Consider the following 72,089-nt stretch of genomic DNA (forward strand, 5'->3'; position numbering starts at 1 on the left):
ACATTGTTTTTTGCAGTCATGTAATGATGTGTTACTATATTTAAATCAGTAATTACATTACCATTACGTTAAAATTATGTAATTACTTGTGTTGCAATAGTTTTTTCAGTTATCTGCGTACCGGGTGGGTACCAAAAAACCCCGCCCATCAAATAAACATGCGTTTTTCTTCCTGTGTACTTGTGCTACAATTAGCTGATTTCATTTCGTGTAGGGGAAAAGGAAAATGGTGGCGCGGTACAAAGATACAGCTTTTCAGGAGGGGAGATGTAAACATGACTTTTATTTTTATTGCACAAAAGGATAAGAAATGGTAGAGTGGAAACTGTACCCAAGACAGAAACAACCACATTATACTTCTAACAGAACAGCATGTTAACGCAAAGCTAGCCAAGAAGCCTGAGTGATTTTAAAGCTGAATGAATGCTGACTGCAGCCCAGCAGCCAGACCCGAAACTTCAACAGGTAACAAAAGCAATGATGAGCAGTCAGGCTTGACGCCTCCGTTTCTACCGGTCTACAGTAGAGTAAGTGTGGCGATCCCGTTTAAGTGTGTGAATGTGTGTGTGAATGTGTGTGTGAATGGGTGGATGACTGGTTGTGTAAAGCGCTTTGGGGTCCTTAGGGACTAGAAAAAGCGCTATACAAATACAGGCCATTTACAGGCCATTTTAAGTGTCTTTGGCCTGATTTTCATCTTTGCTTTGTGTTTAAAAACGAAAAGAACAGGATAGGATTGTGTTAAGAGTGTGGGAGCTGTAGCCTATAATTTTATATTGTTAACTGGCAATTATGTGACATTATGTTTCAGTTTATTTTATTGTAAAATGAGAATGTAATCAAGAATGTTTAAATACTAGTGTAACGAATTACTTTCTATGGCGAGTATTTAAGTAAAGTGTTTCCAGAAAAGTAATGGGAAATGTATAATACATTACTTTTCTTGAGTAACGACCCCAACACTATTAACCATATATACACACCTGTAGATATTTGGTGCCATGCTGTAATCAACCTCTGGTTTCCAGATCAAGGTAAGTGTTTCACCAAAGATTGGCACTGTACAGTGCCTGGACTGAACCCCTCTCTCAGGTTTACTTTGATTTATTTTTCCAGATTTATTGAAAAGGTCATATTTCAGCCAAACAGCTCCATCAGGTTCATTCAGTCAACAGTCTCTTTGACGTTTGCTGGACTGCAACACTTGGCCATCAACATGAAATAGGCCTTTCCACTCTCCACATTCCACAAGAAACAGAGGCTTAAGAAAGAAGGGGGAGGCTAACTCATTTATAAACACTGGGCATCACAGGAATAGATGGACACTTGCTTCTCTGAGTAGTATAACAAGTAAACAAAATGAAATACTTAATTTTTTATTAAATGTCTTGTTTGCTAATGAGAGCATGTTAGATACGGATGCGGTCAATTGTCCAACTTTCGGGGTGAGAGTTGTTTCGATTTTTACTCAGCACATGCTCATTAAGGATGTTGATCAGTGTGTTGTTTATATTGCTGCTTAATAACGTCCACAGGCTGCTGCTTGAACATCTACCTCAGTAATTATTCTGGTTCGATTGTCTCCACTCCTGAAAATATGGGGATGCAAACCCTTGACGCCAGATGTTGAGGGGAAAAAAAGCAGTTTAATTGAGGGCTCACTTCAATACAAGTGTAGCAGCATCCAGATCCATTCAGCATTTTAAAACCATCTCACCAAAACATCACAATAACTCACTCAGCACATTTATCCTAATGGCAGGTGTTAGATATGATATTGATTGTTTCACATTCTTCTTTGCTGCTATTTAACTGAAATGGAGATAGCGGTAAATTTAAATAACTATTAGGATAAAAACCAAAGTGTACTAAACATATCAAATGTTTGTTCGCTCAGACCATGTATTCAAGCTCTACTACAAACCTGAATAAGCTGATCTCATCGTTTCTCACCTAAGCTGATTGGTCAGCTGATACCTCAGGTGTTAAGCAACATTTCTTAAGGCTCCGGTTTTTCTTTTAACTCTGGCTGTTTTTGCACAGATTTCCAATCCAGTCTTTGTACCTGATCAATTTCAGAGAAATGTTTTTCTTCATTTGTTATGCCAGTTAACACTTTACCTTTGAATCATTCAAGCATAAAAAGCTCCACCTAACTCAAGGGATGAACCAGTGTTATGTCTACACATAACATCTTAACCAATTTTAAATTCTTTAGGCACCTTCTTATTAGCAGTCTGTGACAATAGCAGATAATTTATTCCCATTACTTTAGCTGAGTCTATGGAAAAAGACAACACAGTTTGACAGACATAAAATACTATTTTTTGCATGGTGTGTTAGTGTCCTTTAAAAAATTCATGAAACTGGGCAACTAGAGGCCTAAAACTATCAACAGCAGATGAGCACTGTCTGAAAGTCATGCCTTTAAGAAATGCAAAGCAAAAACAGCAACAGACCTGACACAAAATGGCAAGAACATTCTGGAACTGCTGGGATTTATTATATAACTTGTATATATATGTTGTTGTATAGCCAATATAACAAGGTACTCACTGCTCTATCATTAAAAAAATCCTCATAACGATCTATAATTAACACTTAATACAAAAAGCATATAAAATGGTTACTGCCAACTTTTTTGTACATTTGAAACAGTTGTGTTTGCATTGACTTACATGTGTTTTCCACACTTTCAGTTGGCAGTTCATGTGTTAGTCTTTTATAATCAGTCTCTGTAGGAATCTGGGTAAATGTAGTGGGAACACAAATAGTTCTTGTGACGCTGGTAAGACACATAAAATTTCAAGATTTCTTTTCATCCTGGATCCAAAATCCATAGGAATACATATGAGTCACATTTGCCCCAGAACAGTATGTAACTGTTACCCATAGCTGTTTGGATCTTATCACTACTGTTAAGAGTAGCTCATTAGGAAATATCAGCCATTCTTTACCTGTGATATACACTAAAGTAGTATCATTCAGGACCGGCAGGTAATATATGATTTTTTTGACCGAAATTTAATATTATAACTTTAGCAGAATAAGTGGATGTATATTTTTTTAATGAAAAAACATTTAGCCAATTTTGTGGCAAAAATGCAATAACTAAAAGAAAAGATTCTAGCAATGCTTTTCAATGTATTTCAGCAGTTAAGTGAATTATTTAAAACTGTCACATCATATCCAAAAGAAAAAGAAAAACAGATGCAGAAAATTTCAAGCCTCATTCCTTACATGCCAGCAAGGAAAACCCATATGGTCGCGAACAGCTTGTGCCTATATTCACTGTAAACACTTCATAATCCAAGCAACTAACACAAATGACTTGTATATGGATATATAGGATTTTGCATATTCTGTACAGAGAACGAGAGACAAGCGCGAGGGACATAGCCATGTATAGAATAATGAGGTAGTTTTCTTCATCAAACTTTTTTAAATCTATCTGTTCAACTGCTGTTCTTGCCAATTTACCTCGCAGTGCATTTCACCAGTCTGTCTCACCCTCTCCTCCCGCTTATTAACTGCTTTGATTGTTCTATCTTGTTTCATTTTTATTACTATTCAAAGTATAAAGTCTTTTCAAATTACATTTCTGTTTGAATGCAATACAAAGAATGAATGGATACAGAATTGATGTTGAATGCTTATGAGATAAATTATGGCGAAGTCGAAAGGAAATTGAGAGAGCATGACAGAGAAAATATCAAAAGTGCGCGTGTTTTCCATTTTAAACTATCAGCTCCACATTTTCATGAGGTCGGTACAACATTTGACTTTGATAGCTGAACTGCTTTTGAAAGACTTCGAAATGTTATTCACTCTTACGTAATGCCGGTTCACACAGCTCAAAGCTTACCTCTAAGAGAACAAATTAATTTGGTTTGGTTTGTTTATCCGTGTAGCTAAGTCAGCAGCAAAGCAAAGCAAAGCCAGCAAAACACAATACATGTCATTTAATTAACCTCACAAACCTCAGAGTGCGGTCTTTTTCAGGTAGTCTCCAGCATCTGCTTTTTTTTTTCCTTTTTAGTAACGCTGTTACTACCAAACTACACTGAAGAGTGACAGTAACAGAATGACAACGAGCAAAGAAATCAGCAAAGAAAATGAAGCTTAAAATTTGCAGAAAGTGTGAAAATAAATTAACAGCAGAGAGCACCACAGAAAATGTGTGAACTTGCTCCTCTAACAATCATTTCAGTTATTCTCTGAAATTAATATGTGTATAAAAAGTATGATCACTTTATTGCTAACTTTCAAACTCTCAGTGAGACTGTAGGAGATGGAGTGAGAGCGAAGAAAAGAAATAGTAAACCATTAGACTTGGGCTATCCATGAACAGTAACGTTTCATATCTCCAGAATAAAACCACTTTGTCTCCTATAGTCATGAAATACTAATGACTCTTTGAATAATTGATAACAGTGAAAATTCATTTCTTTTGATCAATTGAGGACAATCACATTTCTAGTTGTACTTTTTTTACCCTCTTCATTCTTTTTTGATTTTCTGTCCTTCTCTCTTTTCTGCTCTGTTTCCCTCATTCTTTCACCGCTTTCTCTGCTTAATCTTTCAGCCCATTTCACTGTTGTTACACTCAGTTATATTCAACTGCTTTCAAAGTGCTTTCTGAGTCCAAAAAATACCGAATTGGGCTCTAATAATCAAAAAGGCATGTCATACCGACTAAAGGCACAAAAAAGGCCTCCCCATCTCCTTCAAATAACTCCCTATCTCCTTCCATCCTCAACATGCATTTTTCTGTCATACTAAATTTTCATATACCAACAATATCACCTGGAGTTACTTTGTTATTCATGATTCAGCCTAATGTCATTACAGAGCCAACAGGTGTGAGGCAGAAATTATGCCCGTGTCCCTGGAAAATCACAGCGAGTGCTGCCACTGTGACCACAGATTCAACCTCCTTTTCATCACCACTGAAGCAGCTTAAGGATTTTCCTCGCAGATTGGGGATTTACGTCCTGATGGCATAATAAAATGAAGATAGCCTTCAGGAGAGACTGGCTTATGTTCACAACTCCTGAATGCACCAAGCTCATTAGATAGTGGCTAGTGTAATGCAATGCTGCAGTTATCCTTTCAGTATAATTCACAGTTTCTGTCCTTCACTCTGTGAAACGATGTCAAAAGGTCAGGGTAGCTCACCTGCAGCTGGGAGGCAAACTGCCCGTGCTGACAGGAGTTGACATGCCAACGAGTTGGGTCACTTCAGAGTTCTTCTCTTGGTTTATCTGCTACATATTGCAAAACACCTGGGGTCATTAAGTCCTTCCTTACCTCTGGCTCTGACTGATTCAGTGCCTCTTGGATTCTTCTTGACTCTTTCTCAATAAACACCTTTGAGGCACAAGCCCCAAAGGCATTTCTTTAGAATGAAAAAATTCACCATCTTCTTTTTTTCCCAGATAAAGTACATCAAACATTAGAGGATGTTAACTATTTATGACAGTTTATTTTAAATACTTACAATGCTAAATTTTAAATCTTGAGATTTGTGATATGATGTAAAAAAAAAATAAAAAAGATAATTGAGTTTCCAAAGAGCAGTTTATTTAAATGTAGAGTGTTTCAAAATTCACTTAAAACAGAGACACTCACCTACCTGAATATTTTCACTTATTCTGATTAGCCTCAGGGTAAGGCTGATAAAGTTGTAAAGTGAAGGTCACAGCACACAGTGTGGAAGACGCAGCCGCTTTGTAAAACGAAGTATTTACAGTACTTGCAGCTGCAGCTGCACTAAGCTTCAGGATGTTAGTCAGCCTGGCAGGGTAAGTGCTGGTCAGTGCCAAAATTTTATAGAGCATCTCTCTATTGTCTTTCTACCACTGTGTTTTATTTGATTGTGGAATTGACAATTATGTACCCCTTTGATGAGAAAAAAACAAGACTCTCTCAGTCTTAATTCTCAGACACAATTTTACTCTTGTCTGGTAATGGCCTTTAAACCACTGCTCCTTGGTTGGCGGATTTTACTCCAGTACGGTAGATTAAGTTAAATTCAGTCTTTGATGTGCTGATGATTGCAGCAATGGGATTGGCAATAAATGATTTCTTCATTAAGGAATGAGTGAGTTGTATTTGCTTCTGCAAACACTAATGTGTATTCTACGATACTCAAAGAATGCAGAAATGCAACAATTTTGTCAGCTTTTGATAAGTTGGGTAATTTCGAGTCAACATCTTGAACTGTTTGTCATGTTCCTCAAATAGTTCCTTAACAAGCTTTGGAGCATGGCAGAGGGCATTACCCTGAGAGCACTGCAATAGGGGAATACTGTTGCCATGAAGGAGTGTATATGCAGCAATATTTAGGTAGGTGATGCACATCAAAGTAACATCGCCCTGAATGCCAGGAGCCAATATTTCCCAGCAGACCATCCCACTTCGTGGTGAGTGGCTATGCAGCAAACTGCAATCTACTATGTGCTCTGATTTTATTTCCATCGATGTCAGTAGAGCTTCTGCCAGATGTATTCATTTATGCATCTGTGATACTTGAACATCTACGATCCAGTCTCAGGATGACTTGTCCTTTTTGGGTCACTTTTGGTACAGGTCAAAATAAAGTACAATGCTATGGTTTTATATATCATAGCATAATTAAAGCATCTTTAGCAAGTCTTAAAATGAGGTTAATTGGCAGTTCGCTTGAGTGCAGCATTCAAATGTGTATTAACAAAATGCTAAGCAGCTAAGACATTTGTAATGATCTTAGAGAAGGAACTGTTGCTGCCTGTCAGTCTGGGAAGGGTTATAAGGTCACTTCAAAACAATTTGAAGTCCATTATTCTACAGAGAGAAAGACTGTTCACAGGTGGAAATATCTTAGAAAGTTATCAGTCTTCCTAGGAGTGGACATCCCAGCAAATTCACCCCAAGGTCAGGCTGTGTAATGCTCGGAGAAACTGAAAAAAACAAAACAAAAAGAACCAAGGGCTACGTCTCAGACTCAGTTAGCATGTTAAATGTAAGGTTCATGACACTACAATTAGAAAAAAGACCGGACAAATATGGCTGAGTGTAGCTCTTTGGCCATATAATGTTGAGCATGTTTGAAGAAAACCAGACACACCATATTAGCACAATTACCTTATACCAACCATTAAGCGTGGTGATGCTGAATTTATGCTAGGTTTGCAGCCACAGGAGATGTAGTCAACCATAAAGCATCTAACAAACAGCTAAAGGTGGCTGAAAGTGAGTCTTGCAACACAACAATGATCCCAAGTACAACAGCAAATCTACAACAGAATGACTGAATAAGAAAAGAATAAGGTGTTGCAGTAGCAAAGCCCAAACCTCAACCTGACTGAAATGCTTTGGCGGCACCTCACAAGCTTTGTATAAACAAAGGCATAACGAACCTCAATAAACTGAAGCTACGCACACACGAATGCATGAGTGTGCACTGGCAAGGACAATGAGAAATTAATGTTCGAATATGTGGTTACATTCCACCTGTCAGCATTTGAATGTTGATTGGGGAACGTGTCTATATTTGTTCCCTACATACAGTGGCTGGATTGTTTTGTCTCTATTGGCCACTATAACTGACAAAAGTGATGAACACAGATGAGAGTAATTGATGACAAAAGCTTCCCCGTGAGGAGCGAAATGATTTATAGCTTTCTTCACTTGCTAGTTGTACCTTGTAATTATCTGTTGATGTGTATCAAGAGCATGAGCAATATGCTTTTATTCTCTGCGAATTTTATAATGGGGGGGGGGGGGACTTCTGTCTGTTGTCTGTCTGTGTTGTAAATGTCTGTGGGAGTTTTAACTGTCATCTTATCCCATCTTATCCTCTATGCAAGCTTTCAGACTCCCTTCTGACAAAAACTCCAGCACCAAACCTTTGACGAGCAACAACCTGCTTTATGCAACAGGGTAACAATCACAGACACATGAAGACGCGCAAACACGCAATTATTTTCTACATTACAGCTGACAGGATGCGTGAAAGAGAGAAAGAGGGGGGGACAGAGAGAAGAAGAGACAGAGGGCTCTGTAGGAGCAGTTAATTTAGCATGTGCAGAGAGTGTGTGTATAAATATCCTGGTACCTTGGACAGGGTGATGCAGTTAGACACAAATTATAGTTATGGCTGTTTGTGTGCTTGTGTGTCTATGTGTGTTTGCTGGACAGTATGAGTCAGTTACAGACAGTATTTATAGTTATAGGAAGAGGTGAACAGAGGACACAAAACGCACACACAAAACCACACACAACACAGCTATACATCACATTAAACTCCTCACTCACCGAACACGTTCTTGTGTGTGTGCACACAAACGTAGCTGCACAGAATTGTCAACACAAACACAAAAACACAGGGCAGAATATTATCGAATTGACAGTAAGCTATCCATTGTTGCCACGCAGTGCTAATCAATACGGCCTCTATTGGACACATACATCATCGGCAATGAGCTGTGCTGTCTGTGTGTTTGTCTGTGTGAGTGTGTGTACGATTTTCTGCATGTCTTTCTGCGATGGGGGAGTAGATCAAAGACACGCAGCTGGGCGTGTAACACGCTATTTGAGCGATTCATGCTTTACTTCCTTAGCTCATATTTCATTTAAGTAGAACTGAACTAATTGCTGGTTAAGCTATAAAATATTTATTTTATAAAATGTCAGAACTGTAAAAATGGGGCGGGGGGGATCACATGTTCCAAGGGCACAAGTTTCTGTCTTCAAAACCCTGAAATTTAATTTCATGCAACAGTTTACTTAGAGAATAGAAAACTAGAAAATATTAGTCTATGAGAAGCGCCAACAAGGGATTTTCTCCTGAAAATAAAGCGTTTCCTGATTGATGGAATAGTTGCTGATTATTTTCTGCAAAGCAATTTATACATTGCACTGCCCTATGGCAGACTTCTGCAATGTATAAATTGCAAGTCTTGCCCTATGACAGCTGGGAAAGGTGTCAGAGGGCAAGATGAGGGATAATCACTGGATGGGTTGCCAGTCCATTGCATGGCTGACACAGAGAGACAGAAAACACATATATTCATATGTACATTCAGTTTTGAATGTATGTGCAGGCTGTGGCCCAAAGCTTGCATAATAGTTTTAATGGAAAAGGCCAACTTGTCTGCAAACACTTGCCAGCTAACCACCGAGCAGCAGCGTTGGGTGTAACGTGTTACCAAAGTAAGGGTTATTGTACTAAATTTAGTAATTACAATAAAGTTAAAACTGTGCTACAGTCACCTGCTTTCAGTTTGTGTGCCGGGAGGAAGAAAATGATGGAGCCGTACTGTGATACAGCATCTGAGGAGTGGAGATATGGACATTACTTTTAATTTTATTGCACAAAAGGACAATGGTAAACAGGAAACTGCAACCAAGACAGAAACAACTGCTAACAGAACGTCAGCTCTTTGCAAGCGTCTGCAGAGATAGCATGCTAATGAAAAGCTAGCCAAGAATGTAGTTTTGTGTTGTCGGCTTTATGAAAATTAACTACAAGAAAGATTTTATGAGTGTCCTAATTGGATTGGGATTTCTGTTGGAGTACTGTAGCCTACTGTCCGGTGAATATTTAAGTAACATACTGCATTACTTTTAAGAAAAGTAACGAACAATGTGTAATATATTATTATTTTCTTGAGTAATGACCCCCCCACACTGTATTTTTCAACAGGTAAAACTTTTAGTTTTAAGTTTCCAGTTTCCTTTACTCTTTTCAACACAGCTCGTAGTTTGGGAGTGCTTGCAGACAAGTAGGCATCTTCCATACAAACTATGGGTGACTTTAGCAATCTGCTAATGACCAAACTAACTGCAAAGAGGTTGTCAGAGGTTGCAGCACCATATTACTCTGTGACCAATTTCACCTAGTAATGGTTTTCATTTTAGTTTTGTGTTGTCTGCTTTGTATTCATATCTAAAAACTACAAGAAAACTCCTGCAGCCACTAACCAACCAGGTTTCCCCTATGACTGGTGGTTACTAGTGGGTCAGCGATCAGTCTTTTGCCATAACTGGGGTTTTAGCAATTGATTCCCCAGTGACTCCCAGTAACCTGCAGCAGACACTTACATCCGACAGGTGGTCGCCAACTGGCATGTTAGGGGCTTAACCTCGTATGTAAGGCTGTGGACTGTGAAACACAACCAGAGTACCCAGAGGGAAGCCATGCAGGAACAGGGAGAGGATGAAAATTCCACAGAAAGGCCCCAGCTGGCTGGCTGATTCAAACCCAGGACAGTCTTGCTGTGAGGCGACGGTGCTAACCACAGCATCACTGTGCCACCCAGATTCAAACCTGCCAGAAAAATAAATAAAAACCTAAATCATCAGTAACAGCAACCAACAGTCCATGGCTCAGTGCTTTCAAAATCCTCTTCTGACCCTAAAATGGTCCTAAGAGAGTTGAGGTAGAAATAAAAAAACAGAAAAAGCAGAGAGATGGAGGGTGCTTTCACCCCAGAGAGAGCTATTTGTCTCAGAATCAGCAGGCCTGTTCGTTCTTTATACTATTTGCTAAGCCATTTTTGCCAAGCAAGACGAACAACAACAATGAATAGCACCATTCTTCACAGATGCAAAAGCAGATAAATAAAATATACGGCAATGCAATACCTTACAAGACGCTCCAACTCGGAAAGTGGGCTGGCAGCCAGACAGTTGCCGCTCCAAGATTGGTGAAGGGGAGGGAATGAAAAATACTTCAGAATCCCTCAATGGTTATAGTCAAAGGTTCCCATCAGTACGGTGTTGCAGTGAAGCAGTATTTACTTTTTTCTTTGGGATCAAACAGCACCATTTTAAAGATAAATTTTAGAAGGGGAAAATCCCTGGTGTCTCATCGTGTGCTGCTGGTGACTATAAAAAACCTTCCTCACTGCTCTTTATGGCTGCTTTGCTGAGCAACTCACCTTAAAGAACAAAGCAACAAAGTGCTTCTAAAAGTAAACACAACAGCATAATATCTGCATATTTACTCACCTACCATTTTTGAAGAGTTTAAATCAATTTGCATGCATATGCAGACAAAAAAGCCTTCTAAAGGAAAGTTTTATACTTAGATCACACAAAATATATTTGTGTACAAATAAGTAAAGTAGAGGCACTCGATCTCAAGAAAAAGTTCCTGTACTTTTACATGGGGGTGGTAACATGTTGATTTGACCCTGTTTTGCAGTGGCCGACTACCCTTAGCATTCTTCAGCAGATGGGTGTTTAATGCTGGCTGTGGAGTGCATAAAACAGGTGAACACTAAGCTTCTGACCAAACAGGTAATTAGATAACGGGTGTAATTAAATTCTGCAAATTCTACCTAGAAATCAGAATTATGAGAGAAGGTTGCCGATGGCTACGAAACCGCCCAGAAAAACTGTTAAAAGGAATCATTGAAAGCCAAATATTGCCTTGAGGTTGATGTCCAAGATGAGTGTATGCAAATGTTTGATCTCCGCTGATTTTATATTAAATTTCTGCATGTTTCTTAGCAGATAACAAACAATGAATCTCAAACATGACTCTTACAGGCTGATCTGTAATTGGGGTTGATGAAGAGGGCATGACGGTCACATACAGATACAGACACTGTATGGTCCTGAGGGCTTTTGCTTAGTAAGCTTGTGCATTTTCAAGGAAAAAAGTAAATACCCTAGCTTGTCTTAAATCATGTGCACAGGACATGCCATACATCTGTTTATATGAGCTGTTCGTATATGATTCAGTTGACCCTGGCACGGAGCTATCCATCACACCGTGTTCCGTAATATTAAAACACATTTGTGTCAAAAGAAAATTGCCGTGTTTTACTGCAAATCTTTGTGGTAAACAGTGTCAAGCTGCAAAATGAAAAAAATGGCAGAGGTGGAGTTGTTTTTTTTTTACTGAAATGTGGATTACATGAGTAATATTTCCAAATCTATCTGTCTTGGCATTACAACCTTATATAAATCTGATCTGCTTGCCTCAATATTCCAGACAGCTGCACAAACCTGCTTTTATTCGCTATACCTGCGTTTGTGTGCGCTCGAGAGAGAAATGGAGAGGCGCTGTAAGAGGTGTGTGCGTATATATGTAATTTTGTGTGTATATGTCTGTGTGTGTGTGTGTCACTTACTGACTGCTGTTTCTGATTGTAATACACGAGGGCCCGTGCTGTATTTAAACCACATGTGTTACACGTCTGCTGCTCTAGTTTTACATTAATAAAATGCACAGTCCCCCTGCTATGGAGTGTTGTAGTAATAAAATCATCACACAACATTTCTGACATTTAACCAGAGATTCAGAAAAAAGAGAGGAGACGAGAGGAGAAAGGAGAAAAATTCCCCCGTGGTTCAGGCTTCAAGTCAGAGTGATTATTCTTGATATGATGGCAGGTTCATTTTCATACAAATTAAATCAAATAGCTAGAAGACACACAGGAAACTTCCCCCACAGCAGGCACGTGACTTGATATGTAGGAGCAGAGATATTAAAAAGCAGACACATGGCACTCAAAAAGTTGAGTAGAAGTCTTTGCAATCTGTTCTATAATGCCAGTCTCCTGCCTCCAGAGAGCCAAAAGTTGAACCAGGAGACATTGTTGCTATTTGTGTCGTGCACAATTCACCTTTGTGGTAGCAACCATATCTACTCCTTGTAGTATAGTAGATATATAATGTGGTCTATAACCTGAATTAGCATGAAATTTGCTCAAGATTTGTTTGTAATTTTGTTTTTCAAAAATCCTTGCATAGATAGCTGAAAAGGAAACCGTGGAGAAGTTATATGATTACACCTCTATCTAGAGTGGGACAACAGATAAAAGAGCTTCTGCTTCCTGGAGGTGGCTGTTGCTCAACGGATCATCTGCCTCCATCTCATCCTGTCCCTAGCATCCACTTCTGTCACACTAACCTGAGGAAGGACCTCTGTGTGTCCTCCTTGACTACATCCATGCATTTTTTTCTCTCTCACTGCCTCCAAACATGCCTTCCCCCTCTCCTCCTCTGTTGTCCTCCTTTGTCGGTAGCACAAATGAGGCTTTAGCAATCAACTTCCCAGTGACTGCCATCAACCCGCAAAAACCACTCGCAACTGGCTGGGGAATACTTATTTTTTTCCCTCATGACTGGTGGTTGCCAGATGGCCACCAGCCTCAGGGCCTGTGCGGCTTGGTCCTTATTCACTTGATCTTACATTATCACCATGGTCGTCACATGTCTAAACAACTTGCCGTCATGCGGTTAGTGTCTCTTAATAAAACACTAAGTGCATTTGTAATTTTTGTTCATTCTAAGTTTCAAAAAGGAGGATTATTTATTAGCTGCCAAGTTTTGACTGATGATTTGTTAACCAATCAGCATGCAGTTTCACAGTGAAATCCATCTCTCGCTCATCACATCCAGTTTGAAAACACCAAGATGGTGAAGGCACAAAAGCTCACCTCAAGGCTTCAAATCAGGACCCCACAAACCCCGGTGGGTGGCATCACAGTAGTTACATCCATCTTTTATATTGACTGTAGTATTTACAGAAATTCAAATGGCGTAAATTGCCCTAAATGAACGTCTAAATTACCGGCTCCACCTAAGTAAGAAAAAACAACAATCAAAATGCAAATATTTATCTAAGTTTTGCCATAAGAAATAAATTAAACCACAAACCAGCTCAGCAGTCTCTATCTTATGTGGGCGTTGAACACGATCTGAAGGAGTTTGCGTCTGATTAGCACACACATTGATTGCAATTAATGGGCTTCAGATTTCTCCACCAGATGTCACACTGTAGAAGTGTTTAGACCATACTGTAAGGTAATACCATGAGTCTTTTTCATTTTTTTCCTCCTTTTTATTGCTGTTTTTTTAAGGTGGGTGGGGTTAGACTCATGAGCAAAGTCCCACAGCTCTGTTTACAGCCCGTCTTCCAATGAGAAGTGATGAAGGTAAAGAATAAATACTTGCAACGAGTCAGTCTGTGAATTTGATAAAAATAGTGAGCAGAGATGTTACCAGTTCAGCTAAGTATATTGTAGCGGCACATTTTCAAGCTTTTGTGTCATTCTTCAGCCAGAACAGAGAAACCCTTTAAGACAGTTTTAACAATAAAGGGTGGAATCTATTAAAGAACAGAAACGGGGTATGAATTTCTCCACCCACGGTTGACAGTCCATAATGCATTGCAGCTTTGAGACACGTTGCATTTTGACTAAAGAGTGTGACTCACTTTTTCTTGATAGGAACAAATCTCGCTGTCTTGCTTTGACTCCTGCTCTCTCCACCTACACACAGCCAAGTGAAAGCAACAAGTTGATTTCTGATCAGAGGGAATTGCTTAAAGTCATACTGGGAAATACAGGGAAGCATTAACTGCAGCTGAGGACAGGTTGAGAGGGAATAAGTATGCCGAGCAAGTAAATTGCAACACTTAATCACAAAATAACTGCTAGAATGCGGTGAGCATTGCAGATTGATGACACAACAGTGAAACCGAACCTGAGGGTGGAATTTTGCTTTAATGGTGTAGTCGCCATCCACAGAATCCACACACACACACAAGGACAGCGGATATTAAAAGGGAACTGCTGTCCATTTGTGCCTGTTATGCATCTGTGCAAGGGTGTGTGTGTGTGGGGAGGGAGGGAGGGCAGCGGTGGTGATGGCAACACGGGCTAGAAACAAACTGTACTCCTGAAAAATCAACAAGCTGCGACCACGCTGCAGCTGAAGAGTCGCAGTGGCTGAATTAACGACGCTGGTGTGAGACACAAACAGTGCTGAAATGAATTATCTCTGTTTTGGACTTTGCAAATTTTTCAAGTGAACCAGCAGTAAAGTTTGGAAAGTTAGATGCATAATCTATTACAGATTACTGATTACCTGCTTAAAAGCCGTCATCAGTCACAGAATTGAGAGGAAGACTTTAGAATTTATTTTCCATTACGCTGCTTCTGTAATCCATACAGTGTCCCTCCAAGACAACAATTACATCAATCTATATATTTTAATTTGAGTTTTAAACAGCCAAAGCTTATATTCTTATTTTTCTTTTAATGTTTTAAAGGTCTACAACATCGTTTGCTCTTTTAAGTCATGGTGTACAAAAAAACCCGATTGAGTTAAAAGCCAGAGGGGCTGTGTTGATGCGGATGTGAAAAGATGACATTTGGTCTGGGAGTTTGTGCTTGGAGGCCCTGTCAGGGCTCTGCTTTGGCAATGTTGCATGGAAATCAATGAGGAAGCAGAATTTTGGTTCAACACCATTGTTGTTTTAAAAACAGCCAAAAGGTGTCAGCATGCTTCATTAGAACTGCTGTTCAGGGACTTCCTTGCGAGTTTCTGAAAATGACAACCCAACGAGCCCATGTACTTCAAGCAGTGATCGGTCACTCACTGGAGATGAGCGCAGGACTTGTCTTTTAAAGTCTGTTTCATTCCCCGGGCAACAATTTTCATTTCTTTTTCTTAGTAGAAAAATAGTGAGTCATTTGAATAGTTACCACATCTTGTCTCTTTTTATAACAGCTTTTAAGTCTCTCTGTCTTCAGTGCAACCATTTGGAGCAGGTATAAAAAGCAGCTGTCATCGGGCGGGAGCTAAAACATATTTGCTAAACGGAGCACAATCCTCAAATAGCGCTCAAACAGTAGGTGTGGTAAGTTTTGCTAAACAGTCAGTTAGTTTCAATATCAAATGCTAATTTAATAAGACATACTTTTGTTAGGGTTAAATTAACAGTAAACTGCATATTGGAAACATGGGTAGATCAGTTTGTGCACTTGATTTAAATATTCTCCTGCCTATGTTTAGGGCCTTGACAAAGGAAGCCCCAGAATACATATTCCCACCTCTTACATGCAATATTGTCAATGCACTCTCTTTGTAAATAAACTTTTTTATGGCAAAATTCAGTTTGAACTGGTGCAACAGATTAGTATATCTGGCCCACAGACAGACAGCCATTCACACCTACACCCAATTAATCTAACCCCATGCATGTCTTTGGACTGTTGGGGAAACCACAGCACCCAGAGAGAACCCACACAGACATGGGTGAGAACATGCAAACTCCACACAGAAGGGATTAAAATCCAGGACCTTCTTGTTGTGAGGCGATAGTGCTAACCACAGCACCACTCTGCTGCCCTTTGCTAAGTAGAGGAAAATGAATAGATGGATGAAACTGGTGTCTTCAGATTAATACGCTGAGTCATTGTCTGTTCATTTCAAACACACTTCAGTGTTTAGCGTGGGCTTGTCTGCAAATAACTGACAGAACACATTAGATAACCATCTTTTTCAAAAGAATACGCTCCTTACTGGCCCCCGTTTCTTTGTGATATTACACTGGACATTGCAATCCTTTCAGATTCCTGGTCTCCAGTTGGTCCTATGAATGTGATCACTGGGATGCTTTCACAGTGATCACAATCAAGCATGCTGTCTATCTATTAAACAGGACATTATATTGTTTCTTTTCTGCTTTGTTTATGATAATTATCAAAAATGCTCCAGCTGATACCCTTGCTGAGCTCCACTGATTACTATATTCTCATTAGGTATGCAGTTTCTGAGAGCAGAAACACAGTAGTGGATTTTTTATATACTTATTTATTTTTTGAGGGATTATTTATCACGCTTTTACTGAATGGCTGCTAGTCTTCCTTTCTGGATTCCTGCATATAAAGTCCTATTTGCTGCTGTGTCTGTGCATTTCACAATTTTAAAAGCCTCAGTCAGAAACGTTAATACATTTCATTACTGAAAAAGTTTTTATTATCCTCGACAAAAGCGCCTGTTGTAGATTGGAGTGTCTGTAGCTCAGAGCGGCTAATGGCTTTGCCATGTGTGTACAGTATGTGTGTGTGCGCGCGTTCTACATGAGTAATATTGTAGTATAGATGAATTATTGGCGGCCATCCATGACTATGCACTGCTGTGCCACAAGGGTCTGTAATGTGTGTGTGATTTTGTGTGAAAGCGAGACCGTGTATATCACTCGCCGTGTGTGCATGTGTGCGCGCGAGTGTGTGTGTGTGTGCGAGTATGAACCCATACTGGCTGCCAGACAAAAACAACAACCCTGAAGGTAAAGGAGACGAATCTAATCACACAACACAGGGGGAAAGCAATCACACACACTCTCTCTCACACACAGAATACACAGGCACTCTTTCTTCCTTGTCTTTTACACATACATGCATAATCACAGACCTGGATAGATGACAACTGTGGAAACTTTGGGAATTGGCTAGTTTTTTATAAGTGTCACTGCAGTGGACCATTACCATAGTTCAGCAAGTCCTGGCCACAGCGCCTGTCCCTTTCTTTTTGCAAATGCACCAAGATAAATAAATATGCCTATGTATTTTAAAGTGATGTATTAAACTGTATTTATAGTTCAGGCCACCACTTCTTGGTTAAACTTAATGAGAAACAACATGTTTAGAGTACACCCCAATTGTGGTCAATGCATTTACTGTAATTCAACAGGCAAGAAACCCTGCAAGAAATCTTTTAAAAGTGGCCGTCTCACGTTTTTGAAACTGCCTGCACAATAGTGAAAGGATTTAGTTTTGGGCTCAGTGAGACATGAAACTGAGGGTATAAAAACTGAAATGCAAATTTGCCATATAAGAAGAGCCACATCTAAACAGATTCAATGAAAACCGAGGGACAAAAATGAGAAAAACAACTCAAGACAGTTAGACAAGCGGTATACAACACGTGCACGGGACCAATGAAAGATTAAACTTCTTTTAAAGTAAATGTCCTTCATCGATAACTGATGTGTATGTAATTTTCATGCAGTTGAACAGTTAGTGTGTTTATTCTGTACAAACTGTTCTTCCCTGCTTCATATCTTGGTTCTGCTTTCTCTTTGATCACAGATTTATGCCACTGATGAGGACCAGCTCGCGCAAATATGATCACAGGCACGACATGACGTCCAGCATATTTTCCCATAAATAATCTTGCAGTTAAAAAAAGGAAGGGAAAAAAAAAAAAACCCTGCACAGAAATCCACAACAGAGAGAACTTTGTGGCAACTCAAATTATCATTCTGGGTTAACAGAGAACAGAAAGTAAAACGAGCAGATATGAATAAATATAAGACGTTAAGCAAAGTGATAATAATGATGCACAGAGCAAGAGGAAGACCGGGCAGCTGAGAAAGAGAAAAAAAATAGCAGACAGAAAACAGGAGCGGGAGATTATATCTGGAGCAACGCGAGCACCCAGAACAATCAGAACACAGACATATGTAAGTGCCAAAGTGATAGAAGGTGACAGGGCAGATGAGGAGAATCGCAACTGACAGAAATACTGAGAACGATGAAGAAAGAGAGAGAGATTCATAGTTTCCATTTTCCAGTGCGTCACATGAAAACAGTCTATTCATTAGAGCATCAAACTAACACGCAATGGTATGACCACTTCAAAGCGTGGGATGAATATAAACAGAAATATACAGAGAGAGAAGGGTGAGGGGTGGGGGTGGGTATGACAAAGATGGTCTCTGTCTCTTGCTAACTGAAAGCAAACGTAAAGTTTGTGTATAGGGTTATGTGAATATTTGTATACATGGAGTATGTACATTGGCAAGAGACGTATTGAGGGCAGAGCGAGCCTCTGCAGTAAATTCATCTTTTCATACCAACGTGCTCGCCGTTGAAAAAGTGGTTTGTGTCGTCTCGGAGAGTGTGTCTTTTAAAAAACACTGTGCACTGTTGACGGGTCGCTGATGGAGATGATAAGAGTTTAAGATCAGCTCTCCAAAGTCAATCAAGTGAATCCCATCTTTCCGAATAGAAAGCTGTTTATTTATCTGTCCTTAAAGAGCCCTGCTCCGTCTGAGCCCTCTGTGGACAGAATTTTGCGACAGGAAAATTTCCAAAGTCTTTTTATGTAATATCATTTACATATGTTTGTCATAATAGGGCGTTTATCCTTTTTTGTTTTTGTTTTGAAAATCGTAGACACGTTTTTTTTATTAAAGCAATTAAATCATTTGGCAGTTGGAACATACACTACCAAGGAAATAAAGCGCCAGCATTGCCAATACAAATGATATACACTGATACTTTTAACCTATAAAGGTAGCTTATGTAGGGGAAAGCAGTGTGTCATGATTTCTGAGATGAATCATCATCAGTTTTCTAATTCTGAACAAAACTAGGTTACTTTAAGACCTGGAATGCCTTTGGTTTGGCTTCTTCCTTTAAATATTTCATGGGCTATAAATAAAATACTGAACAAAGTATCGATCTTATCGCACTAATATTGATCCAGTACCAATACCATCATTGGTATCGATACTATCGATATTTGGATCTATCCGCCCACCTCTACAAGCATGTTTATTTCCACTTCCAGTAAGAGCAAAAGTAATGTAGGCCACATAAATGAGAGACAGCGTCTAATCAAGGTTAATCTCATTCTCACGCAGTGACAAATTATTTAGCTTACCATAAAGACTGAATATAAATGGGCAAATATGAGCATCAACAGTGGAGGGAAAGTGGTATCCAGTCAAGATCAGCCTGTTTTTTTCCTTAAACCTTTTTCTCTCTCTCTCTCTCTCAAGCGGTATTTGTATATATGAAAGGTTTAAGAGTAGAATAAGATACGCATGCATTATCTAACTTAAAAGTGTAGCTTTTGTGTTTAAATTTAACAAAAAGTCTTAATATCCAGTATGTGCAGATGCTTTGGCCCCGCGGGCTGCCTGTCCTCAAAGGTCATGCACGTAGCACACTGCGGAGCCTCTTGTGATGATGTGATGACCTCGCGTCTGCAAGTGACCCAGGGCGTGTTCAGAGACATCTCTTAATCTGTGTCTGAGGCCCCAAGGCTCGAGAGTGCCTCTTTTATCTAATTTTTGTGAGACGGACATTCACGCAGTTCCTGCTCTCTTTTCAGGCTGCAGGTAAAAACACTGTCTTCATCCTTGTCTGGATGGAACAGTAGATGTGTAGCATAGAGTATAAATACACCGTTTAAGGAAATCCGCGTCGTGCTTTTAACATGTATGGTCATGTTTGGTCTTGATTTTGAGTTTGCTGCAATAAATGCTCCTGCATCTGAGCCTCTTCAATGTCAAACCAGTTCAACACTGACTTCTTAGAGTCGAGATAATTGGAGTCCTTACAAAGTTGAGGCTTGATATGCGGACATGAGTCATAAAATACAGATTTTTTTTTCTTTTTAAGATTGATTTCAAACATTTCTGGAGAAAATTAGAAAAATAGAAAAGCCAGTATAATGAGAGCAAGAGAAAATCTTTTTTCTCCTTTATTATTTCTTTGGCAAGCCCTGACCTCCACTGTTGGGAACAATGGCTCCGGGCACACCGACAACATAATACTATGATTTATTCACTGAGGTTCAAGAGCTAAACTGACACACACATTTTGGTTTGTAATACTCGTGCTGTGCCCAGGGGCCTGTTAACGCCACTGGTCTCACCTTCAGTACTGCTCAGGCTGGGACACCCTGTGGTCACAGGGGCAATTTTCACAGTGGTCTTGTGAGTAATCCTTGCCGATAGGCAATATACTGGAGTGCATGTAAGTGGAGGCATATCAGAAAATGCCCTTTCAGACATGTCCAGTTGCCTTCTTTATTTTATTATTATTTTTTGTATTATATTTATCTTCCTCAGTTGGTCCTGGTTTTTCTTTTTCCTTCTTTTTCTTTAATCCCTTTTCTCTCTTTCATTCTCTGTCCCTCTGACACCATCTTGCCACACTAACATATGATTAACCTCAAGAATGGAAAAAAATAACCTTGCCCAGTTTGAGTAAGATTACATGACCTTGAGGTGTTTTTAAATGCTCGACAGACATTTCCATGTAAATGAGGATATATGAACAAAGCAGCCTATCTTCACCAAAGCACTTACCAGTGTCAAGCTTAACAGCTGTTGCAAAAAAAACACATTGGATATTTTAGCAGATTGACTTAACAATAAACTCGCCTTTTTAAAGAGATGAGAATGCAGGCGTCGAAATGTTCCCCCTGTCCTCCGCAGTAACGACTTCCCAAAGTGCAGCGCAGTGCATGAAAGTCTCATTTGCTTTATAAAAATATAAAAAGAGGCCAGCAGTCAACTCAGTGTGTGGGCACCTCTAGAATAACAGATACATAAACAACATGGTGAGTGACAGTAGCTGACTGTAATTGTTTTAGTATGAGCTAATTGACTCTTCTGACTTAAGTAAAGATGCAGTTTTGTATACCCTGAAGTCAGATCAAATGGTATGTATATAACAGTGAAAGTACACAAACACACATGCAAACAATAGCTCTTTATTCCATTTACTCTTGCTTTTACACACACACACACACACACACACACACACACACACACATACATACATACATACATATGTGCAAATGCCCTCTGTAAGCAGGAAAAGCCCAATGTAACAAACAAAAGGAACAAACATAAATCCAGTTAAATCGAAATTAAACATTTTATCATGCTTTAAGCACATTTCGCTCCAGCGATGGCATAAACACGTAAATATATTGAGAAATATTTTCCCTCTGTGAAACATTGTAACGATTATCGGATTATCGTTTCATCTTTTGTTTTGGTGAATCTGGACTGCCGATTTAAAATTCTAAACAGATAGGATAAAAGGATGCTTTGAAGTCTGATCACTGTTTCACTTCTCCCCCTTTTTTTCTTTTTCTTCTTGTTGCTGTCTCTTGATTTTTTTCTCTCGGTATGTCGGTGTGCGTTTTTGGATTTCATGTTTTTTTTGTTGGGCCAGACATCTCACCAACAAGCTACTGATCTTGTTTACAGCTGGAATCCAGAAAATATGTTTTCTTTCTCCCCGCAAGTATTGATCTCTGAAAGGTTATTCTCCTTTCACTTCTCTAAGTGGGTTAAAGGTCAAGATGAGCACTTATTACAGTATGGAGATTCTTTAGCATGGACAAAAAAAAAGGAAAGAAAAGAAAAGAAAAAAACAGAAAAAAGTTCTTTCTCCCTCCCTCGGCATGCTTCCCTGCCTTCCTTGTTTTCCGCTCACATGTGTTGCGGTAGTAACACTAATTGAACATTCTTAAACATCCTATAACCTAATCCTTGTTTCTATGACGACATAATTCAATTCCACACTCAGATTACTTAACAAATTCCTCGGAGATCGAGGTATATGCACATATAAACACCGGGGTGCACATGCACATCTGCTTAGTCACTTTTCCACTTGGCATGTTTCTCCAATTGCAGTAAATAACAAGGAACACCAACGTCGAATCAGCGTGTGTGTGTGTGTGCATGATTGTGGGTGTGAGTGTGTGTGTGGAACACCAGCGTTGATGGTTGATAGAGAAATGATGGAACTATTAAATTCATTAAAAGACAGATTCAGCAGTCATGCTTTACGGGGACAGGGATGCAAACATGCATATTTCTTGCACTTGTTTTGGTAAGAGCTCCTGAGAGAAAGCTTGCTTCTGTAATGACCCAGTTTTCTTGAGGGAATCGTTTAAATTTTATATGTATGTGTGAGGAGTGATATACTGCTGTGGTTCATTTGTGTGATTACTTTAGTGGATGTGTTGAAGATGACGGATTCAGTGGAGGTCTACATAGCATCCATAGCACCTTTATACTGCAGACTATTGAAACTGTTTATCGGAACAAAACATTTATTTTTGGAGTTTCAGTTTACTGTCTACATCAATAAACCGAAAGAATTCACTCTGCGGCATGACAGCAAGCCCAGTAACACAAGCAGAGTTATAAAGAACCATCCTAAGTAAGGAAAAGAATCCAGAGTTCTTCAACAGATGGTGTGATCCTCCCCCAAAGACCCAATCTAACCATCACTGAGTCAGACTGAGCTTCCATGATGAGATAGAAACAACTGACATGGATCTAAATCCACAGAAAGTAATTTAGCAAGCATGCCATGGCACTCAGAACAAGAGTGGACGATGGTGCGATGGATGATCAAATATTTTCTTCTGCTCATCCAGTTTGGGGTTGCAGGAGCCCATCCCAGCTGTCACAGTGCATAAGGCAGGGTACAACATGGATAGGTCACCACGCTATCACAGGGCTAACACATAGAGAAAGCCAACCATCCGTGCTTACATTAATTCAAACTCTCCAAGGGAGCCAGAGTACTCAAAGACAACCCACACAACTGCAGGAAGAACATGCCCACCAGTGGGTTGGAATCCAGAGCGCTATCCACTGCACTACAGAGCCATCCACAAAACATGATTTTCATTTCTTTGCTTTTCAGTTTTGCTGAACTTTTTTTATGAAGTTACCCAGTGAAACTATTCTTGGCACTACTTCTGAAACTATCCTCACTTTACTTTAAGTCCTTAATACTCTTGTACAAGTCCTTTATAGCATATGCCAGGGCGCCTTAGCTCAGGAGTGGATTGTCTACAAACTAGAAGGCCAGTGGTTTGATCCACAGCTTCTCTGCATGTATAAGTGTCCTTAGGCAAGACACTGAACTCCATATTGCCCCAAAGCAGGGTTTGAGGGTGCATGTGAGCGGTTAAAAGCACTTAAAAGCACAGAATAGAGCGCTGTATGAATGGGTGAACATGACTCATTGTGTGAAAAGCAGTGTGAGTGCTCAGTAAGAGTAGAAAAGTGATATAAAAAAATACTAGTCCACTTTTAATGCTGGTTCCCAAACTAGTCCAAGGTTTGTTCCAATATTAGAAATGTTAGAAATAATCGATCGTTCAGATTTTCAAATACTGCATGATGCAGCTGCTTTTATTTTTACTTTAACCAACCAAATTCAACACAGTTATGACGACTGTTTGTGTTGTCAAAGCACGCTGGGAACCGAAAGACCCTCACCATCGATCTCACCCACAAAGGCAGCAAAAAAAATATTTGAAGAAATATAAATGAGTCCAGTGCATGCTACAATTATTATTTAGCAATGGAAACATTCAGCAATGACAACAAAAGGGAAATAATCAGGAACTGGTCACACTTTTTCTATAAAAAGTGGTCAAAAACCTCCTCAAAGTCAGTGCGACACCCGTGACTGCACACTATCATTAAGTCCTCTGCAGCTGAACTCTTAGTTAGAGGCCCACAGTCAGTAAGGTGCCTGTCAGTCAGCCGGCTTCTGTGCTTTTGTTTTGATTATCTTCTTTTGTGAAAAGGCCAGCTCACAGAGATAGGTGGAGCCAAAATAGGCTTTGACCTTCAGTGCACAGGAGGAGCGGCGAGGAAAGTCCTGAAAAGTTGCCGTCCTTTGCCGAGGCTCACATTTCAGTGTCACTTTGCGGTTTAATTATTGCATTGTCCATTAGGTAAAGAAAATGCAACCTGACACATACAGCGTCGATGTCAGTGGAAAGAAAAATTCATGTGAAGAATTTTGGCTTTGTCCTCCTTTTTGTGCATTTACAGAAAATGCCTCTTAGATGCCACTTTATCTAAACGGGCTGAGAACGCTTTGGAGTTTATTATCTGACATTTTGGTTTGGGATGTGCGTAAGTCTCCCGTTTGTCCCACTTGGACTTTGAACGGACTGATAGTGTAAATTATGTGCATCACTTCTTCCTCTTTTCCTTGCATTTCAGAGTTTAGCTCAAACAGTTGACTTCAGCCTGGAAGAGGAAGTCATAAGCTGCATCAATGTCACAGAAAACTGAGATTTCATAGGCAAAGAAAACCCTGGTACTCTGTGCCATCCAGTGTAAGTTTTGATTTTGACTGTTTGTTTTAATTCAGTTAGTTTCCAGAGTGGATTATCTTGTTTCAGTTTTTAATGGTTGAAAATATTTTGTTTTAATGTCTGTGAAGGCTCTCAGTCACCCAGGTCATCTTTCTGGAGCTTTCTTCCCAAGCTCCTTAGATTACATTTTGTTTTGATTTTTATTAGTTAGAGTGCTTTAGTCTTCTTAATTATTATTTTATGGAGGGCATGTGTCAGAGGCAAGCTTTTACCTGGATTTTGTTCTTTCATTTCTTGCATCTACAAGCAAATCTAACAACTAAGCAGCCATGTTGGAATTACTCTGTGTGGTCATTTTTATGCCGTATATAGATGAGTATGAGATGAGTATAAAGATGTGTGTACATCTTTAATACAACAATGATTAGACATGTCTGCCACCACGCAGCTGGTCATAATGGTCATGAATCTCAACTCTGTTTGAGCATTAGAATAGCAACATGATTGGCTAGTATGTTTTATGTCTTGGCTGTTGATTGGCTGTTTGGTGGGGCCTGATGGGACAACCACTATGTTTACCACTTCAAAATTCCCTGATGGAAGTATATTGATTATTCCTTCAGTGCCATGTCTTCCTCTCTTATAATGTTTCTATTCTCATGCATTCCTGTCAGTTTGACTTCACTTTGTTCTTTTTCCCACCGCCTGAGTTCGGTTAACTAATCAATCTCAGTCCCGGTACATGTAAACCACTCACGGTTCACCTTCCCGTTGTCTTTTTACTCTAAGACATTTCTCTGTGTTATGTTTCCAAAATTTACTTCCTTGTATTTTATTTCCAAATATCTGCCCTTCCTTTGTGTTTCTTGCAGTTTTGTTTGTGTATGACCTGTGCTATGCAGAAAGGATCGTGGTTGTTTAACCACGGTCTGATAATTTAAGATCTGGATTTTATGACTTTTTTCTGTCATCTGTTTGGGTCCTCTGAACCATCTCAAATGTGTGGGAGTTTTTTTTTAAATTGGTGAACCCACAGATCTTTAGATGAAAAGAAGTTAATGATCTTACTCAAACAGCAGACATGTTTACATTTTCACCAAATAGATTGCTAACATATTTAGCAGCATTCAGCAGATAGGTTGCTATGTCCTACAAGAGTAAGCAGACACCAAAACCGAGCTGAAAAGTGTGAATATTGAACATGAGCTTAATTTTCCAGGTTGTTAGAAGTACAACTCAAAACAAATGCTAATTTTGCTGCTTAGCTGTGAATAACTAACATTAACACGAAGGTTATATGTTAAAAAAAGAGAAAAAAACAATACAAACAGCCATTATAAAATTAAAGTCTAACAAATAAATGGAAATGTGAGATCGTCATTCGAACAAACAAACTTCAGCTGATGAATCTCGTTCAAAACTAGAATTTCACAGCTATTTAACTGAGGATCTGGTGTGGTCCCTCTCTTAAATAAAAGAAAAGCTAATATTACAGAATATCATATTAGGATATATTACACTGTCTGAAGAGACAGAGTGTACTTTTCCACAAACAAAAAATTATAGTGCCAGGGCAGGTTTCTAGCAGCAAACACAGAAATGACTATAATATCAGATAAAGTCATTTCCTGAAAATCAAAAGCCTGATTTATCAGCCTAAATCCGTTCACCAGTCAACACTAACAGATGGTAATATACAATTCAAAGTCTTACTTTGTCAGCAGTGTACAACAGCACACAAAGCCTGGCAGTAACAAACTAAGCTAAGAGGATTAATTGAGCTATGCTGTGAAACCAGAGGCCTCCATTTTCAAGTGCAGTGACACTGTCTAATCCTACAAACAGCTCCGTTTTATTACATCTCTGCCATAGCGGGCAGCAACAGCTTTGGCAAAAGTGGAAGATACAACTTACTGTGTTTATTTAACTAAGGTTGAAAATGCCAATTCAAATGAGCTGCAGCGAAAACAGAAGCTCGCAGATTAGCCCCCCGAAGAGATGCTCGAATCCATTTGGTCTAATTCAGCTTTAAAAGTTCAGGCCCTAAAGTAGCTGTAATGGCAGACTTTAGTAATGATTCATGTTGTAGTAATGATTCATTTTATCCTCCCAAACACACACAAGCATTATGCTTTGCTGTGATAAACCTGCACAACTTATGCACGATCACACACACATGCAAACACACAAGTTAATTCACAGCAGAAACAGATTACAGAAAAAAAGCATAATTGATGGAGCTTATTGTCACACCTTTAAACACACATTAACACACAAACATGCAGATATTTGATATCTGAATATCTGATATTTGAATGCGTGCGTACTGCTGAAAGCCAGCTTGGAGCCCACTGACCTGAAACTTGCTAAATGACACACAGAGACTAGAGATGGCGAACGTAATGACACAGAGACACGAGATAAGCCAACCGCAACCACGTTAAGAAGAAAATCTCAATCCTAATCAGTATTTGGGATTCCTTTATTTACCCAGCAGCTGTTTGCTAAAAGTCCAGAGTCTTCTTGAGAGATTTCTGCTCTGTAGCAGCTCCTTCACCAGAGAGGATTCATTAAACCTTCGAGGCGCATTGTAGAGAATTAAATGAGCAGATATTTGACTTCAGCGTTGAATTGAGTGACGTACAAATTCAGTTGATCTGGAGCTCTTTAAGCTTCTTATAGCTTATTGTTTTGGTTGTTTGGTCGATGCATCCGCTATACGTTTCCGTCTCTGACAGTCTCATCAGTCAACACAGGCAAGGACTTCTTTGATAAACTCATTCTACCTGCCCAGTGATGAGCAGCAGGCAGAAAATGAAGACAAGCGACTTAAGAGCTGAAGACCCATGTGGTTTTCAGGAGAGAGCACCTCAAGTAAAACGGCAGCATAATTAATATGTATTGTAGAGGCTGCAAAAATAACTCCATCAATAATGCAGGGCTACTGGAAAGGGTAACACATCAAAACAAAAAGTCCTGTGGCAAGTGATGCAATGTTTATAATAAAAAAACAGCCAAAAAACAACAACAAAGTGTCTTAAATAAGATGTTAAATCTTTTTTTTTATCCCAAATCATCTTACCTAGGTTATATCCTCACCCTGAAAAGCATTCTTTTGTCAGTTTTAGCACAGACTAAATAAACGTGTTTTGGCCTGATTATGCTAATAATGTCTTTCTCCTTATCAAGAAAACACGGAGCAGCGTCATCTTTTATTTGTCGTCATGCTTGTGGTGAGATGACTAACATAACTTGTTGTTGTCATTGTCAGTTTAGGTTTGCTTTGATCTTCACCACCTAGAGATATTTTTGGCTCTGCAGCTGAAAAACGCTCCATGTATACCTCTTTTCCACCGACACTGCAGGTGCTTGCGTGGGCCGCCTATGCCTTGGCGCTTTTCCAGAAACCGCCCCCATTGGGAGAAATAGTTTGTGACTGCAAATCATGTATGAATTTCTTGCGGTGGCCCTTCCCATAGCCGCTGACATCATTGGTTCCAGCTTTTTGCGCTGGCACCAGTCTTTTAATGGCTAAAATCTATGGAACCAGTTCTAGATTAGTTTCTTGCACTGCCACAAAGTTGGTGGAAAAAGACTAAAAGCTCACAGTTGGGTTTTTCTGATGTTTTATAACAGCAACGACACTGACCTGAGTGAAGCAAAGGCTAAAAGTGATCTAGATGAAAACCAAAACAGTGGGATATAAATTGCTAAAATGATCTGCAGAACCGAGGAGTACTGAGAGATGTTGACTCTCTGTGGGCTTATTACTACAAATGACCTCTCACATAATACGCGGTTACGAGCCGTTCGTCATTTACAAACATGATTAGTGAAGTTTTTAATTACTCTGATGTAAAATATCCCAAATAACTATTCCCTGTGTGGTGTTGTTCCTTTGCTGCTGTCAAATGCAGACAAATCTCAGCTGGCCTTACAATCTAGTTGCTATAGTAACTTTGTCGCAGTGCTGTTCCTACAAAATATCATCTTATGCCGGCCGACTTTTTGTCCCACAACACTTTCTTCGCTTAAACACCAGTGAGTAATTTATTCATGCCCCTGCCCAGACTTTCCCAGCTGATGTTTCTGACTTGATTTTGACTTGTTGAACTTTCACATCCTTTATTAACATAACAAGTAAACACCAGTTTCTTAGGTCTAATACAACCGAGGGGATTGCTAATGTCCCTTAATGGGACAAATATGCAAATGATCTCATAATCACACTTCACACAGTTTGACGGCTGGTAGATTTTGTAGAACGTTGGAGGTCTAATTAATTCTCTTCTCAAACTTCATTAACATATTTTTGGAATAAAAACTATTTGCATTTTTTCCGGGCACCTAGCCTGGATGATGAGGGTATAGGAAGGATGCACACTTACATATTTGTTTACAGTCACAAAACACAAAGAGACACACTCACACATCTATCTATCTATCTATCTATCTATCTATCTATCTATCTATCTATCTATCTATCTATCTATCTATCTATCAAATGTTGCCTTTGGCTCATGTATATTCATGTTTAATCAACACGGAGTGCAGTTAAGCATAGCCTATCAGATTCTGCCCTGGCATTCCTGGATTTGCATATTTTAATTGCTGCCTCAACAAGTGTATTACTGATACATCACCTGCCTCTTGCACAGACCCACAAACACACACGTATACAGGTGCTGTGGCACATAAAGTAGAATTTAGGTGTTTAGGATCGGTTTCTTTCAGTCTCTTGTCTCTCAGCCTCCTGGTTTCTTTATTTCACTTTGCTGGTAATATCAGTAATTATTCAGGCTACTTCCCACCAGTCTGCCTGAAATTGAATTTAGCTATCTGTGTGTGTGTGTGTGTGTGTGTGTGTGTGTGTGTGTGTGTGTGTGTGTGTGTGTGTGTGTGTGCGTGTGTCTCACTCCCCATGTGTAATTGCTTGTTAAGCTATTTCAAAAGCAGGTGCAGTTTGTCTGAATGACTTCTCTGTTTTCGGAGTAGCTAACTGCTTTAACCTGCCAACTTACATGCCTGTGTGTGTATTCGTGTGTGTGTGTGGGTGTGTTTGCGTGCGTGCGTATAATAAGGGTGACGTTAGTCATCATGTCTGACAGCTCCCTTCCTGAAAATACACCTAAGAAAACACACGCTGCCATTCACATATGTGGCGGCAAGCGCAGGCCCTTGCAAACGCATGCACGGATTTTCACAGGCACAGACGCATGTGTACAAGCAAACAGGCATGCAAACACTCTCTTACGAAAAGACAACACACACCGCGTGCTGCTGACAGATGAAAACCTGACGTCGCCAAAATGTCAACATTTCAGTCTGCAACCTTTTCTGATTGATAGCCTTGCTTGTGAAACTACAGTTTGGAAAGTTTGGAAAGGGTGCTGTGGTGAGTCCTACCACTCAGAGCTCACACACTGTTAAGAAACCTGTTTTTAAATGTCAGAAGCGCAACAAAAACAACACATTGTGATACTTTTTTTAAGCAAAAATTTAATGGGCCTGCATATTAAAATACCAAAAGAAATTTTAGAAGAATACTTTTTTTTGGTTGTTTTTTTGTCTTTGTTTAGTTCAGTCTGCTTTATCGTGTAGCTCTTTTTATATGGAAAAACTGCTTTCAACCGATGCACAACATGAATATTCAGAATTACTGTGCAGTTACACATACAGTAGTTTTGATAGCCAAAATATGCAGTGTCTCATTCTGGAGTTCAGGCACCTCTGGGGTCAAACATAGCATAACAATGTCTTTGAGCTAATGAAAGTCCAGGATAGTTATAACAGAAAATGTTCCATATAATACAACGATGAAGAGGTAGCACTTCATTTGTTCCAACCTGCAGAAGACAAAGATAATACTCTTCAATTCTGATTTAGAAGTAACTTATATCACCTTCAGTCAAATAAAGACAGCAGTATGTGGCAAATAGTTGGATAATGGGCATGTGTATTGTTGTTTTCTGCTTCTCAAACCAGGAACAATTAAAACACCACTGCAATTAAACCCCCCTGCTGTCTTACTATTTGTACCAAAAGCAATACAGATGTCAAACCTGATTATGTTGCATTTTTTATATTTTGTTTTTCAAAGAGCCAGACTTGTAATTTTTTAAAGTGGTCTTGAGAAATAGTTCACCGCTTTTTTGTTGTTGTTTTTGTTTGTGTTTTTTCTTGTCTTTTCTTTAGACATTGGCTGTTTTTTTTCAGCCGTTTTGAGAGGAAGAATTTTCTTTCAATTTTTTTTTAAATCAATTCAATATTAGCCATAACCTGAACCTGTGCGATATCTACGCAAATATAATTTCACCACTTTGTTACTAGCAGCCTGTTCCATCTTCTTTAGCTGAAAAATGACAAAAACCTGCCAAACTTCATTTCAGAATAAAACATTTTAAATATACATTTACAAAAAATGTGTATAGTGTGCAGTGTGTCCTTAAAGAACTGGACAAGTGGGGACAGAAGAAGAAGTTTCAGGGCTAAACTACATCTACATCAGATGAACGTCATGTCTTTAAGACATAGGGGGAGAAAATGACACAGGACCTGAGATATACATCTGGCTCCTCAGCTGATCTATCTACTGTTCACTAAAGCCTCATCAGAAATGGTCACGGTGGAAGGGTGTCTATCAAATAGCCATTCTTAAGGAGGTATATAACAAGAAATGGCTGAGGTATGCAAAATTACACACGAGAACTTACATTATCAGTCATGTTTTGCACTTCAACATTATTTGAACACTGTCCAGAAAGGAGAGTTTTGGTATGTCCTTCAAGAAGCCTGGAGAACTTTTCCTGAAGACTACTTGTAGAAATTACAAGAAAGCAAGACAGCATGCCTAAGATAGTTCAGTCTGAGCTGAAGAATAAATGTGGTCACAACAAATTGAATTTTAATTCAAGCTCATTAGAGTTGTACTAAATTTCTTTCCCTTATGTTTGCACATAAATAAATGCCTGCACTGATTTTCCATGCTCCTAGCAAAATAGGAAAAAAAAATAGGGGTGGCTCAAGATTTTTACACAGTATGGGATTTGTCAAATTTTGCCACTCAGCACTGTTTTTCACTCTGCTATACGAAGTTTGATATATTTTAGCTCAATCCACTTGCTTCTCTGAAGTGTGAAATTCACTTGTGAATGCATTTTACACTGTAGTAACACTTTTTTCTCCTGTAAGAGAAAAAAACAAGGTGAAGGAGACAGAGAAATAGCACCCCCTAAACAGGAGCTTCCCTTCAAAAAAGCATTTCTTAGCCGTGACACAGCTACAATATGTCAGTGATGCAACCGGTAGCCGTAAGGGATTACACATCTTGGCACCTGGTAGCTGCCCAATACAACTGCAGTCTGAACTTTTGACCGGTGTGCAGCCCCACTGGAGAAGTTTGATGTCTTGTGCCTTGCTCATTGACCCCTAAATGGTGGATAATACAATGGAAGAATGTTCCAAAAAGATCTGCTGATCCAGCCAAAGGTCTGCCTTTGTTTGGACAATGTGTATTATAATAAGCTCCTAATGTATACAAATAAACAAAAGAGTCAGGGTTTTATATAAACCAAGCTGCTAAGCTGGAGTGTTTGTACTAATGAGGCTATCATCAACAGTTCTGATTGTTTCTTTCGCCTTCTGTTGCACTAATTAAACCACCGTGTGCCCCGAGGTCCACTTACAGGTAAAATGGGCTCTACTGGTTGCATTAATTGACAAAGCAGGAGAAAGATGCTGCATGGTTAGAATAAGCCAAACTTTTTAAGATTTCGTGCACAGGTGGAAAGTTTTTGCGAACAGGAAAGGAGAAGAGAAAACGACTTCCCTAATTATCTGCTGACAAGCAAAAGAGAATATTAACATTTTAATTAGGAGAAATAAATGAGAAGTACTAGCATGTGATTCAGCAGAGACTATCCATTGCCTTAGCATTGAGTTTATTTGTTTATAGCCAGCATGAGAGAGGATGAAAACGTTGTCACAATTAAAAGTGAAAGCCACAATTATGCTTTTTAAACTACGAAAAACGTGTTTTACTGCGATCGCAGTAAAACACGAAACATAAAAAAACATAAAAAATGAAACATATTAAACAGAAAGAAAAGGACTGACAGGCTCGCAGAGACAAATGCAGTGAAAGTCTAATAGGTACAAGAGATGAGGGGAGTCAGGGGGGAGGAAAGTAAAAAAAACCTTTGCGCTGGGTTCCCCTTCGTTCCAGCCTGTCTCATTGTAAATTCCCTCATTTAAAAAATGGTGAAATTCATTTCTCACACAGATGGGAACAGGCAAGGCTGATTTCATTAAAATACCCCATCTGTTGGAGTGGGAGAGAGGGTGAAAGAGACAGAGAGGGAGAGAGAGAGAAAGGGAGGAAAGGGAGGGAGAGAGAGAAAAAAAACAAACAAGGGTGAACCAAACAAAACAGTTCTGCTGTCCTGAAATAATTTGTTTCTCCTCCAATGATGTATATATATATGTGTGTGTGTGTTTGTGTGTTTCCACGTGGTACTGATGGGAGCTGAATTTGAACAGACAAGCTGCCATTGCTAGAAGCTAGAGAGAGAAGCAGAAATATGTGTAGGCTATGAGGGAAAGACTACGAGAGGGTGAAAGAAGAAGAAGAAGTAAAATAGTGAAATATGCAGCTGGAGTGACAGAAGTAGGTGGAATAGTTTAGGACAGAGATAGACGGGTAGATCGCTTAAAAATGAGAGTAGTCGACAGTGTCAGGATAACGCTGGAAAGTCATGTTAGTCTCTCTTTGCCACCCAGAACACGAGTGCTGTTAGCTTCTTAAAAATTACTGGATGAGCTTTAATGTTTTTACACTGAAACTGGCAGTTTTTTAAAGATTACATTCTAAATTTATCTGAAACATTAAAGTTAATTAAAATAAGTATATTAACAGTTAGTCTGTCACAGTCACCAGTTAAAAGTTTGATCCAAAACAACATGATGTCAATTTTAAGTTATGTTCCCCAAAACGCAAGGGGGGTGAGGGAAAGTAACACTAAAAGGCAACATGATGGAAGCAATAAAATTAAGGTTTATTTTCTTAAATAAACTAAAAAAACAGAGAAGACGTGATCATCAGGTGAGAGAAAGAAAGAAAGACTGAAGGCTGAAAAGTATGTGCCTCTTTAGTGAGCATGAGTGAACCATCATAAACGCACAGCTAACACACTGTAAGGCAAAGTCCTCGCCTCCCCGATGTTAAGAGCTCTTAGCTCAAACTGCTGAGTGGAGTCAGCTGGCGGGGGCGTTGCCTAAAGAAGAGCGGAGACGGCAAGACACACCCACAGGCTAATTCAGAGAAGGTGGCCGTAAACATTTTGTAAATTATGGTGGCATTTAGAGTGGAAGATAAAGTAAGATATAGTTTAGAGCTTGACTTAAGTCATCACTTTGAGTGTGTAGTGTCCTCATTCTCTCAGTTAAATCCACATCTTGCCTGGGATGTCTGTCTTCAAAAAGGAAAGAGAAAAAGATGCCACCGAACAGCTTAAATGTAAACACAAAGTCATGAGGTGTGTCTGTCTTTGATATAACTAAAGTCTAGAGATTTACTTACCAACACAACTTTACATACTTATGATTTTTGACAGTGAATGGTGGCATTAGATAGAAATGAGGTGCCAAGTTGTTCAGTATGGTTTTAATGATCTTACACGCCCTGTGATTTGATTAAACTAAAAAACCACAGTAAACCCTGGAGTCTGGTCATTGATACAAAGTATCTGGTTTTAAAAAATCAAGAAATCTCTGTGCTGGTAAAAAACTGAGGTGCATAACCTTACGTAAAACCATTCACGCTGTTACAGAAACTGTGTCTGTCTTAGAAGTGTTGGCATTTTTCTTTTCTCTTTTTTGGACACAGGCTTATGTACAGTGCTGTGAAAAAGTGTTTGTCCCCTTCATGATTGCTCATTATTTTGCATATTTGTCACTCTTACATGTTCTTATCTGTTTCAGATCATCAAAGAAATGGTAATATTAGACCAAGAGAACCAGAGTAAATGTAAAAAACTTTTTTTAAATGATGAGTTCATTTATTAAGGCAGAAAAGGCATCTATGGTAGGATTCCAAAGAGAAAACTAATGCTGACCAACAAGGACCCAAAGTCTTGTCTCACATCTTGATGATCTCCAAGACTTTTGGGAAAATGTTGTGTGGCCTGACGAGACAAAAGCCAAACTTTTCTGAAGATTTTGGTTTTGATGTAAAACTAATACAACATTTCATAAAAGGAACAACATACCAACAGTAAAACATGGTGGCGCTAGTGTGATGGTCTGGGACTGTGTTGAGCCTCCTGGACCTGGAAGACTTGCTGTAATTGATGGAACCATGAATTCTGCTCTCTACCAGAAAATCCTGAAGGAGAATTTCCAGCCATCAGCTTGTGTCCTGAAGCTGAAAAGCACAGTACAATGATCTGAAACAAACCTGCAAGTGGCTCAAAAAAAAAAAGAAAAGGTTTTGGAGTGGCCTAGTCATGTTTTGGCACAACCTCAAACAGACTGTTCATACTTTAAAACTGTCCAGTGTAGCTGAATTATAACATTCTGCAAAGATGAGTGGGAGAAAATTCCATTGTCAACTATTGGAAATTCTTGATTGCAATTCTTGCTGCCAATGCTGGCACAACCAGTTATTAGGTTTAGGGGGAAAATTTTCCACACAGGGTCAGGTGGATTTGGATAGCTTTTTTCCTTAATAAACAAAGTAATCATTTAAAACTGGATTTTGTATTTTCTTGGGCTATCTTTATTACTTTTACTTTTCATCACTCTATAAGTCCACGTGTGTTAACCAGTGTAGGGACTAACGCGTTATTAAGTAACGCGTTACAGTAACTACGTTATTATTGTGGTAACGAGCACGGTAACTAGTTATTGTGCCAAAATCAGGAACGCGTTTATCGTTACTGGGATTTAGATAGATTCGTTATTCGTTACTTCGTGTGTTGCGTTTGACTTACCTCCGAAATCGGAACACAAATCGGAAATCGGTCCATGAGGTTTTGAGTTTCGAGTACAATTGAAAGCACCACGACTGCAGTTTCCGTGTTGGACATAAATAGCTCACGTGACGCTGTAGTGGACGACGGTCCAGGCGTGGGATTTTTCTCGTTGAAATATGCACATTCAGTTAGGGAAGCAACACATTAATAAGAGAATTCTGAGTAAAACCAAAGGTACTTTCCCTAGCAACTAGTTACTTTGAAAATAATGAGTAACTTGAAGTAACTGAGTTACTTTTGATAGAAGTAACTAGTACTGTAACTAAGTTACTAATTTAAAATAACTTACCTAACACTGGTGTTTACCCAGGTGTTAACACTTTATTTTTTAGAACGTCAAAAGGAAAATATGGATGAATCACCAATGGATTGATCATTGTCTCAGTGCAGCAGCACTCAACCAGGTTTACATATTTGGTTGAGTTGTGGAGAAAAAGTTGTAAATAAAGTTACAATTACTTTATCAAGTCTCAAATGTGTGTCTCATATATGTCATTTACTGAAAACAGAAACAGAAATCTGCTAATGGAAACAGCTTAATATCCAGTTTGGCTCAAAAACCAGTATGAATGATCATGAGAAGAAGGAGGTGACAAAGCAGAGCCTTAACCAGCTGTGACTCAGCAGAATAATTAGGTTGTGTATCACACTCCTTACCAGATGCTAACTGTGATGCACAGAGGGTAGAGGGGGAGCGATTTAGCTGTCCTTTTAGGTCAATAGACCTTCGCGAAATGACACAAAAATGTGTAAATGCAATTTTCAATATCTGCTGACTCAGTGAGGTCCAGCTCTTTCGCAGCCATACTGAGGTTTTGTCAGAAGCTGCTGGCATTACAAAGATATGCACACATTGTCCTTTGGGGTTTTTGCCAAGAACAAATGGTCCTCTTTGAGAGAGTGACAAAGTTTGCATAAAGAGGTTTTAGGGGTGGTGGTGGTGGCGTAAATCACACAGCGTACAACCCAGAGGTTGGTGGTTTGTAACAGCTATGTGCTTCCTTCTCTTTTCTCTTTGTTAGGCAGAGGCACCAAAAAAGTATCCAGCAAACACCTGTCTCGTTATTGATGTAACCGGTGTGTCGCGGCATCGTCAAAAAAAGTACACCTCGTGTGTATCTCTTATACGCCAAAACGCTTTCAGAAAACAGCTGGATTTAAAGGCTTGGGAATGAGGACTGGCTCTGTGGCCACAGTCTGAGACATGAAATTTAACAGTTAAAGGACGGTGAGAAGGAATGAGATAGTGTGAGAGAGGAGCTGGCATTATATTTTACATTTGTTTTCAAATGGTTTGAGATTTACTGAAGCCCAATCTTAATGTGTGTGTGTGTGTGTGTGCGTGTGGTGGCGTGAGGCCATGTGTGTACGCGGGTGAGCATGTGATTCATGTTGGAGTGGGAGTGAAGGGTGGGTTTAGATTGCTCCATAATTCATTGTGTTCCTTTTTTTATTGCATTTGAACAACAGAATTTCCCTACAGAGGTAATAAAGTTTATCCTCGGAGAAGGCAGAAACTGACAGAGAGGGCTAATGAGTGGAGGAAAATGAAGAGCTGCCAACAGAGAAGTGTGATTAACAGCTTCTGTTTCTGAACCTTTGGCCTGGATCAACCACCTCTGAACGGCAGGATCTGGTATCACGCTCTGCGTATAAAAGTTCGACTAAATACTCCAAGTTGCATGTCTTCCAGAGCCGCAGGGTAAAACAGCATGACCTCATTTGTTGTTGTTTTTTCCAAACCCAGAGGAAAAGAGTTGTTGTCCCATTTATTGTTTGTTTTCACTGACAGCAGTTCAGCTAAATTGTGTTTTCTAGGAGGAAAGTGATACTATATTTACTGTGGCTGCCACAGCCAAAGAGAGGAGGGTGTTGTCTGTGCAGGCCCAAACACTTTGCACATGCCTCTTGTGAATGCACATATTTTGGACAAGTGGTTTAGATGAGACTGAGATGATGAATTCATGTGTTGCATATGCATTCATTTATTACTCTTTGTAATTTGTTTGAGTGATACATTTATTTATGTGGCTTTTTGTAATTAAGGCAGATCTACAGCGTGATGAAAACAGGAGTCCCCGGGTGTACAGTAAAATCCTTCAGAATTCAAATCAAGAAGAAGAAGAATCTGCATGGAGGAATAACCACATGTCTTCTTAATGAGCATGCTGTGACTTATGGGAGGAGTGTCAGCATCAAATCTTAATGTCACTCTGTTTTATAATTGACGCATGTGGCTTGCTTTATTACAGACTGTATTGTCGATCGGTTGGGATAGGTGGTGATGATTTACAGCTGAACATGACATAAACATCAAGTATTTCTTATACAACTGTTAAATTATTCTTGTTCTCATTTAGCGTTTCGCTGGAACGAAAAGAATTGTGTACCAAGAGCGAACAACACAGCTGACTACAGCCAGGAAAACAAGAACGATCTAAAATGAGCTTTCATGATCTAAACCTGCAGATCATCATTCTGAATGTCTACACAGAACTCACAATGGCGGAACTGGTTAGTGGTTACTTTTAGCTACATAACATGAGATGGACTGGTTATGAACCAGCGCGGTGTCAGCAGTGATGAGGGAGCTGAGTATGGCAGCAAATACATTGATTTACTGTTTGATGTGCATCCCTATCCTCACCTGTTGCCATGAGCTGTGGGTAGACAAAATAGGATTGTGGATACAAGTGGGTGAAACAAACTTCCCCCTTAGAGGGTGAGGAGGGTCTCATAGTAGAGCTGCTTCTCCTCCACGTCAAAAGAAGCTACACGAGGTGATTCTGACTAGGGATCCTCCTAGATGAGGTGTTTTGAGCATGTCTTGCTGGGAAGAGGCCTTGGAGCAGACCTAGGATATATGCTGGATAGGTTATTGCTCTCGATTGGCTTACATGTAGGAATGCTTTGGTGCTTCCCTTGAGGAGCTGGATGAGGTGGCCAGGGAGAGGGAGGTTTGGCCATCTCTCCTTGCAACCAAGACCTGGATAAAACACAGAAAATTGATTGATGGATGATTACTTTCCTGCACAACAGTACACCATATGTAATTGCATAGTAACTCTTAACTGCTTATAGGGGGAAAAAGTGCTAAAAAGGCATCGGTGCACTAGAACAGCATCAAATGTTGGACTGAAAAGTGACAAAAAGGAAAACCAGCTCCCCTGGTTAAAGAGCACCTAAACACTTGTGGAAAATGTTTTTGCAGTGGTTAAACTTTCAGTGGTTAAACTCCTCTCAACACTGCAGTGATCTCGCAGTGTAAACCAAATGTGTCAGAGTAATATGACTTCAGTGGCTTTATTGTTTGATGCTCGGCTGGAAAGTTTTATCCTCATTGCTACCAAAACATAGCAACACGGCACTCTTGATTGATGTAACAACCTCCTCTTTTTGTTTTGTTTTTTTAATATTTGCTTTAATTATTTGAGCTTTGCTGCTGAAAATCCTTTTACTTGGCAGTTTTAAATCTTTTAAACTGACCATTTACCTATTTTCAGTCTAACCTAAACAAGCTGTGAGAGCTCCATTATTACTATTGACATTGTCTTCCAAAGATGGGAAAACTGCCAAAGATTAAACAGACTTTTGAATTTGTTAATGAGTTTTTCCAGTAGTGAAACACTGCTTTTAAGCTCGCTATTCAATCCCTAGGACTCTGTATTAGTCACCGATATGCGCACATGTCTAAAAAGCTTTTGCATTTCAGTGTTTTGGCGACGTGTGTTAAGTAACAGACCCTGATCTCAGGGGCCTGATGCTTTTTCAATAACATCAGTTCAGTCTTTTCAGATTTCCCACCATCTTTCCTGGCAGTCATAATATAGAACTGCCAAACATGACCTTTGGATGATAGAATGAACTTATAAACACCAATTTGGGACTCGCAATTGCATTTCACAAACAGCCTTACAAACATTTCATGAAGAAAAAAAAATAAATAAAGAAAAGCAGCCTCTCTTTAACCTAAACCGCTTACCCTCACTTATTGCTGTTTTAAGATACTATTTCCCCACAAGCCCTCATTAAAGGCTAATTTATTTGAGCTTTTGGAAGTTTGGAAGTGACATGGCATCCCCAGGAGAGTTCAACCCGTAACCTACGCACTTCACTGGAAATGAGAGAGTTTCTTTTTCCTAGCATTATGTACTGTATCCATCAAAGAATAAACACAAATCCTAAAATTAAGTCAGACATTTTATAAAAGTTAATATGTGGAAAATCTTGTGACCAAAATATTCAATAGAAACTACTTTCTAACATTTGTACCATAAATATGCATGCATGTTTATTCTGGTGTGCTGATGTCATCCCATCAGGGAGCACAGGAACAACACATTTTCTCACTTTCTATAAGAAACAGACACACACGCACTCACACACACACACTAGCAACCAGCCGCAAACTCTCTGTGATAATGCACACTGGGCATTTATCTTTACAGTGAATTATGGTACACTGCGGTCTCATTGACTCTGTGCACAAATGTGAGTGCGTGTCTCTTAGTGTGTATATGCATAAGTGTTGAATTATGGTACCCGCTGTGTGTGTGTGTGTGTCTGTGTGTGTGTGCGTGGCTGTGTGTTTTGAATTGAATTATGGCGTTGCGCTATCTCATTGACTTCAACTGAGTCCCATTCATCACAACTTAACCATGGAAATAGACTTTATGGACAAAAATGCTGTTTTAGCAGTGTGTGTGTATGTGTGTGTACGAGACACTGTGTGCAAGTCCTTGTGTTTGTGACTGTGGAAATTCCCCCGATATATATTACAGCATCGGCATGTGTCAAAGAAAGAGAGAGGTGCTCAGTATACACACATTTAGTGCACTAAAAAATGAAACATCAGTGGTGTTTGATGTATTTCTGATTCTTTTTACCTGCATTGAGAAATGATTTTTTTTCTCGGGAGCAGTGCAATTACAGGTCTAAATCTGAACCTCACAATCATTCACTCACATCAGAGAAAAAAAGTTACAGAACACAACAGAACGATTTATGAGGCTGTTTGCAGTGACCCAGAATGTATGTGGGCAATCTCATGTGCACACACACAGGTGTGCATGCACTCCACATTCATAAAGCATGTACAATCCATTCACATTGACCTTTTACTATAATAACAAAGTTACATTTTCTTTATGAACGTGTGTGGAAAGGTCAGTACAAAGTAAAAGTGCATGTGAGCCTTCGACTAAGGGGAACAGCAGGATTCATATTCCCTACAACAGGTTTACAATTTTTATACTTTTTTTGAGTAGAGCTGAAAGTTTAGTGTCCAGCAATGAATTTAACAACTGTAATAGTTTCCTCTAAATAATATCCTCGTGTGCGCTACAAGACATGACAGGGGGTTGGCATGAGGAGGAGGAGGAGGAGGCGTGAAGGGGAGATAAGAACAGCAAAAGAAGTCCTTTCTGTCAAGGTCTGTTTTCTGTTAAGCGGTGACACGTCAGCTGATGTATGCCACTCTTACCCTGTTCTTCTTTTTAGTGGTGTGGAAAGTCAGCAGTATGGGTTTGAATGTTCCAAATACTGAGGTTTATTTTGATTTTCCCTGCACATGTACACACTTTGCGGTACTGAGTTTACCTCTGCAGTGACAGCTCAATAACAGCAGTTGTCTCACAGGTTTATGGTCAGCAACACAATCGCACCAGCATATTTTGCCACGGCTGTGTGTCTCTGCTACTGCTTTTAAAACACTGATCCATCTCGCTCTCATGGAATCATCAAGCAGGCCCTCCTCTGCTCTCACCATCTTTGGTGGTGTTTTATCTTGTAAACTCCCCCGTTCCCACCTCTACTGCCCAGCTTCACGATTGCCACTGAGGAGTGTTTATTTGTCCCGTTGAAGCTTAAGTGTCGGTCGATGCCCTTACATCTCCATCCAATCTTTTCCTCTCAGTGTTTATCATGGCTGTTAGGACTTTTCATCCCTCCCATTCAATCTTTGAATCTCTGCGTTACAGGACTCAAGATTATAGCAGTTTTTCACCCAGCACCAACCGTGACAGTAAGTGAAAAAAAGCTGATAGAAAAAAAAGTCCTACTCTTTTCACATGTGACCCATGGAAAACATACGATATTAGTAAATGGAAGCAATAATGACATTATGCCCTAAAATTGCACTTAATGTTATCCTTGCATCATCTGACAAAATACACTGGTTAGACAGATAACATGCTTACACGATACTTTAAGGCAATCACTCCCTCTGTTTTTTTTTTTTCAAAATATATTCAGATATTTGAAAAAAGAGGAAAATATGAAATAAATAGAGGAAAAACAAAACATACATGCTGAATGATGGAAGCAGGAAATGACCATCAGCGTTTTAACAAAGATATGAAATGTGACTATTTATGATTTTGTCTGCTCTGAAAGGCCCACTTATGCACTTGTGCATGAATGACAGTACAAGCGTGTGCTTATTTGTGCAGACAGTGGTCACAAAGCTACAGAGGAGATGGCGTGCCTTTTGGTGCGTGGGCCATCCTCAGTCGTTCTGTCGGGGCACATCAAAGACAAGTACTACAGTGACTGACAGACCATGTATTCAGGGGCATTTCCAGGATCTTTTAAAATGGGCTGGCATGTTCTAATAACAAAGCAGGGGCTGCTTTGTTATATTCTGAAACCATAAAATTTTATCAGAATTAAAATAAATACAAAAAAATGGTAATATTCATGCTGCAGCTCTATTGCTGATTCTCTTACTGAAGTGGAGCTGCAGAAGAATTTAAATATCATTTTGTGTTGAATAATTGTTTTTGTGTAAAAAACATGTATTTAGGCATTTCAGATATAATAATACTTAAGTGACTTAATGGTCACAAATTAATTCATGAATTATTGAATAATAGGTAATTCAGAGTGCACCAGTTGTATAATAGTTATATAGTATAGTTATATACTTATAATGAAAATATATTTAAAGGATCAAAAGTAAGCAGAATTATGTAGAATAACACATTTCAGTGAAATATACAGTACTACATGAATATTAATGTATGAAAATTATCAGTTCATTGATGTACAAATACCTCTTTGATGCACCAGCTGTTGATGATTTTAATTATTTATATATTTCTGGGTAGCTTGAGCTATAATAATGCAATTAATCAGCACAATAAGAAGAAACTAAAGCTTTAAATTCATTGGTATGGGTTACAAAATATAATACTGGCATCCAACATATAGTGGTGTAAAAGCAGAAGGCAGCATACATACTCTGACTACTCCCCTCATCCTCTCATACAACAGTATTGACCATTTTAAGATTAAGAGCCCTTTACTCAAATGAGATCCGGGGCAGGGGCTGGTGCCATCTCGTACCCCCCTCTACACACACCCCTGCACTGTAAAATCTAATTAGTTCCCAGAACTCAAAAAAATTATGGAAACTCGTTGCCTCAAAAAAATTGAGTAAAGCTTAGCTAAAAATGACTAAGTTAGGACAACGTATTTATTTTGAGTACTCTGTACAAGCTCATTTGTTCCCAGAACTCAAAAAAATTGGATCAAGTTTACGTAAGATGACCAAGTTAGGACAACTTACTCATTTTGAGTACACTGTACTCAAAATGTACACAGCCGTGTTAGTTCCCAGAACTCAAAAAAATTATGGAAACTCGTTGCCTCAAAAAAACTAAGTAAAGCTTACTTAGGATGACTGTTAGGACAACTTATACATTGCAAGTCTGCAGTATTAAGAATAACTTGATATTTCTGACTTTCTGACAATACTAATTGTTTACCTACTGACAAACATTTCAAGTTCAACTAAATGAAAAAACAATTTGTGGTACCATGAATATCATTAAAAATAATTAACAACACTTTTGTAATGATGTTAAAATGAGCACAACTTTTATTTTCAAACACAACAAAGTACAACAGCCAACATACTGGACACTGTTCTGCTGAATAAAAATGATATTGCCATCACTGTTATAATCTTACAACGAAACAAAGTCTTAGATGTAATTATTCTGAAAATAAGTTTAGGCCTACCACAAGTTTGTTTTGTACTTACATTACTTATATAATCAACATAAAATATTTATTGTTCTGTCACAAGTGCAGTCTCTAATTTAAACAACACATTCGTTTTTCATTCCAACACAGGAGCTGGAATGTTGTAATATTTTAAGGATGGCTTGTTTCCAGTCCAGTCATTACTGCCTGAATGACTGTCATGGATCGAGATGATCCAAATGTAAGTGCAGAAGAAAGTCTTTAACTTCCCTTAAGTACAGTTGCAGTGGATGTGGGTTGGAGATGCAATGAGCTTGAACCTGCAGGTGACCACCTTCACTGACCACACCATCTGTGACGGAGGACTCATCTCTCCTGGTGTCCTGCAAGCAAACAATCATATTTTTTGGAACATGAACTTAATTGCTTTCTTAAAACATTTTTTCTGCATTTGGTATAAAACAGACTCCAATTTAGACAATCTCAGGCTCCCTCCCCGCCGGAGAGGTGACATTCAATGTCCCAATTGTCAGTCTGGATAGCTGTGACCAACACACAATATTGTCATGAAAGAATAACTTTAAAAAGTGCTATGCAAACATGGGCAATAACTTTCATTCTAATGATGTGCAAAATGATTTGGGCACAAAACAAATTTTGCTGTTAGAAAACTTGCAGACTTCACTATATACAGTGTAGACCCTCTAAACTAAGTTTGGGGGATGTGATCTTTCAAGAAATGCAGACCAAACTGTTGTTGTTTGTTTACTTACACAGCATGTCTTGTAGAATTAACTGGAGTCGAAGCAACAGCATCGTGCAGTCACATCTCAAGTCTAATAACAGAAGACAGGAAAAGATCAGTAAAGAAACAACTTCCCCAAACCAAAGCACAAATAAAACAATAAGTAAAACAGGCTGATCTAAAGTATGATTAAAGTTCGGCCTGGTTAATATAAATGTCACTGACAGTTACTAATATATTGGAAAACCAAAACACTTACCACTGAGTTGATGTCTTTCTGTCCAACAACAGGAGTGCTGGTCCCGAGCCTCAAAGACAGTAAGAAGCAAGCAGAGGGAGAAAAAACAGAACATTTTTCAGAAACTGATTTGATCCTTAATGGCTGTGCAATCATTGTAACATAGAGTTCGCTTATGTTGTTAAATAAAGGCTAGATTTGACATTAGTAGATGCCACAGATGTTCTAAAGCTGCCACAAAGCATGAAAAAATAGACGTCTCCGAAAACGTCGGAGCATTTTTGCAAATATGTCATGTCTTGATAAATCGAGCAGATATTTGAACTTTACACAGCTACATTCTCGCCTGAAAATATCTTAAAAGTTTATTTTGTGACCCAGAAAAAGTAATACGTTTTTCAGCGGTGCTCCTCCGCCATTGCCGCGCTTACAAGTGCGCACAGGCTCCGACAACCGTGGCCGACAAATGCGATCCTCTTTTTCACCAGACTACCCTTTCTGGGTCACAAAATAACCTTTTAAGATATTTTCAGGCGAGAATGTAGCTGAGTAATGCTCAAATATCTACTTAATTTATCAAAATATCACATATTTGCAAAAGTGCTTCCACGTTTTCGGAGAGCTCCGTTATTCACCCCCCACACCCACCCCACCCCTAACGGCTGCACCTCCCAAAGAATTTTGTCTGGGCTCTTATCTCACTTATTTATTTCAAACAATCAACAAAAAAATTCACCGACATAGTTTTATGTAAGGTTTTTAAGGCTGTGGTGTTAATTTTTAAGTAACATGAGCACAGCGGCAGCAGCAACGCTAGGCTAACACTAACTAGCTAGCAAGATTATAAACCTGGTGCTAAACTAAGAGAAGCCACAAAATCAGTTTGAATACGAGTAAACATTTACTCACCAAGTCAGTAAAGATCCACAGCAATGACAACAATAATATCTCCAGGTTTGCTCAATATATTCCATAACAAATGCTGGCGCCATGAACATGCGGACTGATCCGGGAGGGAGGAGGACGGTAGTCACGTGGCATTTTCAAAACACATCTTTCATCCTTCCGCCCTGAGAAGCAAAACTTCCAGCTTACTTAGTTTTTCTAAGTTAGGACAACTCAAATTAATCGAGTTTATCAGCATTTTTGCATAAAAAGTACTGGTAACTTATTTAAATTGAGTTCTAATAACAAATTGATAAAAATTGAGTTCAGCCTATTTAATATTTTTAATTAAACACAATATTACATTTTACAGTGTGTGTAATGCTGTTATATTTTGAAATTTAAAATCAAAATGATATTGTCTATACTATAAGGTAATCAGCTAACAAAAACATAAACAACACAAGTTCATAAATTACTATAAGATAAGTTGATTGTTAGTGTGCCCAGTGTCACAAATAGGCATTGGTGTGTCAAGCAAAATACAAAGAGCCTATCCCAGCTGTCTCAGGGTGCACCCTGGACAGGTTGCCAGTCTGTCGCATAGCTAACACATAGACACAGACAAACATTTGCACTCACTGTTACGCCCCACTTAAAAACGAAGTGTTTACTGGGGTGGGGGGTTACACAAAGTGAAAAAGAAAACATGAACTGCTGGAAAATAGATGTCACTAAACATGATTTATTGCCCAAAACTACTAAAGTAACAATAAACACTCACATTCACACCTATGGGCAATTTAGAGTTACCAATTAACCTTACCCCACTAACTGCATGTCTTTGGACTGTGGGAAGAAGCTGGAGTACCCAGAGAGAACCTACACAACCACGGAGAGAATATGCATAACTCCACAAAGAAAGACCCTGGCCTGATAGTGGAATTGAACTCAGGACCTTCTTGCTATGAGGCAACATGGCATCTGTAAGCTGCTTTGCAATCCACTTCCAGCCCAGCACCTCCTTTCACAAGGAGTTCATGTCCCCTAACAGAGCCATGCCACCAAAACAAAGTGGTTCTGATTAAACTGCATTTTGTGCTCAAATGACAAAACACTTATAAAAATTGATCTTTTTCTGGCATTTGACAGCTCCAAAATGGCTTCTAAAGTGCACTTCATAACAAGAATTATTAAAGAATATGCTAAAATTTAGTGTTATTGTTTTTTTCCAGCTTTTGTCTTTTTGCAATTCAAAAATTGACATTTACTGTAGCAAATTCTTTTCTTTTTTTTGACCTCACATGATGTTTTTCACTCCAACAAGCCGAATACATGCACACAGTAAAAAGAATAAAATATATACACAAACTTTCAAAGGTGATGGAGAGTGCTCTTCTGACTCTGTACTGCAAAATATGCTGAGCCAATGAACTAAGTCAACCGCTGTTTATAATTATAGATTTACAGCTCTCTGCGTGTGTGACCATGGGTGTGTATGTGTGTGTGTGTGTGTTAGGTGTCTGACTTTACTGTTTTTTTCTTTTGACTTCACCTGACCTCAATTTACCTGCCGCTTGCCTCTAAATGTAGCGTCACCCTACAAGTACACACACACGTACGCATGCACACACATAAACGCAAACATACACTGTACTTGCTTTTGCCAGTATGTGGACCAGCTTACATATCCTGTCTTCCTCTCACATTATCATATCTACACACACATACACACACTCACACACCCAGAGTTCTTCATATGAATAATACATTATTATATAAGAGCTGCCCTAAAGTCTAGAGAGAACTGGAGACAGTGAAAGAGAAGAAGTGTAAAACTTTCTTTTTATGTGTTGTTAGAGTTAGTTTATTAGATGACTGGCTGTGACTCTCGGCACAAACTCACACATACTGTACAGTGCTGCATTCGTCTCTCTCCATGTCCCCCTGCATGTCTCTCTCTCTCTCCTTCCCTGAAGGCTGTCAGATTGCATATGCCAACTGATGACACTCTGATCTGTGTGCGTGCGCCTCCATGTGTGTGTCTTTGGTGTGTGGGTGCTATAACCTCTATGCCAACTTAAAGTGGGTTCTCCGTTTAGAGTGGTGATGGCCCGATTTGTCTTCCACTTGTCAACTTCAGCTTCCCGAGAGAGATAGAGAGAAAGGGAGAGAATGAGGGAGAGGGCTGAGGCCAAAAAAAAAAAAAAGCAGTGGACGTATTTGTAAAATTAAAAGTTTGGCTCCTGAAGCTGTTTGTAAAATCAAAACGTTAACACATATCCGTGTCGACATCTTGTTCTGCCTGCTGTAAAAATATTGCAGACTAATATCAGGGTGATTTAATTAGAGTGCCAAAAGAAGGGGCATTTGCAATACTGCATGTTAAATAAAACATGGTGACCAGTTTTTAATCATCGACAAAGACGGTATTCAGCAGACAGCTGACAGTGCAAGAGAAGGACTGCAGCTTGAGTGAAATGCTCCTGGTTAGTATTCACTATTCAGTCTCTATTCTTTGCTGATGCAGTAGTGCTTCAAATGCAATCAAGCCAGACCTGTTTTCGAACAAAAAGACAGTGTAAACAGACTTACTGCTGCCAGTTTTCAAATCGTGCAGAAGCTGTGTAGGGTTTTCTCGCCGAGCTTTACCTACTTCAAAGGTAAGTGGAGGAAGGGAGAAAGTCAAAAGAGGTCAATACAACAGCAACAACTTTTCGTCTTTTTTCTCTCCCAAGACCAAGAATTTTGATTCTTGGCTTTCATCTAGCCATAATGAGGCATGTATATCTGGAGATGTTTTTTTTTTAACTATCTAAGCTTTAGTCTATATCTTTGAATACTGTCAGGAACCGGCTCAGGCTCCCTTTCTACATGCGACAAAAAGAAAGCTCATACATGGGCAGAAGAATAAACTAACAAAACACAAACACCAAAGAGGGTTGCTGTTAAGCCAATGGAAGAGAGAACCCATGAGCCACTTATCTGGGCCAGCTTTTTATAGCCTGATGCACAGGTGAACTGCATTAGCAGACGACCCTCCCGTGTAAGCCAGCTGTCAGCAAGAATAGGCCAGAGCTGCCTTCTAGACGGTGGGAGGGGCTTCAGCTTCTTGTTTTTGTTTCTGAACTTGAACTTTTTAACTACATGTTCTGTAGATCTTTTTAAAGGTGCACATGGTGTGGAATACCTGTTTTCTGAATGTCCATTTGCCACACTCTAACTTGAAATGTGCCTAATTTAATCACTGTCTCTCATCTGCTTCTGGCCTCACACGCCAGAGGAATTAAATCTTTGTCTCACTTTCTGCACAGCCTTTGAAGCATTAATTTAAGTACAGCTACAATTATAGTTTGCAAAACAGTCTGCAGCAATGTGAAGTGTGGCAAAAGAGCTAAACAGCACATTTGTGGTCCTTTTCAAAAACTCAAGAAGAAAAACTGAAGAGCAACCACAAATAAAATGCTGAAAAAAGTAGGGCAACTGTTACTCAAAGCGTAATGGTTAAAACTGTCTAGAATAAAGTAATAGCAGAGAATGTCCATATATCACTCCTGTACCAAAGTGCTTCTGCTGCCAAGTTCTGTCACCATCTGCTTCTGGTCCCAAATGCCAGGGGAATTTAATCTTTGTCTCACTTCTGCCCAGCCTTTGAAGCCTGCTGTTGTTTAGTATCTGTGTTTGCGTATGTGTGTGCATGTGTGTGCAAGAATAATTGTGTTTCCATTGTTTAGGTGTCAACAACTCATGGTGGGCTACTTGTTTGCATATTGTTAATTTCCCCCTCTCACTGTGTCCGGCTGTGCTTCCCTGCATGTTTCTATGCGATTTGCGTCTACGCCTGTGTATGTGTGTCCTGCCAAGTCGCGAGGTCCCTGCACAATGACACTCGACTTGACAGGCCTGCTGACACGCTAGCATTTAGCCCTGCATGCGTGTGTGTGAGTGTGTGAGTGTGTGCGGTATGAGTGACAAGGTGTGACACACTAGCATTTGTCTCGTAAATGCCAGAACAGAGAACTGACACTAAAGGGCAGAGAAATGGCGAGAGAAATGGTGAGAGAGAAATGTAGGTGCAAAAGAGAGATGGAGGAAAATGGGACTGCTATGTTCTCATATTTAATTGGTAGTTCACTCGTGTATTTGATATTTTTAAAATCCAGGGGAACCTGCGCACTGCTAATCTGCCTTTAAAGTGTGACAAGCTTCACATCTGCTGAGGTGTTTGTCTGGCTGTGACACCTTTCATTTTGGATGTCACAAATCCCTTTTTCACTTTGCAGTGCAGACACTGTGCAACAAATCTCCATTTTAACAAGTCTGTTATAGAGTCCTGTAGCAGAAGTCTTATTTGTATCTCAGATGAGAAATTCTGCCAGTGTTATGAGAGCAATTCGGCATATTTTCAATACAACTATTTGTCTTTTTTTTTTTAATCATGGTGCTAACCAAGACCTTTATATTATTGTTCTCAGCATCAAAGGAGCTGTCCAAGGTACTCATTTGCACCCAAGTTAATGCTCACTGCCAAAGGCAAGTTCCAGCAGATGATTATGAAATATAAATATGAATATAAAAGAAATGTCTATATAAAGTAAAAATGGGTCATGGGATTTTTTTTTAAATGTGTTTTTGTAATTGGTAAAAGCTGAAGGGTGTGCTGTGAAGCAAGACTAATGTGTTAGTGAGGTACGTCAAGCTAGATCATCACAGTAAAGCTGAAAACATAACCTGAGGCCTGTACTACGAAGCAGGATTTCATCTTATTCAGGGTACACTTGTTACTGAGGTACATCTTCATGGCAACTTGTGCTGTAGGCCAAACCTGCTAGGGAGCAAATTATGGATCAACAGGTATGAAGATCACCACCTACTGACCAATCAGTTCTCCAGAAAATAATGTTCCCATTCCCGGAAGATCCCTTTCACATCTGTGCATCAACAGTGAAGAGTGTAAATTGTTGGATTTTTAAAAATAGTATCTAAAGTCTTTGTGTTTTATTGTGAATATAGATTCTTATATGATATACTTCCATATTCATTTCATTTGTCCTGTCTTTCTCTCTCTTTCTCTCTTTTCTCTCTTCCCTTTGGCCTCAACTGGTCATGGCAGATGGCCGCCCCTACCCGACCTTGGTTTCTGCAGGGGGGATTCTTCCTGTTAAAACTGAGTTTTTCCTTCCTAATGTCACCAAGTTTCTTTCTAATATCGTAGGGTCTTTACCTTTCAGTGCACAGCACCACGAGGCAGTTGTTGTTCTGAATTGGGGCTATATAAATAAAACTAAATTGAATTGTACACAGCTTTATTCCTTGATTTTCCCCCCTGCTGACTGTAAACAATATTTCAACAATTTTATTGTTTTATAAGTTTGAATACAAGACCATAAAAAGAGCACCTGTTTGTACTTGCATGTAGCCCAGTCTGAGCCTTGATTGTATTTATTCTTTGCATGTCCTCAGACAGTTAAACACCACAGGAATTGAAAGAAACTGAAAGAATAAAATCTAATACTGTCTTCCTCACATTTAAGCATTCCTTTTAGTCTTTGATTAGCATTGGATTTAAAGTATTTGTATTTAAACATTAATCAAATTCTCGATTATAATCCATCAGTCTTAATGATAGAGCTGTCAAACTGACAAGTCTGTTAAGTTTCACAGTTGGCACTTTTGACAATTTTCCCTTCTGTCTTCACATAGACTAAACTTTATTAATAAAGTAACTCTTCTTCAGTCTGACTGAACAAAACATTTAAAGGCCGTACACATTCATACAGTGTTTTTCAGCTCTAACGCAGACTCACAGAGCTGTGTTGCTTTTAGTCTGTAACATGTGTTTAATATATTTTTTTCTAATATTGTAGGGTTTATCTTCCTTTGGATCCATATTTGTAAGTGGGCAGATGCTTATAATACCTCTCCTTTCATGTAAACATAGGGTGCTGATAACAATTGTAACAAACAATTGTAATTAATAGAATGCAGATTAGAAAACTGATCAATCTATTTGTAGTGTCTTACTGAGCAATATTAATGTTGTGTTGTAATAAACAGAAAGCAATGTAAATATCAAGTAATATATAAAACTGTAATGGGGTAGATTGTCTTAGAAATAAACAGAAGGACAGAGAGTGCCCTGAGTGGCAAAGTAAACAAATACTATATTATAATAAATATACGTGTATATATTTGCTAAGGTCCTTGGGTTTTCTTTGTCTTTGTAGTTTTGAATTCTTCAAGTATATCTCAGTTTGGGCTTTATTATTATTCAGATTGTCTGAAATTTCAGTCTCTGCTGGATTTTTGGATTCCTCTTTTGATTTTACTTCATTCTAGTAATCTTGTTTCGGTTCTTGTATTTGAGTTCCAGACACTGTTTATGTAGTTTGGGGATTCCTGTTTTGATTTCCATCTTTTGTATTGTGAGCTTAATCCTTGTAAGATTTCAGAAGCTTTGGTTTTTGTGTATATTTGAGTCATGTACTAGTGAAGAGCTAAAGTTTTGGGTCTCTAGTTTCTGTCTTGAGTTTATTATTCCTGCCTCCCGACTATTCCTCTGCATCATGTGTAGTGCTAGTTTCTTTTTGTTTGTACTTAGTAGGTGTCTTCTGGGTAATTTACTTCTGTCTGTAGGCTGTATTGATTATTTTCAGTTGTGCCCCTGTTCTCCACCTTTTTCTCTTACATATTACTTTACATTACATTATCAGTTTCTAGTACTAAACTAGATGTAAGCCAAGTAAAGTTTGGAAGAGAGGTGAAAAACAAACAAATTATTCAGATCAGATCAAAACCAGTAGAATTTTTTTAGGATGTCTTGACTAATGAGTTCACTGTATTCAGATATCCTCCACAGTCACCAGATCTCAGTCCAACACAGCACCTTTGGGATGTGGTGGAACAGGAGATTTACATAATGAATGTGCAGCTGACAAAACTGCAGCAACTATGTGACACTATCACATCAATATGTACTGAAATCTCCGAGGAATGTTTCCTGGACCCCGCTGAATCTATGCCATGAAGAATTTAGGCCTTTTTGAAGATAAAAAGGGAGTCCAACCCAGTACTAGCAACATGTACCTAATGAAGTCTGGTGAGTGTATACTGGTAGATGGTGTTTTTTTTCTGGCTCCTCCATTTAGTCAGTGATTTAAGTGCCACATGCATGCATCTTTTAGATTCAGTGCCATAATGTCCCATTGGCTCAGGGTGAAATGAAAGCACTGATTTAACAGCTGTTACCAAAAATGGACTTCAATACTCTAAATGTTAGAGAAAGCTAAAGTAGGCTAGCTCATATTTGTTTAATACGCTGTTCCTGTGCCTTAAAGTGACCCACTCTTTCAAAAATACCTGTACAACTCCATTTTAATTTGTATTTCAGAGGAAACTAAACAATTTTGTTGTACAAGTACAATGACACTAAAGGGTTCCTTGAAAATGTCCGGTCAGATAATTACACAGTTACCACTGGTTGATGGTTTACGTAGTGAAACTCGATGAACTCTGTGAAATGGTGCCCCGTAGTGTCAAATAACAGTTGCCACTGGTCTCATATTATTAAAATGAGCTTTCAGCAATTACAGTGATAAATGAGTTTCTCTTCAGTGACTTGGGAATATATGGCTTATCTGGGCTAAATGTTATAATATGATATGAATTCATCAGTCTTTAGTCAAGAAATGAGGCTTTTTGTGATTGGAGATGAACTAGAACTTGACACTGGGAAGTTTTTACCAAAAATAATACTGACAGATCTGTCTTTGATTTCTTCCTTTTGAATATATACTGTATATATACAAACAGGAGCTTTCTGTTCTATCAATACAGCCCGTTCATAGTGAGCTGACTCAGCCAGTGAAGAAATCATTTGAGAAAGAGTTTCAGTTCTCAGCATTAGAGCTTAGATGAGCAAATGTGGTCTCTTACCGTGGGACTCAGTCTCATTAAATTGTAATGGCACTTGTGTCATGTAGAGACTTTGCAGTATCACCCTGTGACCCATGTAGAGCCACTGACTATGCAAAAGGAATAATATTTCTGTCTATGATGGAGAAGAGTTTCAGATTGTTTACTTTACCTTTTTATTTACTGGATGTGTTTCTTGTTAATAATGTTATTCTATCAGAAATTATTGTGGATAAGAGAATCTAAATGCCTAGAAGTTATTTATTAAAGGCAGGCTACATGGACATGGATCCCAGTGCCTGGTTTAGAAACCTAATCTATAAATTTCCACTGAAAAAAAGTGACAAAAAGCTGGCACTGAAAAGTCTCTGCAAAATTACTGCTCCCAAATTCGTAACCACTGACATCAGAGGCTATGGTGGGGGCTACCGCAAGAAATTTGCCACCTATTTGCTGGAAATTACAGCTTCTGCTATATAAGTTGGAGCAGAACTTATACACACGCACACACACACACTTATATGTGTGCATTTACATTTGGAAACCTTTTTGTTTCTCTTTTGTGCGTGTAGTGTACTGTGTATTCATGCCACTATATGGACAAAAACCCTGGGGTGCTTCGGATGTCATTTTTGGGGGGAAAACATGGAACACGGTTGACAAATGGTTTTTGAAACTCACACTGACACATGTGCACGCCGATTGGACATTGTTTTTATGTGTCTAGAGGCCAACGCTGTGAGTGTTTGAGTGTGTTCACAGCTACAGTGTGCTGCAATGCTGTTTTCAGTTACCTTCAGATAAATGCAGGACATTAAGTTTACCGCCTTTAAAATTACCTACAAAGGGAACATTATCTTCCTGTTGCTATAATGTCAGGTGATGCAGACAAACCATTCTTCTGGGGACACCCCAATATTTTAAAATTTTACATAAACATTTAATTGTTACCACTTCTGTTTTCAGAAGATTCCTGTTCTTTCAGGAAGCTACTAATTATGTTTTCTATAACAATCGTATAGAGTAAAAGGTTTTATATAACATGCCTAATTAAATAGTGTTAAGCTAAAGGTTATGTCTGCTAATTTTAGTCAGTGAACTTTTGTCCACCGGCTTCATGGTGATGCTGCTTCACTCTATAGTACAATAGGTACTATTACTGTAATCATTACATTTTTACATTACATTTTTATTTAATCATGTCATAATGTTGCTGCACTTTTCTAAATATATATGCATTTATTCTTCCACTATTTTGTATATCTAAAGTTATTTTCTGATTATTATCTCAAATTTCACGTTAAGTTGAAACTTTTAGCTATTTTCTGATATGTGTTATTTTCTTTAAATTTTGGGTTACTACGTTAAAACTTTGATTTATGGATGGCAAAACTTTTTTCTTTTCAGCAACGGAAACAAGCTACCATAGCTTTGTGTTCATGCTTTAAAACTAAAAGAAAGATTGTATGTGTGCCCTGGTCAAAATGGGGATTTGTGTTAGTGCATGGAACTATAGTATAAAGTTTATATTTTAAAGTGGAAATTTTGTCACAGTGTTATGGAATAACAAAAAAATAATGTAATCGGCAGTGCAGCAAAAAAACTTCTCTGGATAATAATTAACTAATGCAGTGTAAAGAACACGTAATATATCACGTTACGTGAACAAAAGATAAGCTCATGATGAAGGTGTTCTGCTACTGCATTGTTGAAGAACCCAACATGAAGCATAAAAGCATGTCCAAATTATGAATAATCTCCTAAACCTAATTGTTGTTGTTGGGGCTTGAACTTTATTCTGAAGGGGTATCACCATGGTCACCCTTTTTGTTAAATCATACTGATAAGAGATTTCTGGATGGTACCTTGTACCAGGCTTAGTTGATCGCCTATCACTCCAGCCTTTTATCAATGTCACATCAAGCTTTAAAACATATAAAAACACACACACACACATACACACACACACACACACACACACAAGAACAGCCCATTGATTTTACCCATTTGTTTTTATATATATTTCTCTCTAAGTAATTCAGTGAAACGCTAAAATTAATGTTGAGCCCAATCATTAAAGAATCATAATCAGCTATGATAGGCCCTTTCTGTAATGTGTTTTTAATCTCTGAACTTTTATTTACCTGAAAAATACACTTTGCTTTTTCCCACTTAAAAATGTGTGTATGAGCTGTTGTACACAAGAGTGTACTCATCATGTGCAACAGTAAAATGATAAGCAAGAATAAGTTGCTGCAGTGCGCCAATTTGCGACAAACATGTTTTGTGAAGTTGAATTCCTCAAATGTCATATTTCATATGCCCAAGAGCCACATGCAGATACAAACAGGCATACACGAAGAAGAAGAAGAAGAAGAAGAAGAAGAGGAAAAATCCTTATCTTCAAACGCTGTGGCTTCCACTCCCTGGAGATTCTTGTGGCGCCTGTGTGCGTTAATGTGTGTGTGTTAAGTGCATGAGCTTCTGCATACGATTTCCATGCAAGACAATGAAGTTTTTGTATGTGTGTCATCGTGCGTGTGTGCCTTCTTATGTGCGCATGCTTTCTGATGTGGTTTTGTTCAACAGAAAAACAAGCCTTTAAGTTTTACAGAGAAAATCCTCAAATCCCCCAATGGATTGATAATTACAAACAGGACAAGACTTATATGTGTGTTTGTGTGTGTATGTGTTTATGTCAAAAGGGCTGAAGCCGAACATGTTTTATGAGTTTCGAAGGAAAAATAATTACAAATTCCTGCCACAGCTGAAAGAGAGGGAAACAGGCAAAGACGGAGAAGACAGATAGTTCGAGATTTACATCGTGTGACAAAATAAATGAATAAATAAATACATAAAATTGCAGCGAGAATGAGAAAAACATTAAATTCCTGTTATGTGACTAATATTAGATAGCTGTGCTGCAAGATATCAAGCCATCGTGGTTCAATTTAGTCCAATTACAAAAAAAAGTTTGACCAAAAGCTTAAATGACTTTAACAACAAAGGACTGAAAAAAGTTTACTTTTTAATGAATGACATATTCAGTTTCATCTTTCAGTTCTTCATATTTGAATACAATGATACAAAACTACACTGCAATCAAAAAAAGCTTAGGAAATATAAAGTTTTTCTTACAATGGTATCAGAAACCATCTTTCATGTGAAAATTAAGAAACTGTTATTAATACAGACTAAGCCAAAAATAAAAAATAAGAGCAGCAGACAGGAGAGAAACAAGATGAGAGAACAAAACGCAAAGAGAGGGAAAGAGAGACGGAGAGGGAAAGACAGAGAGGGTTGTTTAAAAGAGACATTTTGATGAATGAGCAGAGTTTTGGGCCAGTGGCAGTACAACTAAGCCAGAAAATTATAGACTTCTAAACAACTTCACACTTGCACAAGAGAAAGAGAGACCTTGAATTCAGCTGACTAGAATCCTTTACTGTTCGCTAAATTTATGGACATTTAGGAATTACCATAATTTTTCATTATCAGTAAAATCGGTCACATGATAAATTTGCAATATATTTAACATAAATAATAGGTTAGTCATTGCTCTCCATGTGCACTGACATCATTGACACTACTTTTGTTTTTTTCTGCTTTGGAAAGTTTTGATGGCACTAAAATGGATGAATGTAAATGCATAAAAATGTATGAAAGAGAAGAGAATAAATGTAGTGGAGTATAAAGCAAACAGAGTGAACCACTTAAAAAGTTTTCTGACCTTTTTTGAAATAGGTTTTTCAAAAGCGTTTCCCCTTAGAAGTTGTACTCCTACTAGGATCTTTGGTGTTTTAGAATTCCCCCGATGAGTGTCGTGTCTCTTTCTTTAAATATCCTTCATGCAAATAAGCTAATTGCTAATACGTTTTAGCTTGCTATCTGTTACCAGTTAGCACAGCTGAGCTTGGCTGGAATCTTATTAGTTTTAATTCATAAAAACTGACCTAATAATGAACGCTGAACTCATTTTATGGTCTTTGTAGTGACCAGAGTGTGTGCTCATTCAGGCATTAAAGCTTGGAGCTGAGCTAACCACGAAAAAGAAAGTTTTTAAGGTTAAATGAAGTTGAAGGTTAGCAGAAGGCTAACTAGCTAGCTGAGTTTAAAGCTCTTATAAGTTTTACTTAAAAAAAATGTCCAGCACTGTTATAGCTTTGGCAGTAAATAAGGACAGTGTGTTTTTAAAAGTTGGGACCTATAATTGAGGGTCAGTCATTGATTGTCTAATGTAGTGTGAAATTATCCCATATACAACATTACATTAGCATTACATTACATTAACTTCTCAAGCCTTGAAATCTTGGTGTCTGGAATACTGTGACTCCGGATGACATTAGTACACACAGAGAGTTTTTACATGCCTATTCAAAAACCAAATGGCACAACACTGATGCAGGTGAAAAAGCAGGAGCCTCGGGGAAAGTAGAAAAGTCACAGACCCAGAAATACTGTTATCAGCAGGTCTATACATCATTACTTAACAAGCAGAGTAAAAAAGTGTGTTGACTAGCACTGTAACATATTCTCTGAAAAGGAATAAGTAAGTGTGCAAAATACAGATTATATAGAAATGTTGACATTAGCTACTTTAAAACCTAAAGATATGCTGTACTGTAGTATTACTACACTGCATCCAAGTATACTAAGTTTACAGGAGAGGTCAGACATATATTTGGTGATTTTTTTTGAACAAACTAAATATGCCTAATGGCTTCTCTCAAAGGGGCATTCGTTTTAAATTCATGTGCAGTATATATGGTACCAGTACCATAGCATATGTACGGAGTAGGTACATTAAAACTATTTGCAATTGTCCATATTAGCTTTGTGTTAAGTTGTCATTAGCAGCTTTAGCAGGTAGCAGGCTAGCAGTAATAGCTTGTAAAATGATAACATTAACATCAGCACTGAACAGCAAACCTTATCAGCTCTGCCTGTCTGTAAACTTAATAGACAGGGTTAATCTAACAATATCTGAATATTGAGTATTTTATTGGGTATCAGTATCTACATATATTGAAATTCTAAAAGAACAACAACCCTTTTTTTAATGTAAGTACAACTGTCACAATTCTTTTTGCTATTTCCTTCATATTTTTTCAAGTTAAAAAAGATGATAGTGAATTTCACATTTATTTGTATGATAATGTTTCATTTAAAAAAAACAACTTTATTTTCTAATGTGTTTTTTGGGTGATTATTAAAGACCTTGTGCTTTTCGGTAAAATGGAAAGCTTTTAAGAGTTTGTGAAAGGAAATAAAACTTAATTATTTATTGAGTCATGCCATGTTAAAGAGAAAAAATAAAGGTGCAATGATACACATACTACGAAAGGACTGTGCAGACAGGATAGTGTGTGCATTTCATGATTTCATGGTGCATTTGCTTCTGACTTGGGCGTGATTGTGTGTTACACAGTTACATCATGAAGAGATGTGTCCTCCTTATGAACACACAGAGGAAGCAATCATGAAGTAAATCATGAAATCTTAAGGTGAAGACATGTTTTAAGGTTAGATTAAGGTTAATGAAAAATAATGTAGATGGCAATTGTTTTTTGAGGTCAGGCATACACGACTGCGTGTGTGTGTGTGTAATGAACTGAAGGATATGCAGCAGACAGTCATCGTTCTCTTCATCTTCTGCCACTGGAGGCAGCAGTGGCTCACACACAGACACGCCTCCTCCCTTTCTCCCTCTCTCTCTCTCTCTGCCTCACAGAGACACATGCGCACTCTCACTGACACACACAAAATCATCCATCAAGTGTGTGAAAGATCCTTAAGGCCTTAACATTACTCTTGTTTGGTGTGATAGAGTGCCGGACAACTCTGTCTCATTCTCTCATTCCCTCACTGTTTTTCTCTTTTATTCCCTTGTTCGCCCCCTCTCTGTCTCTTAATCTTACTTCCTTGTGTACTCTCACCCTAAATCTCCGTAGTCCCGCTCTCTACTCGCACCATACCTCTGCCCCTTCCACCGCCTTGTCTCCGTCTCGCCTCTCTTTGACTTTTAATCCTACTGCGTCACACGTACGATCACTCACACACACACAAACCTCACCCACTCGTTATCAATCATGATCATTATGAGCTGTATTGTTCCCTTAACATCACCGCATGAATGATGACATCATGCATCAGCGCATACATCACTGCTAATATGGTCTTCATTTGCTGTTCTTGAAGTGGGGAGAAAGGGAGACAGAGACAGAATGTGAAAGAGACAAAAAGCCCTCTTTGGTTGGGCTTAGTTTCCTGAACCATGTCTGAGATATAATTGCTAACAATGGGCGACGCTGCTTTCATGTTCCTATTCAGATGTGATTAGAATCACTGTACTTTCCAATAAATGCTACGAAAACGTGTTAAAATTAAGTTGTTGACATGACATTAACGCCAGCATTCATGCGGAGCAGCCAGTGGGGACAGGCACTGTTCATTGTTCATTATTTTTATGTATTTGCACCTTTTGATGGTGCTAGCTGGAGCAATGAGTTGACAAAAGCCTGTTTTGTAACGTTTATGATCTCCAGCAGCTTCAGACTGTTGGAGTCTTTGGCACAATTTTGTTTGAAGGGAAACAAATTAGAGTTGAATTAGTTTATTAAGTATCTGGCCAACAGAAAATTAAATGACTTTTTTTTTAACAATCACAATTTCTTTAAGGATAAAAAACGATTCTGGCTTGACAAGTGTGAGGATTTCTTTTTCCTTTGCAAAGCTAACATATGCGGATTTTAGACTGTTTTTCAGACATAAATTTAGGCTCTTGGAAATTGTCAAAGGCATTTTTAAAATTTTATTCAATAACTGCTTGAAAGATCATTCAATGCAGCCCTTCTTAATTTATGCATTCATGTTTTTATTTGTGACACAGTACCATCAGGGAGGTGTCTGACTGATCCCAAAGTCATTCAAATGTAATGCAAGAGTGATAAAAAACTGTCTTCAGCAAAAAGAAGCACAAGGAGTCGTGATTCATAAAGATGCAGAAGCAACCGAGGCAGTGAAATAACTACTATGCATTCATTCATGACATTATTTTTTAATGCATCTTCACTGTACTTTTAGTGCCTTAAATTTACTACTGTACTGCGTGTTATGCAATATTCAAGATGTGTCAGTCCAGATGGGATTAAGTGCTCAGTATCCTTGAATGCAACAAGAAAAAGTTGGTATCCTCCACTGTGATTTTTCTATTGTAGTCATAAAAAAGGCATGGATGGTTCATGGGAAGCATCTATTTTAAAACTTATTCTCAAGAAAATATCTGAGATTTGATCCACACGCTTAACTGTGTCAGTATCAATATATGAACAGTTCTTTGTTGGTTTTTATAATTTCAAACTGTGCGTCTGCTTTATGCAAGCTGTTTTTGACATCCAGTGAAGTGATTCATTTGAAACTATTGTAAAACTGGGAGCAAGAGAGAAAAAAACAGAAAAGGAAAAAGTAAAAGTTGAAGAGGAAAATCGAACAAGAACGAAACAAACACGTGAAGGTAAACTAAGAAAGTTAGATGTTCTCTGATGTGATGGATGCTGCAGCAACAGAACCTGGGATTGATTTCAGGGTGGTTGTCTGTCAACGAACCAACCACAGAGCAGAGGTAGGTGGAGTGATGACTGATTACCATGGTAACATCCGGTAGCAATCTTTTCAGGTAAGTACCATTCACGCCCAGTGTCAGGAAAAACAGCATTATCTGCTTCAAGTTGACTGTTTGCATCATTTGCAGTCAGAGGCCTTCTCCTTTGTGACTGGAAAGTACATTTCGGGTATTTGGGGAGAAATAAAATGTTATGACCATCATTCAATATCTCTTAAATTTAGGGGCTCCAGTTTGGAAAAGTGTAATCATTTTTGCAATCAAAACTTATGGCACCTATTGTTTTTTTCCTTTTGTTTAGATTTTTTTCAAATATATACTTCTTTTAATACTTTTCAAGAAATACCTTCAGTTTTTCATCTGGCTTGTCTTGCTAATACCACATTATGTATATCGTAATATACATGAATTTTAAAATATAGAGGTTTGTAAAAGCCTTATGTTTCACTTTGCATATTTTTAAAGATACTAAACACTGGACAGTGACCTTGAATTAGTTCAGTGGTTTTTGATGCTGCTCCTCAGGAATTGGGGTGTCCTGCTGGTTTTCATTTGAGTCAGTGAATCCAGAAATGAGTCAAATGCATCACAGCAGGTAAATGAAGTTAACCACCTGTTTTGATAGAAGCCAAACACTGCTGTGGATCTAGCGGACCGGTATGTAAGGTCAATATTTAATTCATTAAATTGTTCATTGGAGTTTAATTTATTTATTTTTTGTATCCATTAGGATTGAGAGCTCTGCAGTTCATGCTAAAAGGTTCTGTTCTGCATTGAGCTGGCCACAAGAGAATTAATCCAAGTCCTTTTTATTTCTTTAAAAAAATAATAATAATAAAAAAAAATCCCCTAGATTATCCTCACTGTATGCACAGCAATATTTACGTATCACAGACTGTAAGAACTGCCTGTACTATTTTTTTTTTTTACAGTGAAGAATAACTGAAGCATTTGCATGCGTAAAAGTAAGCAGAGTTAGAAAGGACAATTTGTTAAAATGTCAACACTTTGACCTAAAAATATTAGAAAACTGTGGAATCTACGCCAAATAAAGTGGGTGCTGTTTATTTTTTGACCGGATAAAATCTAAGAAAGAGATTTTATCTCCATGCTGGATCCATCTGTGTGTTTGTATTTAGCTGGAAGGCTACTGGAGCTCTGAGTTACATCTTGTGTAGTGAGAGAGAATTGAAACCATTTAAATTGGAGACAGAATATTGACAACATGTAAACCACACAGAGGAAAACATCTTTTTACGGGAAAGGAGAGCATTAAAAGAGTCTAAAAGGATCGACCACACTGGGCTCTATTTTCTTCTTTTCCCTCTCAGCGTTCTGTAAATTTGTTTTTTCCCTAATTTCTCCCAACCTTTAAATCTCTGTATTTGTGAAGGTTTTGTGTCCTTCTCAGGTTGTCTTCTACATTTCGTTGTGTCTGTCCTCTCTTTATTTACAGCATTTATGGTAATAGGTATGGATTTTCTGCAGGTGATGAGAGGATTTCTCTGCTAACTTTTCTGATTACATCAGCAAAAAAAGCAAACAGTGTGATATTCTGCATTAAAGTGTATTAGCAAACACTGTGGAAAAATATGAGACGTGTGAGGAAAAAAAACATTTAGACAGCCTGAAATATTAACTGCGCATAATGACTAAAATAATAAATGGTAATTTCAAGTTTCAAAGTACAAATATTGGATTAATTTAAAACCTCAGCTAAATATAGACGTTGGTGAGCAGTTATGTTAGTGAATAAAATTCAGATCATTTTTATATATTTTAATACATAAAACTGTAAGAATATGTTTTTTAAAGTTGTTTTTAATCTACAAAAGTCATACAAAAGGAGCAGACACTTATTAAGTAGCAAAGAAACAGATAGATGATGGTTACAGATGGAGGATAAATATTTCTCCTTGACTCAAAACACCATGAAGGGAATCATATGTCCAGGAATTAAGGAAAAAAAAAAGAAAAAAAACAGTACTCTGTGTGCGTGTGTGTGTGTGTGTGTGTGTGTGTGTGTGTGCGTATGCATGCACGTGTGAAAGCGAGCAAGCTGGCATGCTACCTCGTCCACCTCTATGACCCACCCGTCAAGCAGAGCACTGTGGAAAATCCATCTGGCTCACACACACACACCTAATGATGTCACACACACACACACACACACCATGCAGAAGCGTTTTAGTTTTGTTTCCAAGTTGGAAGTAAAAGTTGCGCAGACTAAACTCGCTGAACCAGAGCGGAGGGAAATCGGGTAAAAAAGAAGGAAGATGAGAAAATGACAAGAAGAAAAAGATAAAAGAGGAGAAGAAGAGAATCAGATAGATGTAAAGAAAGACAGATGACTGAAGCCAAAGATGGCACGAAAGGCTTGTGAGTCCGACTTTGCACGTACGCACACACCTAATCAGTCTGTATATGACCACCCTGATCCCATTTCCCCCTCTCATACATAAATATCAAACTATTTTATGCAGGTACAGCTAATCCTCTATGTGTATGTGTGTGTGTGTGTGTGTGTGTGTGTGTGTGTCAGTGAGTGTGTGCAAGACTGGAGCATGGGGTGTGGCTGTGTGCGTGTGTGTGTGTGGTAGGGGGTGGTGTGTTCTGGCACTGCATGGTAGTCATTTCCCTTCTAGACTCAACATCATGCAGATACACACACATACACACACGCATGCATACGCACACACACCCAGCAAGCGTTGGAATATCATTACGGTAAGAGCTGCAGTGAGCAGGCCCCTGACACAAGCGGCCCTTTGTTCGAATACAGACGCACACACACACACACACACACGCTGCAGACCCAGACTCAGGCCTTCCATATCGGCAATATAATTACAGCTATTACATCTGACTCAAATATAACTTTACATCTTGGTCTCTCGCTCTCTCTCTCTCTGTGTCTGCATCTTACTCCATCTCCCCTCTTTTCCTTCTTACCCTGCCTTTCTTACTGTTGAGCACTCATGTTGGAGTCATGTATAACCATTTGTGTGTCTGCTTATGTGAGTAAGTGTGTGCGAGTGTGTAGAACGGGTGGGGGGGGGCATAATGCTATATAAACATTACCTCAACTAACGAGCGGTAACTGGTCTGGCCCAAATTTTGCGTTTGTGTATGTGCGTGGTTTAACTTAATGACCTGTACAGTCAAGTTTTTGTTCAGAGGGCTTTTACTGTGAAATGGAGGAAAATTCTCTCTCTCAGTCTTCTGATTGAGGGATGGAAAGATGGAGGAGAGATGAGTGGATAGAAGATGAAGCGATAGCTAAATTACCACCAAAAGACTCCTGAAAAATCTCATAAAATAATGTCATTTTCATTTCTTCAGTTTTAGCTGATTTGCTATGAAAGCTGAAAAGTCTAATAATCACTCAGTTGAATGACAGAAATCATTTATCCAGACTGGCTGCTGCGCTTCATAATCTTTAAATTTGCACTGAATGCCTTTAACGTTTACATGGATTCATATGTACGTTTTCTTGAGACATATTTTCCCATTTTTTTAATCAGTTTTGAAAAGAAAATGAAAGATTTATCATGCCTCTAATTAATGCCTAAAATAAGACTTCACTCATTTTCCTTTTGAGACAGTTTGCCAACTAGTAGCCATGACATCTGAAGGTTTTTCCCAAAGCGGCACGCATTTGTATGCCGTTAGGTGGACCGCTGGGTTTTTGTTCTGCAACATGCCCGCAGGCGTATAATGTTGTCATCCGTCTGTCCGTGCACTAAAGGAGGACCTGTTTAGATGTTGGTGGTTGGTCAAAGTTAAAGGTCACCGTGACATTAAAATGTTATGCAAAAACACGTTTCTGGCCATTCGTCAGCACCGTAACTATGACTATGCCTCACATATGATCAGATACTGAACTGGTGACATTTTTAAATAACTGATCTTTGATTCAGACTGCATTAGAGTCTTAGCATGTAGGCGTGTATATTGTAGCTTTACTGGCTCTATTTCTAGCCCCTATAATTGTATGCAATCAACTACGGGGGAAAAAAGAAAACATTTTTTTTTAAATTAAATTTACACATGAAGGCATTTTAAAGATTTGTTTAAGGATCTTTAGTGTTTCAATCTAATGAATGCACTTGAGGTTTAAAAAAAAAAAACTCTAAATGGAAGGCTGTTTTTAGGTTTATCCAGGCAAATAAATAAATAAAACTTTCCATTAGCAGCTTTATTTAATCAGATACTCCCACTGAGATAAAGGTTTTTTTTGGTCAAGCGAGACCTGAGAACAAAAGCAGTCACAGTCACACAACCACATACGGAAAACAACCGATATAGAGTCAGACAACTAAAAGCAACAAATACTCATTAAAAGCTATTACAGGGGTCATAAAAAAACGTCATGTCTTAAAGCTTTACAATATCCAAAGGGGAATGGAAGAATGTGGCTGGAATTTCCATTTTTAAAGATTGTGTCTCTTGTTCCCTGATTTCACACTGGAGTGACACCATTAACCACCATTAGTCAGCGGCCAAATTACCTGGTCCGTGTCCCAATCTGCCGAACTGACCGGCAAAGAGGTGGGAGGTTTGATCCGGCACACCTTGCAGGACGGTAAGTGCAATTTTTATGTGGGTGACATCAGCAACAAAGGGTGGCTTCTGGTGACTCTGCAGCTCGGTGGGTCAAGTCTCTTGCTAACAGGTTCAAGGTTGAGTACCCACTATCACCGGGAGCATAAAGCAAGTCTGAAGGGAGAAGTGTTAAAGAAAATATAACACATGCCGCACAAAGAGGACTGAGACTTTAGCAGTGGCTTTAGCAGCAGCTGCAGCAGCGTGTCCCCACCTCCCCGCTTGTACTTAAAAAGAAACTTATGTCCTGGTTTCAAAGCTCCTTGATATTTAAACATCTCCCAGGCCCTCTTCAAAAGCCATTTAGGCATCAGAAGAAAGGAAAAGGATTAAACAGCCGCAGTGTAACAAGTTCACTCATTTTCATTCTTCTGAGACGCTTTGCCAGCCAGTAGCCATGACATCTGATGGTCTCGTTCAGACCAGCGTGCACACATGCATGCTGTTACATTGAATTTTTATGAGCTTTTTTTTTTTTTCCTGCGACATGACTGGCAGTTTAAGTTATTCCGTAATCTCTCTCGCGCCCTCGCTCTCCCTCTGTGTTAAGTAGTCGTTTTCGATTTACAAGGCCAGTGAGTTTTTACTGCGCTCAAATCACATGTGATGGCAAACTGACTTTATGTGTGCGCGTGTGTGTGTGTGTGTGTTTGTTTGTAACAAATTAGTGGCTTGAGAGTAAAGGCTTTTTTTTTTTTGTAGGGGACCGCTGGGATGGAGTGTAGGACGGAGCTGATAATGGAAAACAGTCATCCAGCGTCATATGCTAAATGTACCCACACGGGCATAAAATCCGAAAATCAGACACTAATGTAAATTTACATACACTGTAGACATTAACATTAGACCTGTTAATGTATTGATATGAACTGCTAATCATGAATGATTTGTTACCTGTTCATCCTTAAGCGAGGAAGAGCATTTGCTTTCTATCATTAGTGCAGTGAGCACATATACTAATCATAAATTCTGATAGCTGGATTTGAAAATATAGTTCAGCTCAGTATCCATAAATGGCTAGTTGTGTAAACAGTATCTCACTGAAATATGCTTATTTTTCTAATGTTTTGTGATTAAATTCTCATATTATATCTGTTAAAATTATTGTGTTTCTAAACACACACACAGGCATACGTTAATTTAGTCTAATAATGAACGACTGTAAAAAAAATTATTTCCTTAAGCAACAGGTGTGTTTGTGTGCATCTGTATAGGCAGCGCAGGGCTTGTTACTATGTTTAAATCAGTGATCAAAGATATCAGCGCTGTAGTAATACACCTTGAAGTAATTTGCATGCACATTGCTAAATTGCAAACACACGCAGTCAGCACTGATGCATGTCTAAGAGGCAGCGTTGATTCTAAAGGGCAATTTTGATTACATCTTGCTTTTCCTCTTCTTAAAATAAGATTTCCTGCTTTACTTGTTTTTTGTACCTCTGCAATTTTACCCTTTTCATTAATCTTTTACGGCTATAATTGTTCCTGCATTTCAGTATATATATATATATTTGATATATACGTGAAATATGTTCTTGCACAGTTTTTTCTTCTGTCCTTTTTTCTTTTGTGAGAAAAGGCAGGGGTTATTATTGACTTTCTCACACACTCATGGATCAGTAAAACCCTGATTATGTGTTGACCTGCTCATTAAGGCCTCAGTCACACAGGCCTAGAGATCGGTCAACGACCGATTGACGAATGGTTGACTCCTGGTGAAATTCAATCTGTGCCAAAAAACTCTTTGTGACTGTTTTGGTCTCAACCACAGTCACCTGTAGTTTGCATGAAACACAGCTGTAGTCAAACCTGAAGAAGTGTGATGCAAACTGGAAACTGATATGGTTATCCTTTAAGTAAAGGTTGTGCTTTACGGCTGCATCCAACCCAGTTTAAAAGGAACAAGTTTTACTTGAACACTCTTAATTATTGGTTTTCTTTGCACCTTTCACAGTTGCTCTACTTAATTGGTGAGCACCTGGCAAGTGTTTGCATGCAAGTTGGGGTCTTCCACACAAAGACGGTCAGTATGAGGGTCAATGGGGACATCTACAGACTGTTCTTAGTGACCACATGGACTTGTACATGGAGAATTTATATTACAATGCACCAACTACGTATAATAGGAATGATCTCTTAGCTGTTGAGTTTCCAGCTACCGGTGACCACATAAGCAGTGAGTTCCCAGTTCAATTCCTAGCCAGCATGCATGTCATAACCCTGCTCTGTTTTCTTTTTTTCTTTCAATTTTAAGTTTGAGAATAAACTATAAATAAAAAGCATAATAAATCTGTGACAAAATAAGTCAAAAATCAGCCGTGCTTAACTCGAGCGTAATTTGTACTGACAAACATAGGCAGAGTTTCTCAGCAGGAGTCCAACACACAGTCTGCATATTTAGAAATTTACACAGCTGGAGGGTGAAATCTGTGAAGTCCAATTTTTGTACTTTAAAATGGGCATGCATCCTAATATAAAAACCTATCTAAGATTAAAGTCCAGTTTGAACAGTAAAGAGTTGGTTGAAGAAAAAAAGGCATCTGATCTGACTGATGCAAATTCAGTTGACTGGATGTATTTATTTATTTAAGTTAGCATAAAGTTAAGTTTATAGAGCCTTTATCTTTATAGAGGCCTTGACCAAGCTTTTAGCAAAACATCGTGTGTATTACTTGACTTTAAAATCTTTAGTGCCTATACTGAAAATCACGTATCGTCGATCAGAAATGTCTCATACGTACTTCAAGCATCTAATTTTAATCAAACAGCAGAGCAACAGTCAAGCATAAGAATTAGTGGTGCTTGACTATGCATACATTAGAAATAAACAGAGGGTCAAATAAGGTCATGGCACCATGCTGGCTTTCACTGCAACTCAAAGTACTGTACATATTGTAAATGTGTACTGTCAGCATTTGGCAGCACTTATGTGCAACATTAGTAATGTCAGCTAATCTTGTTAAGGCTGGAACTGCTGGTGGTCCTTTAGCATAAATCCAGTTGTGGAGAAGACAGAAGTCGAGTTTGGCAGAAGTCAAGAATCTCTCAAAAACAATGTCTTGACTTCTCTCTTTCAGCCTTTGTCTGGGCTTCTCATGCATGTTTTTTGACCTTTGAAGTTCTTTTCATGCTTTTTCTTTTGCGTTCTGAACTACATAATGTAACATGTAGGGCTACACACTATTGGCCTTTTGGAGCACTGCATCTCCCATTCTGCATTGATTTTCTGCAAACATTCTGGTTCTATTCTCACAATGCCTCTCCTTTTTTAGACAAAGATCTTCACCAGTGGACACCAGGGACCATAAATTCAGTATAACCTTATAAAACACCTAAAGTCACACAAAAGCAACAGCAAACTAATTGAGGAATAAATATGAAATATGGAACTTCCATTATCTGTGAGATAAAAAAAAATGAAGCATTGAAGAATCCATTGTAATGCTTTAATAGTTCCTGTTTCCCAGAAAAAAGAGCTATTCTAAATGTCATAAATACAGCAGCCTATTGTAGATAATACAATGACTATGCATAGGCCACAGAAACAAAACTCCCAGAATAAATAAAAAAAACTATTTACTGGGTGAAATGGTTATTTTCTTTTTAAATCTCATAAGGAAACCTGTAACATGGTGTCACTAATATCCAGTTTTTGGTGACCACATCCGTTGTGTGATGTCCCCACAGTTTCAAACATGCTGCAGCCTTCTTCCTGAATGATAGGACTCCTCACTCAGAAAAAAACCCCCTCTGCATCAATTTCTATAGAAGAAAAGGTCCAAATCATTAAAAAAAAGCACTTTCTATTACAGCTCGGCAATAATATATATAAAATTCATATTTTAATAAAGAGAAACAGGCATTTCTGCATTTTGAAGCTCTGTTTCCTGTTTATTACACAGAAACTACTATGGGTAATTAAGTGGTAATAACTTAGAAATTACCACTTTATTACGTTCTTGTAGCTTCCTTGTTACGCTCCTATTACTACTTTATTTCATAGCTGTACTTTAATATTATTACCCCCATTTTTGTGGCTTTTATTATCCAGTTACATAAATTTCAGGTAATATTACTCAGCTGCTACCCCTGTTGCTACCATGATATTACTTGGATATTACATGGTTGCTACTTTGGTAATTGCATAGTAATAACTAAATAATAACATTATTACCTTCTTGTTTCCCCCTTGTTACCCTATTATTGCCGCTTCATTACCAAGCTGTAATAGAAAGTGCTACCATTAATTTTTTTTCTTATTTTAGTTTTCACCAGAACTTTCCATGCAACTGTTTTTCATGACCTTTCCAATGTATCATAGAGTAGTTTGTTCAATATGGCACATTAGCTTACAAAGATCATCCTTTTCACAACAGGCAGGGGTGACACCAAAGCTTAGTGTGCACCAGCAGTTGTGATGTCACTTTCAATTTATACCAAAGTTCACAAGGGCAGCAACGGTGAGCATAAACCAGGTGTAAGTTTTCTTAAAACTGCAGTGGCTCATGAAAGACAGCCTGACTACTTTAGATACCACCTAGTGCTATCTCTGACCTTTTTACATATTTCAAATACATCCATGTGCTTTTGTTGCTGTTGTCAAACTCTTCCAAGGATCCTTAGTCCAGAAAAAAAATGATAAATTTCAGAAAAAAGAACTGATTTGTTTATTCAGTGAATGATGACTTAGAGAACTTTAATTAACTTTCTAAAATGTGTTGCTAATTATTCATTAAACTGATGATTTGGGACCTGCGACCTGTGTATTGCAGTAAAACCATTAGCTCCTCTGGTGATTTTTACACAAATGTGTGTATTCACGACCCGTTATAACTCAACATTAGTAGAACACACTTTTAAAGAGATTAAATTTGCATTGGATTTTGAAGCTTTTCCTTTAATTACAATGTGCTGATGCTAACCACATAAATATAGCGGACTCTTGTAGGATGTGTAGAAAAATATCATTTTGCAAACCATCTGAATGAAGTCCTTAAGGAACTAATTTGCAGTCAACTGAACAAAGATATATGATAATGTTTGTTTACTGTGTGTGTTAGCGTGTGCATATTTGAGAGGGTGTCTCTCTGCGGGGAGTACTGTTTAACACACACACCATCTGGACTCCTTCAAACACTGCATCAATCTAAGTTCCTGAACATCAGTCTCTGTGCATGTGTGTGTTTGTGCCTGTTTGCACGTGTATATGTGTAACACACCCACTTTATTTTAAGATCATTGTGCTTTTTTTTTGTCTGTGTATGATTGCTTCTTTGATTGTCTGGATCTAGTGATTATGTATAGGTTCTGGAGCCTGCGGTTGCAGTTCTTGTTCCTTGTTTGTCACTTTCAGCGCTTTTTGTGCAGAGCTGTGTTTTCTTCTTTTCTTCCAAACAGGTAGCAGTCGTTAATAAACCTTAGCTTAAAGAATTAAAATACATGCATATGTACGTAAGTCTATCAGTTATGAAACTATTTGCTTTGCACAATTACTTCAAAGAGTTACATCATTACAGTATGATAACACCATTCATTGAATGACCTATACTCTTAGTCAGAGATGGGCAGTAACCCGTTACAAGTTACAAGTAACGCGTTACTGTAATCCGATTACTTTTTTCAAGTAATGAGTAAAGTAAGGGATTACTATTGCAAAAACGGTAATTAGATTACTGTTACTTTCCCGTAAGCACGCTGCGAGTGTCTCATGACAATAACGTAAGCGAGTGCGATGTTAGTGGCAACAGCTGTGTGCAGATCAACAATGGATAATATATCGAGTGCGGAGTATGAGCGTGCAGCGTTTAAAGCGTGGAAGTAGTGACCTTACTTTGAGTCTGATTCCGTAAAAAGTGACAAAAACATTAGCGTCCGCTGTTCACTGGATGGGAAGAAAACTTCTTTTTACAGCGAAAAAAACCCTTAACTTTCGAGCAAGCACCGAGTGCGCTACCACGGAATGAGAAATTCACAGAGAAACTCGCGGATTCTTCCACTGACCGCTGCGGCACCTGCACCAGGGCAAACATCCGCCTGCTAGACAGGTGAAAATAGAGCAACAGAACCGCTGAGTCTTTCATTTTATTTATTTTCTGCTGTGTTTCACTTGCATCTATTTGAAAGACTGAGTGACCAACACTGCTCTTAGTTGTTTGGTACAGCTATGGACTACAACCCATCCACTAATCATGCATCAATTCTTTACTTATTGCTGCTCACCAACACTCTTACTTACTATGGTAAATGGCCTGTATTTATGGTTCAGCTCTTTTGTCCATATAGTGTATCAGTCACACTGGTGCCACAGTGTAGTGCAATAATGTGCCCTTAATATCTTTTTTAACTCTATAGTAGGGAGTAATAAGCTGATTTAGACTGTGGACACATATC

At 38.6% G+C, this 72,089-nt stretch overlaps 2 long non-coding RNA genes across 3 annotated transcripts; both read right to left on the bottom strand.

Annotated features, from left to right (window-relative positions):
* Positions 1 to 37,727: 37,727 nt before the first annotated feature.
* Positions 37,728 to 48,516, bottom strand: LOC102081547 (uncharacterized). Its single transcript, XR_270296.4, has 3 exons — positions 48,155 to 48,516; positions 47,628 to 47,702; positions 37,728 to 38,691 (listed from the first exon to the last, which is right to left on the bottom strand). It is a non-coding gene; the product is annotated as an uncharacterized LOC102081547 (long non-coding RNA).
* LOC109196460 (uncharacterized) lies at positions 44,036 to 45,924 on the bottom strand. Of its 2 annotated transcripts, XR_002057910.2 has the most exons (4): positions 45,584 to 45,924; positions 44,696 to 44,744; positions 44,465 to 44,527; positions 44,036 to 44,074 (listed from the first exon to the last, which is right to left on the bottom strand). It is a non-coding gene; the product is annotated as an uncharacterized LOC109196460 (long non-coding RNA). The 2 variants fall into 2 exon arrangements; XR_003215829.1 differs by lacking the exon at positions 44,036 to 44,074 and having other exon boundaries at positions 44,388 to 44,527.
* Positions 48,517 to 72,089: the final 23,573 nt, after the last annotated feature.

Source organism: Oreochromis niloticus, linkage group LG22, assembly GCF_001858045.2.
Source record: "Oreochromis niloticus isolate F11D_XX linkage group LG22, O_niloticus_UMD_NMBU, whole genome shotgun sequence".
NCBI lineage: Eukaryota > Metazoa > Chordata > Actinopteri > Cichliformes > Cichlidae > Oreochromis > Oreochromis niloticus.